Consider the following 72,089-nt stretch of genomic DNA (forward strand, 5'->3'; position numbering starts at 1 on the left):
CCTCTGGGGATTTTTCCAAGAAGTCTTTGCCTGTGCCAATATCTTGCAGGGTTTCTCCAATTCTCTCTAATAATGTAATGGTGTCAGGTCATAGGTTTAGATACTTAATCAAAGTTGAGTGGATTTTTTGCAAAGTGTAAGGTGGGGGTTTTTCTTCATACTTCTGCATGTGGAAATCCAGTTTTCCCAGCACCATTTGTTGAATAGAGTGTCCTTGTTCCAAGAATTGGTTTTAGCTCCTTGATCAAATATAAGTTGGTTGTGGATGTTTGGATTGATTTCTAGTGTTTCTATTCTGTTCCATTGGTCTATCCATCTGTTTCTGTACCAGTACCATGCTGTTTTGATTCAACTGCCCTGTAGTATGTCCTGAAATCTGGTATTGTGATGCCTCCGGCTCTGTTTTTGTTGTACAAGATTGCTTTAACTATTCAAGGTCTCTTGTGCCTCCATATGAATTTCAGCATCATTTTTTTCCAGATCTGAGAAGAAGGTCTTTGGTATTTTGATTAGTATTGCATTGAATCTGTAAATTGCTTTAGGGAGAATGGACATTTTGATGATGTTGATTCTTCCAATCCATGAGCATCGAAGATTTTTCCATTTTTTGGCATCCTCTTCTATTTCTTTCTTTAAAGTTTTGTAATTCTCATCATAGAGATCTTTGACATCCTTGATTAAGTTTATTTCAAGGTATTTGTTTTTGTAGCTATTGTGAATGGGATTAATCTTAGAAGTTCTTTCTCAGCTGTGACATTGCCTGTGTATACAAAGGCTGTTGATTTTTCTGCACTGATTTTATATCCTGCTACTTTGTCAAACTCTTCTATGAGTTCCAATAGTCTCTTAGTGGAGTTCTTTGGATCCCCTAAGTAAAATATCATATCATCGGCAAAGAGGGATAGTTTGACTTCTTCCTTCTCAATTTGTATTCCTGTAATTTCTTTTTCTTGCCAAATGGCTCTGGCAAAAATTTCCGGAACTATATTGTGAGTGGTGAGAGTGGGCATCCCTGTCTGGTACCAGATCTCAGTGGAAATGCTTCCAACTTTTCCCCAATCAATATGATGCTGGCTGTGGGTTTTTCATAAATTGCCTTGATTGTCTTGAGGAATGTTCCTTCTATACCCAATTAAACAACAAAATTTTCAAAATATGTGATTGAATCTACAATCTACAAAGGTAATTCAAAACAAACTATAAACTGATAAGAATATTAAGTGATATTAGTGAGTATAAGATGAATATATATCAACTGGCTTACCGTTAGCAGCAGGAAAAAATAGCCATTTTAACGGACAAAATACAGACTAGAAAACTTCTATAGAGTATCTTTAAATATTTTTCAAATCATTAAAAAATCAAAATGACCTAAAACAAAAATAAGTCAAAAACATGGAGAAAATGAAAAGCTCAGAATTCATTAAATTTTGAGTAAATTTCATTTCTTATAAAGGAGTTTATTGGAAGCTCCAGGTCATAAGATCCCAGCAGAATCACAGACATTGGAGGGTGGGAGAGATCCCCACTCTCATGTGGTTGAGTCATCAGGAAGGTGACAGCAGCCCCTGCTCTTAGGAGAGTGAGGCCCCAGGAGGGTGAGCACCTCCAGACCTGAGCCCAAGACTCAATCCTCACTACCCCCATCAGCCACAGCCTGGATGAATGGCACCCCTGCTCCCCACCCCTCACAGAAATCTAGTAGGCATGACTCTGATTGGCTGCATCTTCTCGGACATGATGCCTGCTCATTGGCTCAGCAAACTGTTCAATTAGACACACTGGATCAACAATGAAGAGCAACATGAGGTCTTTTTTTTTCATGCTGCTAAATACAGCTTCTCCAGTCTGCTGCTTATAGGGGTTCCAGGAGGCTCAGTCTTTGTCATTCTGTGAAGTTCTCTCACTAAAAGAGCCAACAGAAGGATGCCTGGACAGCTCAGAATCTGGAATATGGTGTTTGTGGGGTTAGTTGCCTCATGCTTGCAGGATGGCAGCTGGCATGGGACTCTGGATATCTTCTCATTCCTGAATGTGGTGACTTTGGCTCAGCCCTAGAGCTCTGTATTTTTCCAAATTATGTGGTTAGGATGTGCAGGTTCTCAGGGAGAATCCAGACTTCATACATGGAATTTGGGGGGGGGGAATCCATGATTTGTGGGATCCCCTGTACCTTGCTTCTCCTCCTGGATAATGTAATTCCCCTCAGCTAGGAAATAGATCACTAAAACCACAACCCAGTGCTCTTGGTACAGCTCTTCCTAAAGGTGTGAGGCTCTCATTTTGTGGTTGCTGGATATGAGCTGACCCTTGGGCAGGGATATCAGCGACAACCCAAGCAGCTGCCAAGAATACTTTTTTGGAGGCTCTCCCTTTTCTCCCAGCCTTAGCATCAGCTCCCTCAATATCTGTTGATACAAAGAAATGGTATTTGCAGGGGAGTTGAGAGGCTCCAAGATGGCTTAGATCAAATGTGATACCCACTGAAAATCTTCTTTCTCTGGCATTTGGGTTTCATGACATTTGGACCTGATTTAGGTCATTTGTTCCTGTACCAACTGGTGTAGATAATATTTTTAAAAGATTTTTATTTATTTATTTGAGAGGTAGAGTTTCAGACAGAGAGCAAGGGAGAGACAGAGAGAAAGGTCTTTCATCCTCTGGTTCTCTTTCCAAATAGCTGCAACAGCTAGAGATGGGCTGATCTGAAGTCAGGAGCTACAGAAGCCCCTGGTGCAATTGACAACAGAGAATAAGAATCATAAAAATAATGCAACACAAAGAATTTCTGCCAACTGAATCTGAAATGAAGATATGATTTTCTTTTCATATATGTATATTCAACTCCTTTACTAGGACTAAGTTATTTTCCAAGCTAAATGCTTAAGTAAAGCTTTTATTCCTGCCAGTTCCAATTGAGAAAAAAATATGGTTAATTAAGATTATTAAGAGCAAGGAATAATTCTGGTATATAGATAATTTTCAAAAGTAGTTAAATATTTTAAATAGCTGTTACAGAAGTGACTTTATTCTGTCTCATGATTTTTGTTACATATGTGTATATGTATATGTTGCGTATTATGTCTTAATGGTAAAAAAATTCCTTTAAGAGCTCTGTTTTAACTGACATAGGTAAATGAGTGCTCACATAAATTAAAACTATTAAATTAACCCAAATATCTTTTGATTCTGTAGAATCAAAATCAAAGTGGAGTAAGTATGACTAACAGCTAATTCCAGATCTCTTGCTTCTGTACATATTACCTTTGCTTGCTAAAGGCTAAGGGTATATCTTGTGAAACTATGTGGGACTAAATTCCAGGAACTGAGAAAGGGTGTGCCCAAGTGGTCTGCCTAAGTTGACAGAAATGCACTCTGCACTGTAAGCTTACTACTATATCTTGGATTTGTTATTGTTCCTGGACTTGTTATTGTTAATTGTTATCTTACAATCATATTCTGGGTTTTTATTGTTCACTGCATACCAGGGGTTCAAAATTGTGAGCCCTAGTGTACGGCATCCTATAAAAAACTGTGTAACTCGCTGTTAGGGCCTGCACTCTGGTAAGGAGTGTTGGTCCTAACCCATTGCCTTGTCTCTCATTTTCAATAAAATTTGTGTGTGACTGTCACTGGTTTTTGTAATATTCTATTTTAGCTGATGAGTAGATTAAACAATTCATGTGACCTAAGTAAGTATCAACTAGGTTGTTTTAACCTTGGTGATAGATATAACTTAAAACTATTTTCAGAGTCATTGACATATTTTGTGCCTGGGTTTGCTGGTCAAGCAAAAGTTAAACATTTTTTTTTGTGGATACTCAACATCATAAAAGTTCAATTTTGACCTAAGAATAAATGATGCGCATTAGTAGAATAATGTAATGTTAATTAATTCTAACCTCTGGGGTTGTTATTTGGCAAGACATGACTCAAGATTATAACCATACCAGTCTAATATTTTAGTTTCTTTAAAAAATCTATAATTGTTAGCAATAAATTGGTAAACATAAAAGAAATCTTTTCAAATTTTTGTACCATTTGCTTTTTTAAGAGCTTATTTATTTATTTTATTTTTTATTTGAAAGTCAGAATTACACAGAGATAGGAAAGGCAAAGAGAGAGGGAGAGAGAGAGAAGTCTTCCATCCCCTGGTTCACTCCCAAATTGGACACAATGGCTGGAGTTGCACTGATCAGAAGCCATGAACCAGGAGCTTCTTCTGGGTCTTCCATGTAGGTGCAGGGGTCAAAGGCATGGGGTCATCTTCTACTGCTTTCCCAGGCCATAGCAGAGAGCTGGATTGGAAGGGAAGCAGCTGGGTCTCAAACCGGCACCGATATGGAATGCCGGTGCTTCAGACCAGGGCATTAACCTGCTGCACCACAGTGCTGGCCCCTGTAATGTTTCCTTTTTAAAAATTGTAAAAGACAATGGACTTTTTGTTTACATAAATCATTGACATAAGACAAACCATTTTAGACTACTTTAAAATAATTTTAAATTTTATATGTTCTTTTATTAAAATACTTTGCTCTTATATTAGAGGCTTTTTAGGATTATTTTGAAGGACCCAAAGCTGGCGGGGTCCTTGGTAGCACCCTGGGGACCCAGAAATTCAGACTCCAGACACCGGCGATGCAAACAGCAAGAGGCGGTTTATTTACGTTTTGCGCAAAACGGACCCCTCCCTCCTGAGAGAGTGAGGTCCTGGATGAGGGATACAGGCAGTATTTAAAGGCAAAAACCACAAAATTATCTTAAGCAAGTGAATACAAAGGGGAAGGGGGTTTTTGTTTACAGTAATTTCACTTATCTTAGTATACAGCAGTTCTACTTATCTCAGTACACATCAGTTTTACTTATTTTAACCATTGCACAAGGCGGATTTCCAAACTGCTATTCCCTGTTATCTGCTAAGTTGCAGTTTCCCAGAAACTGACCTTTCTTAAAACTTTTTAACTGACCTTTCTTGAAACTTCCTAGTTTTTTTAGCAGGTTAGTCTGGTAAATTTTCACATTTTTCCACAAGTCCTTCAATTTCAAAATGCAAATTAAGGAACCAATAGATAGGGAAGAGAAAAATGAGAATGAAAATGTGTCTTGGCACATAAGATGTGTTTTAAATAGCAAAGTGGTAGCTTCAAGACTCGCAAGAGAGAAGGCCCACACTTCCAGGAATGAAAAGTCCTTGCCAAGGTCTTGTGTGCAACCTAAAGGTCAACCAATGAAGATCAGACGCACCTCAACCTTTAACCCCCATGCCCTGTATCTATAAAAGGAGCCCTCCCAACCTCTGATGCATGACTTCCCTGGCCCCCACTCTGTTGGAACTGGTGAACCTTGCTCAGGAGTGGAATCCCAATAAAAATCTGTAAACTGATTCATTTGGCTGGGAAGATTTGTTACACACTGGTCACCTTGCACAAAGAATGCAGCTGGTATTTGTCCTAACATGAAATAAAACTGGTGTTTGGTAAGGAGAGAGAGGAACAAAGCAGAACAAATAACTTAAGGAATATAAGGGAATATAAGAATGTTACAGATTTGTAGCGGATAATTTTGTGTGAGATTGCTTTGGCTGAGATTAGAAGGAAATTATTTCTATGAGTTTCTCACAATTGAGCATTGTTACATAAGTACAAAGACAGAGCTATGGATTTGGCCAATATGCTAAAGCAATAAAGTTATTTAAAATATGTATATATATAGATATATATGTATATATAGATATTTAGATATGTATACATATTGGAAGGGGAGATGCATATATAGATATATATGTATATATACATATATATATATATAACAGATATATATCTGTAATAAGTCATAGTGCTTCATTGTGAAAACTATATTAATGTAGTTTCCCTTTTAGCAGTTTCCACTTAATTGATGATTTTCTTTGTCAAATTTCTAGGCATCTCCTGTAAGTTATTTCTTCCTCCTTGGTTCTGACTGTTGTGACCTGACATTAAAACTTTTATTTTAGAAACCTAAGGTTATAGGATAACTTGATTCTTCTGCCTTTTTGTTAGGTAGGAAGTCAGAAATTAACCTGTGTGTGACAAGGGTCTAAGGGAATTGACATCTACAGCAGTCCAGCATTCGCATTTCAAAGTCACCCAATAACATTGCAGGTGCTGTCCAGTATCTGCATTTCAAAGTCCTGCCCACAGACTCTGATAACCTTCCAGGGGGTCCTGCCCCTTCTACCTGGCCTGATAAGCATTCTTCCTCTAAGGCAGGCACCCTAGAGAGAAGTCTCTTGGCCAAGTTAGCCAGGCTTCCCCAGTCTGACTTCAGTGGGAAAATCAGAAAGGAATTTTTTGTATTTACACCTAAGAAGTCCTTTGTTCTGGAGAAGATGGGGAGAAAAAAGGCAGAAAGGCAAGACCCAGCCCCTTAAAAACCTTTGCTTAAATGTGAACTAGGCACTCTCTCAGGTTCTGTCTGGAGAGGCGGCCATCTGTTCTTATGTATGTCCCAACCCTAAAAAAGTTTTGCTACTTTGCTTTCCACTGCTCTCTGTCTCACAGAGAATTCTTTCTTGCATGAATACAAGGGCCCTTAGCTTCTTCTCCAGTGACATTTCCTTAATGTGTTTAATTTTTCCCATGTAATCAGACAATTTCTTAAGCTTTTGTTTCTAATGTTGAGTCGGAATTTCCCAATCAACGCACAAGGCACAGTCGCAGATGCAAAAGCAGAGGTTTATTTGTTACCAGCTGGCTGGGACTGCCTACCCGCACACAGCCATTTAGCAGTGCACAGGCAAAAGGCCCTCTCATTTGCATAAGAGAGGTTTTTTTTTTTTTGACAGGCAGAGTGGATAGTGAGAGAGAGAGACAGAGAGAAAGGTCTTCCTTTGCCATTGGTTCACCCTCCAATGGCCGCTGCGGCCAGCGCATCTCACTGATCCGAAGCCAGGAGCCAGGTGCTTCTCCTGGTCTCCCATGCAGGTGCAGGGCCCAAGCACTTGGGCCATCCTCCACTGCCTTCCCGGGCCATAGCAGAGAGCTGGCCTGGAAGAGGGGCAACCAGGATAGAATCCGGTGCCCCAACCGGGACTAGAACCCGGTGTGCCGGCGCTGCAAGGTGGAGGATTAGCCTGTTAAGCTACGGCACCAGCCGCATAAGAGAGGTTTTTATAGCCTCACACTTACAAGGGTGCAGGTCATCTCCTTTGCAGGTTACATTCTTATTCTCTATATGGCAATATATTGGGACCTAACGTGTTCATTAGTTCATTTAAACATAAAGACTATCTATGTTATGTGGCGGGAGGGCCACACAAAGGAGATGGCACTGAACAACCCTGACAATGGTCATGCCATTTTAACTACCCCAGCACCATCTTAGGGAACTCTAGTAAAACATTCCCTGGAAATTGGGCCGAAACCATAAGTCAAGGGCAGGCAGCTGCGGTGGTTTGAGATAATGGCACCAGATAAAGGCATGGGAAGCACCCAACCACACCCGGCAAAAGTATGCAAGGTATTTTCTGCATGCCCCCACCCCATTGTCTTATTGAAACCCTGTAACCACGCTTTTTTTCTGCTTCTGTATCACCCGCTTCTGCTATCTCCCAGGTATATAAGCGCCCCCCAGACACTACTACGCACGCCTCTCTCCTGCCTCCCGTTGAGTTGGGTCTGGAGATGGCGTCCGCGAGCGCTCGTGAAATAAAGCCACCTCTTGCATTTGCATCGTCTGGTCTGAGGATTTTTGAGTCTGGGGTCACAATCTAAAGGGCCCAGCGGGGATTAGGGTCCTTCATTTGGAGGTTCCACCGAGATTTGACGACCCATGACTCAAGCCCTCAAAAGGCCAGCCGGAGGTAAGGCAATCCCCCTCTCTGTGTAAGTGTCGTGACGTGTGTTTGTCTCGATTAGCGGCGCCTTCTGAGATTGTGCCTGTACAGGACCTGTATCTGTATCGGACCAGTGGGGGAGACAGACGTGTCCTAAGATCCCTGGTCTTACCGTGGAGGATGCTCCATCGGTGGTCTGGGGGAAGGAGAGAGACCACGTCTCTCTCCTTCCCGGGGAGAGCCTGGCTATCGCGCCACTCCTGTCTGAATATTTGAGTTTTCTGGTTTGTCGTGCCGTGATTGTACGTGTCGTGTCGTTTGTTCTTTGTGTGTCTGTGTTTTTATTTTTATCTTCCCTGACTTTTTCCTTTTGAGACTATGGGACAGAAATTAACCACCCCCCTAAGTTTGACTCTAGGACGTTGGAAGGAGGTGCAGGAACAGGCTTATAACTAGTCCGTGGAAGTGAGGAGGTGAAAGTGGGTGACACTGTGTTCCTCAGAGTGGCCTACTTTCAACGTAGGATGGCCTTCTAATGAGTCTTTTTCCCATAGTCTCATCTTGCAGGTGAAAGACCGAATCTGCAAACCTGGTCAAGAAGAACACCCAGATCAGGTCCCCTACGTTACAGTATGGGAGGACCTGATATCGGAGCCGCCCTCTTGGGCTTCTCCCTTCTTGCAGGACAAGAAGGACATAAACCGCCCCCTCCTTCGGTTGTCCCGATGACTCCCGTCCCCACCCTGCGCCGGCGCCGCCTTTCCTGCCGTCTCTACCTTGTATCCCTTACAGGAGCTGAGAGAACAGAAGCCTCGGAGCCCCCCCCCCCCCCGTGCTGCCGGACAGCCAGGGGGACCTCCTGATGCTGGACCCTTCTCCTTCCTATGGACGTCAAGCAGCGAGGCACCCGCCGTCAGACTCTACCACGGAGTCTGAGGAGGGAACAACTCCCACTCCCGCTGACCCATTCTCATCACCCCCAAGCAGCCAATTGCGGTTGCGTAGGAAAATAGGGGAGGGGGGTGGTGGGGAATGGTCTTCCCAGGCTTTTCCCCTGAGGACAGTAGCTGGACAGATACAATATTGGCCATTTTCCGCCTCTGACCTGTATAACTGGAAAACATATAACCTGTCTTTTTCACAGGATCCACAAGCCCTGACCGGACTCATAGAGTCTATTTTACTAACACATCAGCCTACCTGGGATAATTGCCAGCAGCTCTTGCAGACTTTACTAACCACTGAAGAAAGGCATAGGGTTTATTTGGAAGCCCGTAAAAACGTGCCGGGAAACGACGGGCGACCCACGCAGCTTCCAAATGAGATAGATAAGGCTTTCCCCTTGACTAGGCCCGACTGGGACTTTAACACTGTGGCGGGAAGGGAAAGACTCAGACTCTACAGCCAGATTCTCCTGACCGGTTTGAGGGGAGCGGGGAGGCGCTCCACGAATCTGGCAAAAGGTTAGGGCCATTGTGCAGGAAAGCAAGGAAACGCCCGAGGAAAGGGAAGACAGGCTAAGGCGGGAGCAGGATCGAAAGAAAAAAACGGAGGGAGAAGCGTAGAGGGAAGGAACTGACTAGGATCCTGGCCACCGTAGTTTCCAAAGACCAGGTCAGGAAGGGACCCGGGAGACCGGCAAAGGCCCCGTCTTGACCGAGAACAATGTGCGCTGGGCAAAAGAGTGCCCGAAGAAAGAAACCGCGCTGGTAGTAGTCAAGAAAATCCTAAAAGAAATATTCCCCCGATTTGGACTACCAAAGGTACTGGGGTCAGACAACGGCCGGCTTTCATCTCCTGGGTAAGTCAGATGGTGGCACAGGTGTTGGAAATAGAAAGTTGCATTGTGTTTATAGGGTAAGTCAGATGGTGGTACAGGTGTTGGGAATAGAGTAAAAGTTACATTGTGCTTATAGACTGCAGAGCTCGGGTCAGGTAGAAAGAATGAATAGAACTCTTAAGGAAACTCTAACAAAACTGGTCATGGAGACTGGCACTAGGGACTGAGTCGAATTGTTACCTATGGTGCTGTTCCAGGTTCGAAACACCCCCTCAGCCTTTGGCTTGATGCCCTATGAAATCCTGTTTGGGGGGCCCCCACCCATTGCCGATCTGTTGGGTCCCAGCATTGATTGCTATGCTACCTCCCCTGGCTTGCAGACGCGGCTACGCGCTTTGCAACTAGTCCAGGAGTATGTCTGGAAGCCACTAGCAGCAGTCTGTCAGCCCAGAACATGGGAACTCCACACACCTTCCAGATCGGGGGCCAGGTCTACGTGAGGAGACATCAGGTGAAAAGCCTCGAACCTCGCTGGAAAGGACCCTTCACCATACTCTTAACAACTCCCACAGCGGTCAAGGTGGACGGCATAGCTGCCTGGGTGCACGCCGCACACGTCAAGAGGGAAACTCCAGAGTCCCCAACGGAGGATCAGACCCCGAGACAACCGGAAACGTGGAAATTGCAACGCACACAAACCCCTTAAAGATAAGACTCTTTTTAAAACTGTGTAATACTTGAGACAACTGTAATAGTTTAATTAAAATCTGTTTTGCTGTTATTTGAGAGCCTTTACCCTTCCCTTCAATACCATCCCCTGGCTAAAGTTCATTCCAGAGGGGATGCAGATTTAGATGTAATCTCTCTGCCCCAGGCATTGCAGAAAACTGCTGGCTCTGCTTACACCAGGGACCTCCCCTCCCTCTTGCTGTTTTCCTGCCACTTAATAATACCCTTTCCAACCTGGTAGAAGGCTTTCCGTCTTTGCAACTTATGGTAGCTTTGGTGCATCTTGAAGTTTTTGTGAGCTATTACTGTTGCTAAACTTTAATTGTCTGAGGACTGAATCTGGAAATGAGCTCAAGTTAACTATCTGTTTTAATTGACTGAGTGTTTGTAGTAGTCCTAATTGATCTGGCTTTGGCTAAATTATAGGAGGTTCCCAGCACTCTTGGTGAAATGGCGCACCTACCTAACCCCATGGCCAGTCCTGCCAGGCCCGGTGTGCGCAGTCTTCCCTGTAAATGGGGGACCACAGCCTTTCTCTGCACTCTATTCCAGTCCACGTGGCCTGCTGCACCCAGGCAGGCATAGCCAGATAGCCCTATGGAAAGCGCCCCCCCCCCAGGGCTGCTTTTTTTTTCCTCTCCTGGAGGAATTTCCAATTCAATACTACTGCTGGCCTTACCTAAGGGAGCCAGAACCTTAAGCCATTAACCCTTTCCAGCCTGAGGGGTTTTTCTCTTTGTAGTTAATGGAAGCCTAAACAATGGTTCATATGCTGATGTCTAGTTCTTTTCTGTGCTGCTGTCCCTGACTTATCTGAGAGTGTTCGTTCACGTGCCTTGAAGGTTTCTTGAAGGTTTCGCGTTTTTCTATTGCCATTATGAGTCTTGATTGGGAAAACTGCAACGCGAAGTTGTCTATGTTGTTTATCTGTTTTCAGTGTTTGAGTGATTACCCAACTGATCAGAAATGTACTAATTGTTGGCTAAACCGCTTGACTCTGACAGCTTAAATTCTAAACCGAGTCTTCCAACTTTGGGCTTCCAGTCGGATCCCTGGAACTCTCAAAGGATGAGACTCTAAAATTTGTTAAAGTAACAGCTGCTTGAGTCAATTCAGATTATGTGAAATGTATTAAAATGTTGTAAATGGTGTCAGACCTATGCTGTATTCATGTTTTTGCTTTCCAGCTAGAGTGGTCTTATAAAAATAAGAGTAAATTCTGTGTATACAAGCCTTTATGTTGTTAACATTGGTTCAGAGAATTAAGTTACTGCCAAAGCCCTTCGGTTTGCTTGGTAGCTCACTTGCTTGGTTTTACACATGTCTTTGATATGCTTTAAACATGTTTCTCTTAACGATGAAGATCTTTTCAAAGTTGTGTCCATGTTTGCTGTCCAGGAGGAGTTATTCTTATGTTACTTAAAAGCATGGAAATGTTATTTTGACTTTTAATTCAGATAATGGTGTGGTATTCAGTAATAACTCAGTGTCTTAAGCCATCTAGGCATCAATGCTAAGCAAAATGTGGAAAAATGTATTGTACTTTTCACATCTTAAATTCGATAAGAGAGACTGTTTAAGTTTGTTAGCATGTATTCTCATAGATTGTCCATACATAACAATTCAAGACTATGTAAAAGTAACTACAGGTGTAAAGTTTCAGAAGGTGTGAGCAAGTCATGAAAAATTTTAAAAGGTTTACAACTTTAAAATTGTTTACGGAGTTTTCTTTGAGTGCTAATGCCAAAATTACATTGACCTGAAGTTGAAGTCTGATCTTCTGTTACAACAATGAGGTTTTTAAAAATGTGCACTAATGTTAGTAAATATCTGGAAATGGTCTAAGTCATAAATCTTGGAATCTGTTTTTGCAAAAAAACTGTAATGTCTATTTTAACAGTGTCTGCTGAATCAGTTACTCTGCCATTTCTAGAGTTAGGTCCTGTAAGCTCTTTTTGACACTGTTGAGTAGTTCTGAATTATGTGAACTCATATGTGTGAGGTTTTTTTATTTCTGGTTTATTCGACAGCAAGAGACATAGAATTCATGTTCTGCCCAAATAATCTATTGTGTACTCTACTGTATCTGTTAAGTTCAGATTAATGAAAAGCATTGTTAAATATTATGATTAGATCTGGTTTAAAAGTGTAAAAATCACCCTGACTAATGAATGGCTATCATTTCAGGATGTTAAGGAATTCTATTTTGACCAGGTACTCTTAAGTTCTCTTGGCACCTTTAACAGACTTTCTGAAAATCAAAGTTCTAAATTATCCGGACTTTTGACATCCCCAGAGGGCCCCTGGACATGTCAAAAGAGATATCTCTCATCTTGCAGAGATAATAACCAATCGGCTGTTTAGATTAAAAGTGGTGCCAAAATGTAAAATGATGCTAAACTTCAGCTATAAACGTGTTTCTTTCTAGCTGCTCCAGTCTCTGGCTCAGAAGCCAGATCCTTTAAAGAGGGACTGATGAAGTCTCCGTCCAGCTAATGCTGAACAACCAGGCATTACTAGTTCAAATGTATTACTAGTTTAAATGTGGATCAAATGGGAGGTCTAGCCAAAAGGGAGAGAGTGTTCCAAAAGAGACTTGGAGACGATGGGAGATGGTTATGTGGCAGGTGCTAGAGAACCAGATTCCAGGAGTCCAAGAAAACTCTAGTGTCCACAGGCTACATGGTGAAAGCCCGGAAGCCCAGGAAGTCAGTCTGGAGACCCGACTCAGCTGCCTCACTTCTCCTCTTTTCTCTTCCAGAAGGGAAGTTACTACAGTTCTGCAGGACTCTCCACTGTGATGTACGGTTTGATCCCCAGACCTTATGTAAGGAATGGTTGACCTTTTCTGTAATAATGCCTGGCCACAGTATGGAGGACCAAACAGCACAGCCAAAATAAGAGGTTAAACTATAAAATGATGTGACAGCTAGATCGATTTTTCGGTGTACGCGGTAAATGGGCAGAACTCCCCTTTTAAACCAAACTGAGGGATAGATAGGAAATTGCACTGATGGTCTCAAAGTATGCAAGGTCACCACAGTTGATCTTGCCTAAAAGGTCATAGTTCTCATGGGCACAGTCTTAACTAAGTGTCAGAATTTGCCCATGACCATAGTTTTTTTTTTTAGCTCACCCTGATATTAAAGAAATCAGGGTTGGGTTGAGCACCCCCTTGACTGACATAGAGGCTGCCTCCTTGGTCTACTTTATTAGAGACCAGGAGAACTGAGGAGCAAGCTAGCAGCAGGAGCGATATAAGGATAGGCAACAGGCCAATCAATGGCTTTCTGCACGGTGATCTGCCGTCAAGGAGACCCAGCAAGGCCAGTGCACCCCAAACAGCACCTGTTGCTGATATAAGGAGCCAGGGCATTGGGCAAGCAGCTGTCGAGACAGAAACTGCCTTCTGTCAGCTCTGCCAAGAGCATGGCCACTGGACACGGAACTGCCCTGGGTGTCGAAGGACTCCTGGTTCAGAACCGCAGACCTTGTGGCCCCGAGCTAAAAAGCCTTTGGCTCTGCCCAGCTTCCAGCTCCAGCCACTGCTATTGAGGGGATGGCCTAGGGTCAGTGAAACGCAAGTTGCCTATTTCTACCAGCCTCCTATTAATGCTCTCCTCCTAGTCCAGCCAGGTAATGCAAGTCAACAGGGTGCCTCCCTTAAAGGAGATTCGCATCTCTTGCAATTCTCCTCCAGCACCCCCTGGATAGGTCTGGGCCTCACACACCCAGCCAGGCCTTAAACATCTATCCAATAGTATTAAGCTTAGAGAAAGTCCTCCCTACCAGTTCCTAAAAACAGGGCTTTCAGTAACAGCTAACTCAGATAGTCCTGCACCTATTTGGACAGGTCCTCACTGAGGACTTAAAGGGACTATCTCTTGAGGGGGGTGCACAATAATCCATAATGTAAATAATTAAATGTAAATAATTTGTAGTCTGTCTCCTTTCCCAGTCTGAGACTCTAGTCTAGAGTCTTAACTTCCTAGCAAAGCTAGCTACTAGGTATCTGGAGGAAAACAAAGCATTGCTAGTCCATTAGAGTGTTAAACATACTAACTACTGCTCCAGGGGGTATCTGTGCCATGCTCCAGGAAGAATGTTGTTTCTGGGTCAGACTGGACAGGTACAAACCCAAATTTGTACTTTTCCTGGACAATTCCAAACAGCTCCAGGACCAGGCCAAGCAGGGCTGGGATTTCTGGCCTAACATCTGGTCATGGAAATCTTGGCTATTTCCTCTCCTTGGCCCAATAACTTCTGTAATCTTGCTGCTTCTCTTTGGACCGTGTGTTTTTAATGCCCTTGTTCGTTTTGTCTCTAACAGACTAAAGGCTGTCAAACTCCAAATGGTCGTCAGACAAGGCTTCCAGCCCATTCCATTGGACGACCTGAGCAGCCCTCTGGACCCAGCAGGACAGTCTTTCCAAGGCCACTGTCACACACCATAAGACAGATAGCAAGAGGAAATACCCAAATCTCCCTCGACGCCCACATGCCAGCTTTGAAGAAGTTACAGAAGACGGAACTCCATCCATAATCCCAGAAAATTTTGGGTATTCCTCTTGAGAGGGAAATGTTAGGTAGGAAGTCAGTTATGAGCTTATGTGTGTGTGACAGGCCTAAAGAGGAGACATCTATATGCATCTGCATCTCAAACACCCTGCTCCCTTCCTTTGTTTCAGACCTTCAAGAGAAGTTTTTCTATTTACATCCAAAAAGCCCTTTGTTCCAAGAGGAGCAGAGGTGGGAGAGCAAGACCCATCTCCTTAAAAACCCCCAGCCCCAACTGGACTCGGACAAATACTAATGATTTCTGTGTCCTAGTCTAAGAACAGAGGATATAATAGAGACAGGGGTTAAGGGTAATCCCTAAAATTTTAAGATTAAAATTGGTCAAAAACAAGGGGGGAATGAACAACCCTGACAATGGCCACGCCATTTTAACTACCCCAGCACCATCTTAGGGAACTCTAGTAAAACATTCCCTGGAAATTGGGCCGAAACCATAAGTCAAGGGCAGGCAGCTGCGGTGGTTTGAGATAACGGCGCCAGATAAAGGCATGGGAAGCACCCAACCGCACCCGGCAAAAGTATGCAAGGTATTTTCTGCATGCCCCCACCCCATTGTCTTATTGAAACCCTGTAACCACGCTTTTTTTCTGCTTCTGTATCACCCGCTTCTGCTATCTCCCAGGTATATAAGCGCCCCCCAGACACTACTACGCACGCCTCTCTCCTGCCTCCCGTTGAGTTGGGTCTGGAGACGGCGTCCGCGAGCGCTCGTGAAATAAAGCCACCTCTTGCATTTGCATCGTCTGGTCTGAGGATTTTTGAGTCTGGGGTCACAATCTAAAGGGCCCAGCGGGGATTAGGGTCCTTCAGCACAAGGAAGAACTGATGGGAAGCATTGGGTCATAAATTCCAGGGGAGCTGGTGGGGGGTAGGAGGTCATAAATTCCAGGGGAGCATAGCAGGCAAGCAAGCAGCCAGAGTACAGAAGCGGAACTGGCATTTAGTAAGCTAGGGACTCCAACTCCTACACTCCACACTTTTACTTCTGGTATATAAGAAAAATTTCTTATAATTTTATTTTAGACTTAACTATGTGTCTAATTAACTTATGTCTAATAATCTATAGCTCTATGTTTAACATTAAACTATTGTATATATTATGACAATGTAAGCTTAACATATAACCATAATCAGTAAACAACAGTTAATTTAACCATAATCAGTAAACAACAGTCAATATAGCCATCAATATCATAGCAATATCACATCATTAATGTCATGATAGAAAATTAAAGACAGAAATTTAACATGAGAACTCTAACTCAGTATGGAACAGTGGCTCATAATCTTGTCTCAAGATCATCCTGTCTCTAAATGAAGTGAGTTTGTGTGAACCCTGGAACCTCACAGCTTTCCAAATTGTGTATGGAGAGCAAGAGAATCCCCATGGAGAATTCAACTTTCATATGTGGCCTGATTTCCCTAAGCAGAGAAACCAGGTGTCCAGCTCACAACTCTCCTCTCAGCACAGCCCTTCTTAGGGTTCTTGGTCAGTTTTCTTGTTGCTAATAACAGAATATCTGAGTCAGTAAATTAATTAAATTTTCTGGCTGCTGAGGTATGCCTCACTCAGAACCTTGGAGTAAGACCTCTTAGTCTGCATCGCCTCAGAATGATCCCCAATGTGTGCAAACCTGGATAATGTTCTGAGTTTGAGTTCCTTTGTGAATTGTGGGATTAACAAGCTGCTTCCCAGAGCTAGTTTTTTTTTCATGTCTTTCTAGAAATTTGTTGCCTTTTAATTACACTTTACCCACATATTTAGAAATTATGTGTCATGATTTCAATGTTAGACATTTTCTTGCATAGAAATCTGAGATTATCCAATGATAAAAACTGAAAAGGAAAGAGAAGTGTTGACATTGTTTTCTGCTAAATTTGAGTAAGAATGTTAGCATCCATAGAGTCAGTACCCATTAAAATAAATGGGCCTTGGTCAGTTCAGGTTTTTTCCCAGTTTCTTCCCCTTTTCCTCTACAGAGACCACATCCTGACTCTTTTTGGTGTTTTTGATTGCTTACATTCTGTTTATCTAAACCATGAGTTTCCCTTGCTTTGTATTTGATATTTGTGACAATATCTTTCCTGGTTTCCGTTCCTCATGTGACAATTCTTGGTCAATATTTTTTTACATGCCAGAAAAATGCTGTCAGGTTATAGATTGTGGGTAAGCTCTGATTTTGTAGGAAACATTGATAGTATGGGTGAATTAATTGTCTATCTTTTCATCCATATATACTATTTTTGTGATTTTGCAGCATTTGGAATTACCTTACTTATTTATTTTCTCCATCAAATTTTAGCTGACATATCTGCACAATGAGATATTGATAACTACTAATTAACCCTGGTGGGGCATTTATACCATTTTATTTATCTGTACTGATTAATAGTGGTCTATATTTGCAGTTTTGTAAGCATTTTTCTAATATATTTTGATGGTCTATTTAGGAACACTGATATGAAGCATTGTAATATCCTCATGAAGAACTGCCTGTTCCTCTCACTATATAAACCTTGTAATTTTTCTTACATAAATCCTAATTAACCTAAAATACATATTGCTTTTACAGGCTTCATTGTGCTGGTGTTATAATGAGCTATGTTTCTGCATATTTTTGATTTAATTAGTTTATATCTTCATTTTTCATTTTTGAAATCTGTATATATGTATATTAAGTTAGAATGATTTTTGGAAATATATATATCAAGACAATCACCATATTTATTATACCATATTCCTATTTTACATAATGAAAATACTCAAAACCTAATGTCTTATTGTAATTAACTATCATTATCATGTTACACAGTAGACTACTTGAACTACTATGCAAATGAGATTTGTTCTCCTTTGACCTAAATGAATTTAAATCCCTTCCATATGTATATACATTTCAGTAGTTTTCCTATAGACAGCACAAAGATGGGTCTGGGCTTAAATTTTCCTATATAAGTTGATTTTAATTAGCATATTTAGATAATAAACATTTAAAATGATTATTGATATAGTTGGCATAGTGTATATCATATTTGTTATGGTTTTCTTTCTGTTTGCATTATTTTTATGTCATATTTATTAATTGCTCATTTTAAATACTAAAATGCACAGGGAAAAGGATCCTCCAGCTACTGTTTTAATCTCTAAAACTCTACCAGAGTTACAGCTTTGCTAGGCTTAAGATATGTGTGACCCATGTGTGACAAGGGTCCAAGCACTTGAGCCATCACCTGCTGCTTCCCATGGTGTTCATTGGCAACAAGTTGAATCAGAATTGGAGCTATTGTACTCAAAATTGACATTTTGATAAAAGATGTGGCCATCACATTTGATGTGCTAACTGTTGCACCAAACACCCATATTAGTTCTTATTTTAATTTTTTACTTTTTCTTATCATTTTATTTTTTAATTTTTATTCATTTATTTTATTTATGCAATGCAGAAAGAGAGTGGTCTATTATCTGCTGGTTTCATCCTCAAATTCCTGTAACAGTGCAAATTGGCCTAGCCAAATAAGGAGCTAGGAACACAATCTCTGTCCAAGATTCAGTTAGCAGATATCTTGAGCAACCACCTGCTTCCTTCCATGGTGAATATTAGTAGGAAGCTGAAATTGGGAGTTTAGTCACAACATAACTTTGGTACCCCAGTGTAGGATGAAGGCACCGAAGGAGCCTCTTGAAAAATTATGCCAAATGCCCAACTTCTCTTTTCCTTTAAATTGAACATAGTGTAAGATCTCACTTAAATGCATTATTAAGGCATCAGGAATCAAGAATGGGAATAAAACAAGTAAATATATTGCTGTAACTTCATTTGTTTTTGGTCTTTTCCTTACGTGGTCTGACATCCAAACTTATGCTGCTCTTTCTGATGAATTCTTTCTTATGAGGGAAAGCAAGAAACAGTGAGTGAGAGAAAGGGCTCCTACTCACAAGTTCATTTCAGAAATGCTCACTACCTCCGGGGGTATCAGGTCTAAACCAGAGAGCTGGTAACTCAATCCAGGTTTTCCATGTGGGTAGCACAAACTCCATGTCTTGAGTCATCACATTGGCTTCCCAGCATCTGATTTAAGTGGAAGCTGGAATCAGCATCAGAACCATTTATTCCATTGTGGAATAAATTTTCTTAATTGCCACAGTAAGTATTTATCCCAAACCTGTTTTTAAACTGAGTTTTTAAACATGGAACCAAGGTTGAACATTGTGCCTGTATTTTGACAACAGTGTTCAGAATGAATGAAACAGTATAAAGTGGTGAGGTTGTGGGCAGTGGGTTAAGCCACCAGTTGGGCTGCCCTTGTTTCATATATTTGTGCTTCATTCAAGTTTTGAAGAGTTCACCCTTTCAATCCAGATTCCTGCCAATGCATCTGAGGGGCATTGAATGATGGCTTAAGTACTCATATATCTTCCACACACATTGAGGACACAAAAGGAGTACCTGCCTGACCCATCCTCAACATTTGAAAGCATTGATGTGTGAACCAATGGATGCAAGATCTCTGTATCCCACCTCTGTACCCTTTTCAAGTAAGTAAATGAATCTTAAAAACAGTATAACTGTTCTTCCTTCTAGGTTCAAGTTTAGCTTTGCAACAATGGAATTCATAGAATATCAGAAAGTCTAGCTATAAATCATGCAAGGGATGAGTAGAAAGTCAATTGGCAAGGCAGCCTTGATTTTTAAATTGTAAGATTATTTGCATTTAAACCATAATGATACTGGAAATTACTGGCTGTTTTCTCATGCTTTGTAAATGAAGTTGCTTTGTTCATTACTTTTTGTACATAGCTCATTGTGTATAGAGAAGCACCTCATTTAAAAAATTGTATTCAATCTTTGATTAACATGTACTAATTGTATATTATTATAAGGTAATGTACAACATTTGAGAAGTTACATAGCATAACTTAATCAATCTTGGAAACCAGGTTTTCCATTTACTTTCTTTGTGTTGATTGCCCACAAGCTCCTCCACTCCAGCTTCTGATAAAAAATATCTTTTTGTGAACTACAATCTCAGCGCCATATTATGGCATATTGCAACTGGTTGCTTCTTTATAACTCTCTTTCTGTATCTGCTATCTTACCTGCCTGTATCCTCAGTAATCACTCTTCCCATCCTGATTAAAAACAATTATAAATTTATATCAGCTGTTTTTAGACACCACATATGAAAGACAACATGTTAGATTTATTTCTTTCAATGCTGCTCTTATTTCTCTTAAGTGTCTCCAGTTCCATCCATTTTGCTGCAAATAATATTGCATACTTTTTTAATCACTGAATGAGGTTATGTTGACCCTTAACCCATTGACAGACACATAGGTTGATCCCATACCATGGCTACTGTGAATAGTACTATAGTCAACACAGGAAGGGAGGTATCTCTTTGATATGCAGATTGAATTTCCTTCTGACACATATACAATTTTTGGAGAGGTTTATCACTTTTCATTTTTTGAGGAATGACCATATTGGTCTCTATAATGCTCAGGCTAATTTGCATTCTCATCAGTAACTTACTAGGTTTTTCTTTTCTTCACATCCCATCAGCATTTGTTTTTTGGAGTGAGGTGATACCCAGTGTATTTCGATTTAAATTTTCCTATAATTAATTATATTGCATGTATTTCCATATTTCTTGACCATGAATATTTCTTCTTTGGAGAGATGCCTGTTCAGGTCCTTTCACAATGTTTAACATTGTTTGTTGTATAATTTGAGCAGTTCCATATATATATTTTGGGTTTCACTGCTTTATCAAATGCAGAATTTCCAAATATTTTATCCCAGTCTTTTGGGTTTTTAAAATACACAAAAACCATAAACAATGATCAAATCTCAAAGGGCCAATTTCACTCATATACACTACATTTTTGTGATCTGTACATTAATTACCACAAGTCACAGAAAACATGCAATATTTATCTTTTAGGGGCTGTCTTATTTCACTGAGACAGTGGTTGCTAGTTCCACATATTTTGTTGCAAATGACAGTGTCTCATTCATTTATACAGCTGAGTAGTATTGCATAGTGTATATATGCCACATTTTCTTTAACCAGTATTCATTTGGTGGACCTCCAGGTTGATTACATCTCTTAGCTTCTGTGAATTGAGCTGCAATAAACATAGGGGTTCAGGTAAGTTTTCTCTATATTTTGTGAATTGCTGGTCTTACATTTAGATCCTTGACTCAGTATCAGTTGATTTTGTATCAGATACTAGTGGAGGTAATTTACGTTTAGTCATGTCCAGATGGACATCCAATTTCCTCTGGACCATTTACTATTTGCATTTGCTTTACAAGTTAATTTTTATTACCTTGTCAAAGATCCATGATCTGTAAATATCTGTGTTTCTTTCTGGAAACCTCCATCCTCTTACCCTGGTTTATGCATCAGTTTTTATGCCAGCGATTATGTTGCCTCTGTAGTATATATTGAATTCATGTGTTGTGCCTCCAGATTTGTTCTGTTTCTCAAGATTGCTTTGTCTATTTGGGATTTTTTTTAAATCCATATGAATATATGAAGTTTAGGTTTGTTTTTCTAGATATGTGAACCATTTCTTTGAAATTTGATGTAAATTATATTGTATCTGTAAATTGATTTGGATACTATGGAAATCCTGGGAATTACTTCAAGCCATGAACATGAGAGTTTTTGGACTTTAATTTCTTTTATCATGATTTTGTAATTTTTGTTGTAGAGGTATTTCACATCCCAAGTCAAATTTATTCTAGGATATTTTATTCTTATTATGAATTTAATTTCTCCTATACTTTCTTTGTAAATGGGTTCACAATAGTATAGATATATAAAATTGTTTCTGATTTTTTGTATTTACTTTATATCCTGCAAGTCTGCCAATGCCATTTACCAGTTCTAACGTCCTCTTGGTGAACTCATTGTACTTTTTATCAATAGAATTAAGTCATCTGGATATATAAATGATTTGAATTTCTTCTTTCCTATTTCTATATCTTTTATTTCCTTCCCTTGTGTACTTGTTTGGCCCAGAACATACATTGCAATATTGATTTCAAGAAGAGAGTGTGTGCATCACTTTATAGTTCCAGATCATAGAGGAAATACTTTCAGTTTTTAGTCATTCAATAGGATTTGGCTCTGGGCTTCTCTAATGTATTTTTTTCCCTGAAGTAGGTGCAGTCTAAAAATATTCTGCTCAATACTTTTCTCATACATGGATGCATTATTTTATGTGAATATGTTTTCTACATCTATTTAGATGACTATAATGTTTATTTTTTGATTCATGTGAATTATTGGAATTATGATTCACATTCATATTTTCTCTATTCCTAGGTTACATCTGAATTGATTATGATATCTGATCTTGTTTATATGTTTTTGAATTCTAAAATGGAATCTATTATGAGGAGTACGTTGCATCTATATTCATCAGACACTCTGGTCTATATTTTTTATTTGAACCACAGAGAATCAGAGATAAACGTAGATTTTCCAAATGTCAGTTCACTTTAAGAAATGCTGGCCTCATATGATGAGTTTGGAAAGTTTCTTTCCTTATCATTTTTTCAAATAATTTTAGAAAACGTGGATTTTTTTTAATTTGATAGATTTTAGTAGTGGAGATATTTGGTACTGAACTTTTATTTGAACACTTTTGTGAGGTTTTTCAAAATGAAGAAATTGAACACAGGGGCCTCTATCAGAGGAATGTACCAGAAGACAACTTTCAGCCAGCACATTTTATTAGAGGCTACAAGCAATTCAACAAGCTACCAAGCATGTAGGCACAGAAATACACTAACCAAAGTACACCATATGAACAGGAAAAGTCGAAACCTATGTTCTGAAGGACAACAGTCATGCAGTATCAGTATCCAGAATCTTATTTACAGTCTTGAGCTCCTGAAACCAGTATTTACCATTAGTTACAGATTACCCACCCTGCTGCCTTCTGCCATCACATTCCATGGGAAGGGTGTGCACTCACCCAGCCTGCACAGGCAAAGACAGAACTGCAGACATGTCCTATTCCAGGGGAATGTGCTCCCCTAAAAACATTTAGGAAGTATCTTCTACACATGTTATTTTTGACTTAATGTTGTTACTCACTATTGGTCTATTCAGGTATTTTATATATTCCTGGCTCAGGTTTGGTAGGTTATATGTATCCACAAAATAAACACTTTTTTTTTCAATTTTATAATTTACAGTTGCTGTTACTATTCCTTAGTGATCCATTGTATATCTGTGATATGAATTGCAGTGTCTCCTTTTTATTTTATTTACTTGACTCTATTTTATAAAACCTAGCTAAGAACTGTTATTCTATTAAAAATCAGAACTTTAACACACTTATCTTTTTTTTTTTACTTTTTTTTTGACAGGCAGAGTGGACAGTGAGAGAGAAAGACAGAGAGAAAGGACTTCCTTTTTTCTGTTGGTTCACCCCCTCCAATGGCCACTGTGACCAGTGCATTGCGCTGATCTGAAGCCAGGAGCCAGGCACTTCTCCTGGTCTCCCATGCGGGTGCAGGGCCCAAGGACTTGGGCCATCCTCCACTGCATTCCCGGGCCACAGCAGAGAGTTGCACTGGAAGAGAAGCAACCGGGACAAAATCTGGCACCCTGTCCGGGACTAGAACCCAGGTGCCAGTGCCGCAGGTGGAGGATAAGCCTACTGAGCTGTGCCCCCGGCCAATACACTTATCTTTAATATTAATATTCCTTTTATTTCTGCTCTGATCTTTATTGTTCATTTCCTCGTATATTTGGTTTCTTGTTTTCTAGGATCCTCAATATGGATACTCTGATTTCATATTTGTTTTCTCTGTTTAGATGTTTGGCCACATGAAACCACAGTTTAAATTTCTGTATTTCTGATAACAATACTGGCATACTAGTTGGCTGCCAAAAATGTACGCAGAGACAGGAGGATATTACCATGCTCTGGTTGCCACAACCCAATACTGTAGAATGTGTTGTTTGATCAAAGCAACATTTTTCTTGTGGTTTTAGAGAATGAAAATTTAAATGCAAGGTAATAGCAGGTGCAGTTTCTCCTGAAGCTTCTCTAACTATCACACTGCCACTGCCTTGCTGTATCCTTACATGAGATTTCCTCTGTCCATGTATATACCTCTTTATAGGATCTTAGTTCAATTTGAATCAATGCTTCACAATTATAATATCATTTGATGTTAATTACATGATTAGAGGTCTTTCTGCAAATAGGATCTCATGGATGGTTAGAAATTTATGAAATAAATTTTGGAGACAGCTGCTTTGGGCCATATACACATACACATACTATCATGAAAATGATGGGTGTATATAGATAAAATCAACATAACATTTTATAAATTTAATAAAATTTTATTAAGAACTTTCTTTTAATTGGCTTATAGATAAGATTGTCCATAAATTTAAGCTGCTAAAATTAATCAAAGATACATTTTAATTCATGTGACCTGAATCTCTGCATCATATGTTTTATACTTGTTGGTAGAAAGAAACTAAAAACATTTTATATGGTTGTGCTTAAGTTTACTGGCTAAACAAACTACACCATGTTAGATATTTAAGAGGTGTTTTCAAATACATGATTCTTAAAATTTATAGAAGGCATTGGACCTTCTGGTAAATGTTTTCTTAAGTTGTTATCTCATGGTTGAAACTGTTTGCTAAGTATTCATGTGATATTGCTATTGTCAGCAAGCGATCTAGGACTTGCTCCCTCATTTCTCTATTCTAAGCCCAACTTGTTCTTTCATTTCTCTATTCTCTTCAAGGTAGGAAACTAATTCTATTATGAAGGAATCTGTAGGATGCACAATTTAATCTTTAGACCTTATAAAAGAGATGGCTAACATTTTTCTGTAATAGCATAGCCAAAATAAGAGCTTAAATTATAATTTCATAGCTAGATTCACTTCGCCATCAGCGAAGTATACAGTAAGTAGAAAAAACCTCCCTTTCAGACCAAAGGGAAAGAAAGTTTTTAAGTGAGAATATAATTTTCCTCATGGGCATTGTCTACCTTAGAAAAAGTACTACAGAACATGCCTGTGACTATAGACTTGTAGTTCAGGCCACTGAAGATTAGAGATGGACTTGGGCACTCTCTTGACTTGCATCCTCTGGTCTGCTTTAACACAAACCAGGAGGAAAAGAAAGCTAGGCATCAGAAGCAATGGGTGGCAGGCCTATTAATGGCTGATCTGTACAGTGATCTGCCCTCAAGGAGACCCAACAGGCCAGTCCACTGCAGTGGCTTTCAATGTGGTAAGCCTGGGCTTCAACAGAAGTCAGCTTGTGAAGAGCCCTGGCAGCTCTGCCAAGAGTTGGATCACTGGAAATGGACCTGCCCTGGAGTCGAAGGATGCCCAGGTCAGAGCCACAGATCTCATTGGCTCTAAGCTGAAAAGCCCTTCACTCAGCCCAACTTCCAAAGTGACCACTGCAGCTGAGGGGATGGTCAAGTAGGGTCAGCAACATTGCAGGCAGAACTGTAAATTTCTTGTTAGAGATGCCACCTGCCTTTTCCTGGCCAGCACTCCTCCCAGGCCAGCCAAGTAATGAAAGTCAACAGAGTGCCTTCCCCTAGGAGGTTCACACCTCCCTTAGGATATAGCCCATGTGAAGAGATAGATAGGTCTGGGCCTCTTAACTTACAAGGCCTAAAGCCCACCAGATTATTATCAAGCCCCTTCTGTCAGGTTCTGTTTGCCTCTCAATCAGAAAACTTGATTGTAGCTTAGCACCTTTCTTAGCTCCTCTAATAATGACTCTGTCCTTTGTTCTAGACCCTGTCTAGCGTACTTGGGCCTGCAGATTTTCTAGATCGTTGAGATGACTTGAAAGCTCATCTATTTGGTGCCTTTTGAATTTCTTGATGTAGGCACCTATTGATATAAACTTTCCTCTTAACACTGCTTTTGTTGTACCCCATCGGTTTTGGTATGTTGTGCTTTTATCCTCATTTAGTTCCAGAAAATTTTTGATTTCTCTTTAAATTTCTTCTATGACCCATTGTTCATTCAGGAGCATGTTGTTCAATCTCCATGTGTTTGCACGTGCTCTGGAGATTTCCGAGTTGCTAATTTCCAATTTCATTCCTTTGTGGTCTGAGAAGCTGCATGGTATGATTCTAATTCTTTTGAATTTGCTGAGACTTGCTTTATGGCCTAGTATGTGGTCAATCCTAGAGAAGGTTCCATGTACTGCTGAGAAGAATGTAAAGTCCTTAGATATAGGATGAAATGTTCTGTAGATATCTGTTAGATCCATTTGTCATTTAAATCTACTGTCTCCTTGTTGATGTTCTGTCCTGTTGATCTGTCTATCTCTGAGAGTGGAGTATTGAATTCCCCCAGTAATATTGTATTGGGGTCTAAGTCTCCCTTTAAGTCCCTTAACAAGTCTTTTAAATAAGCTGGTGCCCTGTAATTAGGTGCATATACATTGATAATAGTTATATCTTCCTGTTGAATGGATCCCTTAATCATTAAATAGTGCCCCTCTTTGTCTCTCCTGACAGTTTTTGTGGTAAAGTTTATGTTGTCCAATATTAAGATGGCTACGCCCGCTCTTTTTTCATTTCTGTTGGCATGGTCTATCTTTTTCCAGCCTTTCACTTTCAGCCTGTATGGATCATTGTTGGACAGATGAGTTTCTTGTAAGCAGCAAAAAGATGGGTTTTGTTCCTTAACCCAATCAGCCAATCGTTGTCTTTTAACTGACAGTTCAAGCCATTAACATTCAATGTGACTATTGATAAGGAGTAACTTTGCCCTGTCATTTGCCAAAGATTTTTTCTAATATATGGTTTGAGACTCCTGTGATCTTTTGCTGCGAGGTTTCTTTCCTTTACCTTCTTTCATATTGGTGACCGTGTTTCTGTGTTTCTGTATGTAACACATCTTTAAGCATCTTTTGCAGGGCTGGACGAGTGGCGACGAATTCTTTCAATTTCTGTTTGCTATGAAAGGTCTTTATTTCACCTTCATTCACAAATGAGAGCTTTGCAGGATATAATATTCTGGGCTGGCAGTTTTTCTCTCTTAGTACCTGGGCTATATCTCGCCATTCTCTCCTAGCTTGTAGGGTTTCTGATGAGAAGTCTGCTCTGAGTCTAATTGGAGATCCTCTGAGAGTTATCTGGCGTTTCTCTCTTGCACATTTTAGGATCTTTTCTTTACGTTTCACTGTGGTGAGTTTGATTACGACGTGTCGTGGTGAGGATCTCTTTTGGTCATGTTTATTAGGGGCTCTATGAGCTTCCTGTACTAGGATGTCTCTGTCCTTCTCCAAACCTGGGAAATTTTCTGCTAGTATGTCACTGAAAAGGCCTTCTAATCCTTTCTCCCTCTCCATGCCTTCAGGAACTCCTAGAACCCGAATGTTGGGTTTTTTAATAGTATCCTGTGGATTCCTGACAGTATTTTTTAGATTTCTGATTTCTTCTTCTTTTCTTTGATTTGCCTGTTTCCTTTCCTGTTGTCTGTCTTCTAATTCTGATATTCTCTCTTCTGCTTCACCCATTCTGTTTTTAAGGCTCTCTAATGTGTTTGTCATTTGATCTATTGAGTTCTTCATTTCATTGTGGTTTTTTGTCACTATCACAGTTTCATCTTCTACTAGTTGTTTCATTTCATTTTGATTCCTCCTTAACATTTCATTTTTGCGCAAGAGATTTTCTGTCTTGTCCATTAATGATTTCTGTAGTTCAAGAATTTGTTTTTGAGAACTTCTTAATGTTCTTATCAATTTTTTGAGATCTGCTTCTTGCATTTCCTCTATCTCTTCATCTTCATAATCTTGGATTGGGGTGTCTTGTTCATTTGGGGGCATCATAGTGTCTTCCTTGCTCTTGTTACCTCGGTTTCTACGTTTGTTTTTTGGCATGTTGGAGATAATTTATGTGTGTTTTTTTTTTTTTGTCTGTGGTGTTTTTTTTTCTCGTTATACTATGCCTCTAAGTGTGCTGTCTGCTTTGATGGATCCTTAGAGGCTGTGATGGGTGTGGCCAGAGAGCTCCGCTTGATTCTTCAGGTTTAAGGCTGTGCAAAAAGCGACTCACCCAGATTGTTCTCTCCCTTGCTCCTTGCTGGATTGCTCTCTCTCTTTCTTTTTTTCTTGACTCATTTGGGAAGTAATTCCGCACAGGTGAGTGGAATTGAGTCTAGTTGAAATCTTGCCTCTGTGAGTATTTTTTTGATCTATCCCTGGGACCTCACAAAGAGTTTATGCAGCCCTCAATGTGTTCTCAAGATTCACCAAATTCCGAAGTTACTGAGTTTGTGGCTGCGCTTTAGATATGTAAAATGGCTCCTGCTCTTTGTTTTGCTCATTGAGTGACAAGAGAGGCCTCTGCTCCCCCCCCCCCCCGCCAATGTCTCGGGTTTCTGCTGTCTTTGTCTTACCTCCCTCCCGTTCCCGCGCTGGCAAGAGTCTGCGGCTCGTCTCCCGCGGTTGAGTTTCCATGCAGTAGGCTCCCTGTAGGTCCTCTGTCACATCCACAAGATCCGGAAGCGTTTCCTCTGCAGTTTTTTTCTTGAGTCTTTTCCTGAGGCTACAGTAATTCCACTTTTATGAAACTTTATTTTCCCAAACTACGGCGCACGTCCTCACTATCCGCCATCTTGGCTCCACCCCCTGGGATCTCTTGTCCTTAATACACTGTACATTTTGATTTAATGCTATAACTAGTACTCAAACAGTATGTTTCACTTTGTGTTTCTATGTGGGTGCAAACTGTTGAAATCTTTACTTAATATATACTAAATTGAACTTCTGTATATAAAGAGAATTGAAAATAATCTTGATGTAAATGGGAAGGGAGAGGGTGTGGGAGAGGGGACATTTGGGGGTGGGAGGGAAGTTATGGGAGGTGGAAGCCATTGTAATCCATAAGCTGTACATTGGAAATTTATATTCATTAAATAAAAGTCAAAAAAATCAACATAACAATACATAGGTGGTGAATTGGCTAATGGCAACATGTAAGCAAAGAACGATATGATGAATGTGTTTGTTATCCAATATTTGTAGTTTCTAATATATGAACTCTGAAGTATAAGAAGTAAAGCAATATAATAACTGTATTTTGTAATCCTACAGAACAGCCAATATGGGAATATTGATCAAATACATTGAATATTTTAAAGTAGTGTACCTCAAAACTAGTACTTAGGAAAGATGCACTTCAAAAGTATATATCCAACAATAATGAAATAAAATTTTTAATTAATGTTTCTTATTTTCTCAAAATTATCCTCTCTTTTCCACATATTGAAAAACTGTTCATTTTCTGCTCTTTAAAAACATGTATAATATTTCAAATATCTTCAAACTTATCATTGGGTATATTTTCTCAACACATGCAATATTACCATTTTAGTGAACATGGGAGTGAGCATTACAGGATTTAAAATAAATGTGTATTGGGGCCAGTGCCGTGGTTCACTTAGTTAATCCTCTGCCTGCAGTGCCAGCATCCCATATGGGCACCGGGTTCTAGTCCTGGTTGCTCCTCTTCCAGTCCAGCTCTCTGCTGTGGCCAGAAAGGCAGTGGAGGATGGCCCAAGTGCTTGGGCCCCTGTACCCGCATGGGAGACCAGGAGGAAGCACTTGGCTTCTGGCTTTGGATTGGCGCAATGCACTGGCTGTAGCGGCCATTTGGGCAGTGATCCAATGGAAGGAAGACCTTTCTCTCTGTCTCTCTCTCACTGTCTAAATCTATCTTTCACATAAATAAAATAAAAATTAAAAAAATAAAAATGTGTATTATAACATATTCTTAGTACCTTCAAAGCCTCCAAGTCACATAAATAAAAAGTTGGGTCACTTATGTAAGATATTTGACTGAGTTTAATTCTTTTTAACTAATATGCCATTATCAAGTGACAATTAGAAATATAAGTAATTCTCAGATTATGTAAGCATTAATTTGTATGTCTCCTAGAAAAAACATTTGACATCACTGTTTGAGTAGCTAAATGGGCCTTCACTGAAATAGAGTTTAAAAATTATTTTTAATACTTACTAATTTAAAAGCCAGAGTGACAATGAGAGAGCAGGAAAGACACAAAGCTCTTCATTCACCAATTTATAGCCATAATGACTCCAGTGGCCTAGGCTTGGGCAGGCCAATGTCAGGAACCAAGAACATCTGTAAGAGAGAACCAAATGCTTTTGCCAATGTCTTTCAGGGTTTCCCCAATGTTCTCTTTTAAGTTGTCCATGTCTGTTTTTTACATTGTGATATAGCAGCTTTATCATATTTTTATTAAAATGGAGAAATAAATATGTGATATGGTAAAATTGCCATGATTATAAGACATTAGATCTATCAAAATTTATAGCAAATTTGTTTCCAGCCTTTGTGATTCTATAACATTGATGTATTTATTACATGAGTCAGATTGGAACATAGAGTCTTCTAAACCATTGTGGGATATGAAACTTGAAATTGTCTTTATTGGTCCTATATATGATACTGTGCATTGAATTTAGTACTAACTTGGAAATAAACACAGTATTTTTTTAAAGATTTATTTTTCATTTATTTGAAAGAGTTACAGAGAGAGGTAGAGACAGAGAGAGAGAGGGCTTCCATCCGCTCGTTAACTCCTCAGATGACTGCAATGGCCAGAACTGGGCCGATCCAAAGCCAGAAACCAGGAACTTCTTACTGATTTCTCATACGGGTACAGGAGCCCGAGGACTTGAACCATCTTCTACTGCTATCCCAGGCCATAGCAGAGAGCTGGCATGGAAGAGGAGCAGCCAGGACTAGAACCCGGTGCCCAAATAGGATGCTGGTGTTTCAGGCCAGGTTTAACCCACTGAGCCACAGCACCAGACCCATAAACATAGAATTTTGCAGTGGAAAGTGTTGACTAGTGCTAAAAAACAAGTTACTGAATATTTTTTTGTGTGTGAATTGCTACAATAGTGTGGGTCCTAATAACATTTTGGAGGCTGAATGGGATTCATGGGCAGGACCAGGAACATGTAGGGAACAGAATCTGCTACAGGTTCTTGTTTTATTTTTGTTGTCTTTTTATAAGGTTATTTGGTTTATTTTCAAGTCAAAGTCACAAAGATAAAGGAAGGCAAGAGAGAATGAATATGAGGATCTTCTATCATCTGGTTCACTCCCCAAATACTCAACAATTGCCAGGGTTGAGCAAGATGAAAGCCAGGAGACAGGAGATTCATCTAGGTCTCCCACTCAAGGCTTTGGGCCATCTTCCCTTGCAATCCCTGGCAATTAGCAAAAATTTGGGTTGGAAATGGAGTTGCTGGGTTGCTGGGACTCAAACCATGATCCATATGAGATTCCAGCATTGCAGCTGTTGGCTTAACCTGTTAAGCCACAAAGCCAGCTCCCATAACAGCTCTGCACACATTTCTCTCAACCTGTTTATAGATTCATGTTGTCTTGCAGACTTTCCAAAGTTACATCATACAGCAAATCATTGCATTGTTCATTTTCACTTTATGCTACTCAAAGTAGTTTCAATTAAATTATTCATCAATAATATAAAGTATAGTCAATTACAAGATTTTCTAGTTTTTCCATATGTGAATAGTTTTCCAAATAAAAATAAATTCTATATTTGACAGATAGAAAAACACAAAGTAATTGAGGTAGGCTAAGAATTGTGACAGAATTGTGGCATAATTGATTAACCCACTGCCTACAATGCTGACATTCCATATTTAGGCTGGTTCAAGGTTTATCTTCTTCACTTCAAATTCAAATCCCTGCTAATGCACCTTGGGAAGCAGAAGAAGATGTCCCAAGTGTTTGGGTCACTGACACCCACTTAGGATACCATGATGATGCTCCTTGCTCCTGAATTCAGTGTGACCCAGCTCTGACAATTGAGGCTATCTGGGGAGTTAACCATTGGATAAAAGATATCTCCCTCTCTTTCTTTCTTTTTAAAGATTTTTATTTATTTATTTGACAGGTAGAGTTACAAATAGTGAGAGAGAGACAGAGAGAAAGGTCTTCCTTCCATTGGTTCACCCCCTAAATGGCTGCTACAGCCGGAGCTATGCCAATCCGAAGCCAGGAGCCAGGTGCTTCCTCCTGGTCTCCCATGTGGGTGCAGGGGCCCAAGCCCTTGGGCCATCTCCATAGCCTTCCTGGGCCACAGCAGAGAGCTGGACTGGAAGAGGAGCAACTGGGACTAGAAGCGGCACCCACATGGGATGCCGGCACTGCAGGCAGAGGATTAACTTAGTGCGCCATGGCACCGGGCCCGTCTTTCTTCCTTTCTTCCTTTCTTCCTCTCTTTCTTCTCTCTCTCTCTCTCTCTCTTTCTTCTCTTTCTCTCTCTCTCTCTCTCTCTCTCTCTCTCTCTCTCTCTCTCTCTTTCTTCTCTTTCTCTCTTCTCTTTCTCTCTTCTTTCTCTTCCCCCACTCTCTCTCTCAAGACTGCCTCCTAAATAAAGGAAATAAATCTTGAAAAAGGAAACATAAAAAAATTACTTATAAACTGATTCATTCCTCCCAAATACCTACAGTAGCCCAGACAGACACAAGGCTGAAGCTAAGAGACAGGCCTATCTATAGTTCTGTATTCCAAAATGAATGGAAAAGCCCAATTACTTGAATCATCATGAATGCCTCACATCTGTATTACCAAAAACCTGGAATCAGGAATGAAAGCTCAGAGTTAAATTAGGTACTTTGAAGCAGAAATACAGGATTTTAACTGGTTTTAAACTTAAATGCCTACCTTCTATTTTTTTCTCAACTACTGTACCTGTTCTTCTGAAAATTTCTTTTTTTTAAAATTTTTTTTTGACAGGCAGAGTGGATAGTGAGAGAGAGAGACAGAGAGAAAGGTCTTCCTTTTTGCCATTGGTTCACCCTCCAATGGCCACTGCAGTCAGCTCATCGCGCTGATCCGAAGCCAGGAGCCAGGTGCTTCTCCTGGTCTCCCATGCAGGTGCAGGGCCCAAGCACTTGTGCCATCCTCCACTGCCTTCCCAGGCCATAGCAGAGAGCTGGCCTGGAAGAGGGGCAACCGGGATAGAATCCGGCACCCCGACCGGGACTAGAACCCGGTGTGCCGGCGCTGCAAGGAGGAGGATTAGCCTGTTAAGCCACGGCGCCGGCCTGAAAATTTCTATCATGAGTTTGTTATGATTTCTTGTCATTCTTCTTGTATTATTCTACTTTCTTCTTAACATAACCCATCCAAATATTCCATACATTCTCCCATTTATCCCATCCTGTAGTTATTCTTTTCAGATCTGACCCTATTGGTTATGACACCCGCACTTCCCTCCAAGGTAGCTTCTCCCACAACCTTCTGAACATAGTTGCTATTTGGTGTTGAATACTTCTGTATAGCTATCCAGGCTATATTGCATTTCAGGCTGAACATGTCTAAAATAAAAGCCATATGATTAATTTCTGAATTTACATGTATAAGCTATGAGCTAGATTTTGCTAAATCATCATAATGGGATTTTCTCTATTTTCCTTCCACTTTCTCATGTCTAAATTCATCTGGTTTCAAATCCTGATATTTTGTTGTGGTTTTTTTTTTTTTGCTGTTAAATATTTATTGTAATATCTGAAACCTATAAAAAGAGTAAGAAAACATATGTATCATTGTATTTATAGAATTGTTTACGAATTACATTAAATCTGTTCTCTTGATATTTGTGAAATAGAATATAATTAATATCATTTTCATTATAAAAATGAGAAATGCCACTTTTGACAAACATCTGAAAATATATATTAGCTCAATGCTGAGCTTTTATTTCTTCCTGAGATGGAGTGACAGACCTAGGAGTCAGTGGAGAAAAGCAGTCAGTATTTAGGAGGTCCATGAGAACCAAAGTCAAAAGAAAGATTCATAAATAAAGGATACATAGAACATGAATCTGATAGATTTTATTTGTGTTGAACATTGTCCTGATGACTAAGATGCCTCTTCAGTGGTGAGTCTGTGTCACAAGAGCTTAAGTTGTCAGTTGGAATGCCCACATACCATATCAGAGTTCTTGACTTGATCCCCACTACTCTTCTTTTTTCCACTTCCTGCTAATGTGCATCCTGGAAGGCAGCACATGATGGCTAAAATATTTGAATCCCTACCTCCCAAATGGGTGACTGAATCAAGTTGAAGTATACTTGCCTAATTTTGGATGAAGTGATTTTTGGACAATGAATTGGAAGATGGAAGATTTTCTCTCTGCCTTTTAGTCAAAATGAAAACAAATAAATAATAATTTTGAAAATAATGCCTCTGACATCACCTGAATTCCAAATAGATTGTGTGTGTTTAAGTCCTGAATCTGCTTCCAATTTCAGCTTTCTGCTAATGCAGACTCTAGGAGGCAGCAGGTGATAACTCAGTATTTGAGTTTTTGTCAACAACCCAAGAGACCCAGATTGAATTTTAGGCACCTAGAATAAACCTGGCCCAACCTTGGCTTTTTGTAGGCATTTGGAGAGTAAAAAGCTGATGGAATTTCTATATCTCTGCATGCATCTATCATAGCAAGAGATTATGGATGAGCAATCAAATATTTTGTATGATAAAATGTATAACCTACCATTTGACATTTTAAAATGTACATTTTTGTGGTTATTTTAAAGTGTACATTTTGTGGTTATTTTAAAGTGTACATTTTGTGGTTATTTAGTACATTCCATTCATCTAAATTTTTTTTTATTTTCCCCAGGTAAAACTTTGTGTGCCTCAAAACATTAAATCTCTGTCCTCCTCCAGTCACTTCATTATTTTATAATTCTATGAATATGTGTCGTCTGTTAACCTCATATAAGGCAAATCACAAAATAGTTGTCAGTATGAAATGGCATATTTTATGTAGCAGTATTCCTTCACAGTTAGTCCGTACTTCAAGATTCTTTTTAGTAAAGTTTTCTAATAATTCATAGTGTGTTGACATGCTTTGCATATGATTTGTTGGGAACAATTCCCTATTTGAGGCATTAAGAAGGTGGAAGTTTAATCTTACAATGGTGTTCAGATTTAGATCCTTTGAGAGTTTAGTAGGATTAGATAAAGTCATCAGGTTGGGTTCCTCAGGATTACTTAGATTCTGACACCTTTAAAAGAAGTCAGAGACTATTGGAGCAATCCCATACTCCCTGTTTCCTTCTTTGTGATGCCCAACACTGTCTCTAAACTTTCTGAGAAGATGAAGGGCTTCTACAGGCCTTAAGTGCTGTTAGCCATATTATTCACATTGTTTAACAAATACAACAGTAATCACACGAGTATTTCATGATAATTTATCTTTCTCTAATATTGTGTGCACTTTTTTTTTATAATGGACATTGCAATGCATATGAAATGGTATTACACTCTGTCATTTGCATTCACCAAATGATAAGTAATATTGAGAATCTTGTGTGGTATTAGCCATTTGGATATATTCTTTGTAGAAATGTCTATTTCTTTTTTCATTTTAGAATCAGTATTTACTACTTTTTATTTGCGGGATTTTCGTATGTTGGATATATTGCTTATAGTAATCTTCTGGGCAATACAATTTCCAAGTATTTTCCTATGAAATTGGTGTCCTTTTCACTTTTTTGTGAGTCTTTCATATACAAAAAGTTTTCAATTTTATAGTTCCTCTTAACATTTGTTGCCCATGTTATTTTAAATTCATAAGCATATCTTTATATCATAAAATATGAACTGCTATTTATTTAGAAACCAATGCACATTAAATTTAGGGTATATGGTGACTGAACTATCCTTTGACTCTGTGACTTTTTCATTGTTCATAACAATGCTAAGTTCTCTGGGGTAAGTTCCTAGGTCCAGCACATATTGAAAGTGCCTTATGGCCGGTGCCGCGGCTCACTAGGCTAATCCTCCGCCTTGCAGCGCTGGCACACTGGGTTATAGTCCCGGTCGGGGCGCCAGATTCTGTCCCAGTTGCCCCTCTTTCAGGCTAGCTCTCTGCTGTGGCCAGGGAGTGCAGTGGAGGATGGCCCAAGTCCTTGGGCCCTGCACCCCATGGGAGACCAGGAGAAGCACCTGGCTTCTGCCATCGGATCAGCACGGTGCGCTGGCCGCAGCGCGCCTACCGCGGCGGCCATTGGAGGGTGAACCAACAGCAAAAGGAAGACCTTTCTCTCTGTCTCTCTCTCACTGTCCACTCTGCCTGTCAAAAAAAAAAAAAAAAGAAAGAAAGAAAGAAAGAAAGTGCCTTAGATCCCATCTCAAAAGTCGGATAGGAGAGAAGATTTGATGACTATACGTCTATCTAAATAAAATACCATCATGGTACAATTTGTTGAATTTATTTTATAATTTTTCTTGTTATTTTCTTCTCTTACAGATTGCTTAAGAATATAATTACCTCATTTTTAAATATTGAAAACTATTTTTGTTTCTTTTAAAAATGATTTCTAAATTAATTCCATGTGGTCAGAGAGATTACTTTATGGCTTTAATCTTTTTTAAAAATATTGTGGCGGCCAGTGCCGCGGCTCACTAGGCTAATCCTCCACCTTGCGGCTCCGGCACACCGGGTTCTAGTCCCGGTCAGTCACCGATCCTGTCCCAGTTGCCCCTCTTCCAGGCCAGCTCTCTGCTGTGGCCAGGGAGTGCAGTGGAGGATGGCCCAAGTGCTTGGGCCCTGCACCCCATGGGAGACCAGGAGAAGCACCTGGCTCCTGCCATCGGATCAGCGCGGTGCGCCGGCCACAGCGCGCCAGCCATGGCAGCCATTGGAGGGTGAACCAATGGCAAAAAGGAAGACCTTTCTCTCTGTCTCTCTCTCTCATTGTCCACTCTGCCTGTCAAAAAAAAAATATTGTGGCTTTCATGTTATCTCTTGAAACATTCTTTAAATAGATTTATTTATTTATTACATAGAGAGAGGGATAGAGTACTCCTAAGCACTGGTTCACTTCCCAGATCACTTCACTGACCAAGGATGTGCCAATTTGAAGCTAGGAGCCAGGTGTTTTTCATTTCTCCATGTGGCTATCAGAGGCTGAAACAGTTGCGCCATCTTCTTCAGCTTTTCACAGGCCATTAGCAGGGAGCTGGATCAAAGTGGACACCTGATGCATGAGCCTGTGTCTGTATGGGTTGCTGGTGATGCATATAGTGGTTTCACCCACTGTGCAAAAGTACCAACCTCATGGTTTTAGTCTTGATTTATGGCTTAGCGTGTGTTCTATCTGGGTTCTATAGAGTGATATACAAACATTAGTTAACTACACTGTCATTTATGTTTACAATTGATCATTATCAATTTGTTTTATTAATTACTATAAAATTAATATAAATTGTTTTACACTATTTGTAACTTTTTTAGTACCCATTTAGTTTTATGGACTTTGTTTCTTGTCCTTTGAGCCTTTGTTTTTAGGTTCATTAACATTGATTATATGAATCTGATGTATAATCTAGGCTGTGTAGCCAACTCTGCATGGGTATCTTTTCCCATCTTTTCACTTTCAGTCTGTTTTTGTCTTACTTTTTAAATGTGCCACTTTCAGAAAGCATACAGAAATCTTCTGGTCCTTTAATCAAATTTGACAACTACTGCCTTAATTTTAGTCCATTCAATTCTGAGCTAATTATTAATATAATTGAAATAATTTCTTTAATTTGATGACTTATTTTCTGTTCCTCTGTTTCTCATTTATTACCTTAGTTTTGTTTTGTGAAAGATTTTAATGATCATTAACCAATTATATTATTTATTCATTGGGATACAAATAAAGAAATTCTCCCTCAATTGGTTTACTTTCCAAATGTGGACAATTGATGGGTCTGGACCTGACTGGAGCCAAAGGCTGGTAGTTCATTCCAAGACTTCCTCAAAGGTGGCTGAGCCCTGGTTTCTTGAGCCATCACCACTGCCTACCAGTGTCTGTTCATGCAGGAAGCTTGTGTCGAGTCAGAGATGGGAATCAAATTTAGGTACTTCAGTATAGTACACAGGAATCTTAACTAATTCCCTAAGTACAAAGCTAAAAGCTTAGCTAGAACAGAAAAAAAAGTGCCACAGAAAAAACTAAACCTGTAATTAGTTCTTGAATTTTCTTTCTGCAGAATTACAAGAAAATAAGTATCTGTTTAAAATGCACTATCTATGGCATTGTGTTATAGCATCTTTGGCAAACAAATGCACTGCATTTTTGCATTAGTTTCCTTTGATTTACAAATAATTATGTACTTGAATTTGTTACTTATTGATGTTTGGATTTGCAATATGAATATCACACATGGCACTCTTTCATATACATTATTGGGATATTTCAATTGAATAGTTCTATTTATGACTGCTATACACTGTACTATTTTTATCAAATAATGACCCAATATATGAATAATTCACATGGTGTTACAAATCTTGCTTCAAATATTCATATACCTGAATAAAATAATAGAATAAGAATGCTTGAAGTTCTTTATATTATCCTACACATATGATTACCCTTTTTAATGATCACAATCATTTCCTGTAAATGAGGAGTGGAGGACATCTGACAGTCATTTGTCTGGACTTGCCAAAAAAATTTAATGCAGTAAATCTATATCAGGTTAATTTTTAATTTGATACCATTTTATGCCCTGCAAATGTTATAAATCCAAATGGCCCTCACATAAAAGAGGTTCCCCACCATGCAATTCTAAATATTAATCTTGCATCATTTTCTTTCAGACTAGAGGAGTTATTTGATCATCCTATAGCGTAAGTCTGCAATGATTATGAAGCTATTTTATTGTTCTGAAATGTCTTTTACCTGAATCATATATTAATATTTATTTGAAATACTACATAACAAAGAATCTTTTAAATGCTGGTTCATTCCACACATACTTGTAACTGATGGAGCAAGAACAGGGTAAATCCAGGAGACTGGACTCCAATCTAGATCTCCAATCTAGGACCCAGGTACTTGAGCCATGATATATGGCCTTTTGAAGACAGCATTGATACGAAAGTAAAATTTATGCACGGGCAAGTATCTTGACAATGGATGTGAGCATACCAAGTAATAGCTTGATCCATTGTACTCAAGATCCCTGCACCTGTTCATGTAATATTTTATAATAGTACCCACTAGACATAGAATCAGGCATGGAAGGATACTTTCTTTCACTACATTTATGTATTCCCATTGTTTCTGTGGACAAGCCAGCTGCCAAATGTATATGGTTTTGACGTCGTATGTCATAAGCTATTGGGCCTTTAACGATTTAATTGCTTTTTTTTTTTTGCATTTGGATCCCTTCAGTTTGTTGTTATTTGCCTAGAGTAGTTTTCTAGTTATGTATGCTGATATGCTGATTGGGGGTTTATTGAGAATTTTGAATCTCTAAATTTATGTCTTGTAACTTTTGACATGTTTTCTTTTTTCCTTTTTTTTTAACAGGCAGAGTTAGTGAGAGAGAGAGAGAGAGACAGAGAAAAAGGTTTTCCTTTTCCATTGTCTCACCCCTCAAACCCCCAGCGGGCTGCGCCAATCCGAAGCCAGGAGCCAGGTGCTTCCTCTTGGTCTCCTACGAGAGTGCAGGGTCCCAAGGACTTGGGCCATCCTCCACTGCCTTCCCTGGCCACAGCAGAGAGCTGGAAGAGGAGCAACCGGGACAGAACCGGTGCCCCAACCAGACTGGAACCTGGAGTGCCAGCACCACAGGCAGAGGATTAGCCTAGTGAGTTGTGGCATCAGGCAGACATGGTTTCAACAATCATCCTGAATCATAATATGGCAAATCACATCAGAGAGATAAAATAAGAGATGAAACACACAGTCTCAGGCCTTTTAACATTGGTGCCAATCCATCCCTAAAAATAGAAACTGCTACTTTGGTTATTAAATTCCCAACACATGCTATTTGGTGATATATTAGCCATAATTCATTTTGTGTTATATATTGTTTGCCTTTTTTTTTGGACGTGAAATATGTTGATTAGCCTACAAGTAAGTTTTCACTCTAGTAACTGTATTTTAAAATTGTCGGTTTTTTTGTTGTTTGTTTGTTTGTTTTAGTTCTTATCTATCACTCTCAGCTAACTCATGTTATTTTTACGTACTGGAAGAGAGTTGGAAATCATTCAGCTGCCTTGTTTTCTATGTGTAATATCTGTCTTAATTTAATTGTCTTTTTAATGATTTTCCCCCTAGAGTATGAGGCAAATTTTGCTATTTTCTGTGAGTAATTGTTCTAAATATTGCAAACCATGTGTTGTAGAATTTGTGGATACTGTTAGATTCCTCTGAGTGTTTACATTTTCAAGCCTGTAGGCTTCTTTGTTGGCAAATTTTAGCTTTGTAATAATTGTTTTACGGTTCTCAGTGGTCACTTTGATTTTTGATCTACCTTCAAAAATATTATGACTCTTCATGAGAGAGTAATATTATAATACTATAATTCCAGTTACTTTTTTCAATTTCTCTTATATACTTGTAATGTATTTTATTTCTACCACCCAATTCATTTTTTACTATCTTTGGTCATATGGCAAATGACTTTAAAAAGTATGATAATTTGAGAGAAAAATATTAGTACCATCACATTTACAATTCTCAGTGTCTATTTTTATCCAGATGTTTATGAGTTTTTTTATTGGAACTTTTTGTAAATTTTGAAAATGGTAATCCTTGTTATAAGGATTTTCTTCTTGCTTTCTTTTCTTTCTTTCTTTTTTTTTTTGGACAGGCAGAGTTAGACAGTGAGAGAGAGAGAGAGAAAAAGAGAAGGGTCTTGCTTTTCTGTTGGTTCACCCCCAAATGGCTGCTACAGCCAGAGCACTGTAGCTGGTGTGCTGCACCAATCCAAAGGCAGGAGCCAGGAGCTTCCTTCTGGTCTCCCACGTGGGTGCAGGGCCCAAGGACTTGGGCCATCTTCCACTGTTTTTCTGGACCACAGCAGAGAGCTGGACTGGAAGAGGAGCAACTGGGACAGAATCTGGTGCCCCATCTGGGACTGAAATAGGAAAAGAACCTGGGGTGCTGGCTCCACAGATAGAGGATTAGCCTAGTGAGCCATGGCGCCAGCTTCTTATTTTCTTTTGCTTTGTAAAATTTGGATACCCCCCAAAGTTTTCATTATTCTGATATTAAGGACATCCTCACATTCTTAACATGCCTTTCAGGTTCAGGTATTAATTTAGAAAAGACTTCAAACTCACATTCCAGTTTACTATTGAAAAGAATCCACAAAGAGTTAAATAGTGAGGCCGGCGCCATGGCTTAACAGGCTAATCCTCCGCCTTGCGGCGCCGGCACACCGGGTTCTAATCCTGGTCCGGGCGCCGGATTCTATCCCTGTTGCCCCTCTTCCAGGCCAGCTCTCTGCTATGGCCCGGGAAGGCAGTGGAGGATGGCCCAAGTGCTTGGGCCCTGCACCCGCATGGGAGACAAGGAGAAGCACCTGGCTCCTGGCTTTGGATCAGCGTGATGCGCCGGCCGCAGCGGCCATTGGAGGGTGAACCAATGGCAAAAAGGAAGACCTTTCTCTCTGTCTCTCTCTCACTATCCACTCTGCCTGTCCAAAAAAAAAAAAAAAAAGAGAGTTAAATAGTGAGCTGCATTTCGCAAAGACTGATCTATCTAGCTTGGCATTCTACTTGTTTTCCCTTAGTGAACTGGTTCTTTTGTTACCTAGTTCTCCCAATCACAATTCTTGGCAATGCACACAGGAGTTTGAGAGCCAGTGAACTGAAAGACCCTAATCCCCGCTGGGTCCTTTAGATTGCGACCCCAGACTCAAAAATCCTCAGACCAGAGGATGCAAATGCAAGAGGCGGCTTTATTTACGTTTTGCGCAAAATGGACCCCTCCCTCCTGAGAGAGAGTGAGGGTCCTGGACAAGGGTTACAGGCAGTATTTAAAGGCAAAAACCACAAAGTTATCTTAAGCAAGTGAATACAAAGGGGAAGGGGGTTTTTGTTTAGTATACAGCATTCCTGCTTATCTCAGTACACATCAGGTTTACTTATCTTAACCATTGCACAAGGGGGGTTTCCAAACTGCTATTCCCTGTTATCTGCTAAGTTGCAGTTTCCCAGAAACTAAGTGACCTTTCTTGAAACTTCCTAGTTTTTTAGCAGGTAAATTTCTCCCAATCACAATTCTTGGCAATGCACACAGGAGTTTGAGAGCCAGTGAACCTCATTTGAATCTGTATTAGCATCCTTTTTAACATTTTGTCTCATAGAAGTGAATGAGGAGCCATTTATTGTTGTCTTTTTTCTGCAGATTATTCAGAGTGAGCAGGTACCACAAGAACAAGTACCTGCCACCATAAATCACATTGTAAAAGTACACACAATGTGGCTTAAAGTCATGATGTAGATGAAAACATTGATTTCCAGTGAGACTTTCTAAGTATTGTGAGAACTATCCTGGCTTGGGATCAGCTCAGCTCTGGCTTTTGTGGTCACTTGGGGAGTGAACCAGTGGATGGAGGATTTCTTTCTCTCTCAGTCTCTACCTCTCTCTGCAACTCTGCCTTTCAAATAAATAAAAATAAATCTTTAAACACTTTGGAATGAAAGATTTTCCTTGGAACAATTGCAGCCTGAATGAAAAGGAACTGATTGGGTGTGGGTTTTTTTTTTCCCATCTCAGTGCAGCTAAATTACAGGGATCTTCTGCTTTTACACACCTATAAAGAATTATAACTCTATGCACCCTAGTTTTCAGACTCAGCCATAGAATAATTCTGCCTACTTTGTGAGTCAATTGAGCAACTCAAATATATCTTTAAAAGGCTGAAAGATAAAAATAATTCTTGCTTTTGATGTACACTTCTCCCTTAATAGAGACTAGGTTGCTGCACATTCCAGCTGATATTCTTTTCCTACTTCTACTTTTCTTGGGAAATATCTATTGACAGGAAAAACCTTTCTATCATAATGTGAAAAAAAATCTTAATATTTAACAGGAAGTTGCTCTTAAAAACTTACCCATTGCTTTGAATTACTTAACTCAGGCATTTCCAACACCTACAGCAGTTTCATGGTTCTTTATATTCACTTGCTAAAAGGGTAATTTACAACTGATTAACTCTAGAATACCTGCTGGTATGTAGTTACATATGACAAAGCCAAATATATACAGTGACTAATAAAACCTGCTGCACTAGCAATAAAGCAGTGAGATCACACAAACACATATCAGAAGGATTTATGATCAAACCAGATAGTTCCACAATCTTCATAAGGGAGCACCCATCACCTCCACCATGTGGGAATTTGTGATAATGATCTGCCTTCTCTTACAGTGCTCTTACCCTTGATCTATTTTTGCCCAATTGCACTTTTCTCTAATGGTGAAATCTACTTTTTCCAGAATTCAACATTTTAATGTAGAATGATGGTGTTAGGTAGGAAGTCAGTTATGAGCTTATGTGTGTGTGACAGGCCTAAAGAGAAGACATCTATATGCATCTGCATCTCAAAGTCATCCTAACAATGTTTCAGGGGAAGCCCAGATTTCGCATCCTGCCTGCCCTGCCCCCTTCTACCTGATAACCTGCCAGGTGGAGGCCCTCACCCCTCCTGCTTCCTGCCTGATAAATCTTCCACAATCTCCCAGGTGCAGCCCAGTATCTGCATCTCAAACACCCTGCTCCCTTCCTCAGGTCTGATAACATTTGCATCCATAAAGTCCTTTGTTTCAGACCTTCCACAGGAAGAAGCTTCTTAACATTTACATCCATTAAGTCTTTCTTTCCAGGTGGAAGCATGTGAAGACAAAGACCTACTTCTTTAAAAACCCCAGCCTAAATGTAGACTGGGCACTCTCTCTCAGGTCCTGTCTGGAGAGGTGTCCATCCATTTTTATGGATGTCCCTACCCTAATAAACTTTGCTACTTTTACCTCCCACTACTCTCTGTCTCACGCCTGAATTCTTTCTTGCGCGAAGACAAGAGCCCTGCAATTTCTCCGGTAACAATGGTAATGTGGGAATTCTATCCATTGTCAATGACTAGAAGCTAACCTCTAGCTCCTCAAATGAAATTTGCCAATGAATTAACAAGAAATTTTAATTCCAGGCCTAGGCAGAGACCAAAAACTGACACAGCTTAAAGTTACAGAAGATTGACATTCCTCCCTTGAACTCCCTTAAAAACTAAGTGTTCTGAACATTTTTTCATGTGTCTTTTGGCCATTTGGATTTCCTCTTTTGAAAAATGTCTATTGACATTGCCCCATCTCTTAAGTGGGTTGTTTGTTTTGTTGTTATGGAGTTTCTTGATCTCTTTGTAGATTCTAGTTATTAATCTTTTATCTGTTGCATAGTTTACAAATATTTTTCCCATTCTGTTGGTTGCCTCTTCACTTTCCTGACTGTTTCTTTTGCAGTACAGAAACTTCTCAATTTGATGCAACCCCAATTGTCAATTTTGGCTTTGACTATCTGTGCCTCCAGGGTCTTTTCCAAGAAGTCTCTGCCTGTGCCTATATCTTGCAGGGTTTCTCCAATGTTCTCTAAAAATTTGATGGTGTCAGGTCATAGATTTAGATCTTTAATTCATGTTGAGTGGATTTTTGTGTAAGGTGTAAAGTGGGGGGCCTTCCTTCATGCTTCTGCATGTGGAAATCCAGTTTTCTCAGCACCATTTGTTGAATAGAATGTCCTTGCTCCAGGAATTGGTTTCAGATCCTTGAGCAAATATAAGTTGGCTGTAGATGTTTGGATTGATTTCTGGTGTTTCTATTCAGGTCTATTGCAGTATCCATCTGTTTCTGTACCAGTACCATGATGTTTTGATTCAACTGCCCTGTAGTATGTCCTGAAATCTGGTATTGTGATGCCTCCAGCTTATTTTTTGTTGAACAAGATTGCTTTAGCTATTTGAGGTCTCCTGTGCCTCCATATGAATTTCAGCATCATTTTTTCTAGATCTGAGGAGAATGTCTTTGATATTTTGATTGGTGTCTCATTGAATCTATAAATTGCTTTTGAAGAATGGGCATTTTGATGATATTGATTCTTCCAATCCATGAGCATCGAAGATTTTTCATTTTTTTGGTTTCCTCTTCTATTTCATTCTTTAAGATTTTCTAATTCTCATCATAGAGATCTTTGACATCCTTGGTTAAGTTTATTCCAAGGTATTTGATTGTTTTTGTGGCTATTGTGAATGGGATTGATCATCTTAGAAGTTCTTTCTCAGCCATGGCATGGCCTGTGTATACAAATGCTATTGATTTTTGTGCATTGATTTTATATCCTGCTACTTTTCCAAACTCTTCTATGAGTTCCAACAGTCTCTTAGAGTTCTTTGTATCCCTTATAAAAAATCATATCATCTTCAGCCTGGCTGAAGAGATCATGAGAGTATTGTAGGCATGGAAAGCCAAGACACCATGGAAAAGAAAAAAAAAGAAGACCTAAATGAAAGATCTCTGTGAGTGAGATCCCAGTGGAAAGAACGGGGCCATCAAAGATGGAGGTACCTTTCTCTGAAGGGAGGAGAGAATTTCCACTTTGACTATGACCCTATCGGAATAAGATCAAAGTCAGCAAACTCTAAAGGCTTCCATAGCTTTGGCAACTCATGACTAGAGCCTAGGGAGATTACTGATGCCATAAACAAGAGTGTCAAATTGTTAAGTCAACAACATGAGTCACTGTGGACTTACATCTCATGTGGGATCTGTCCTTAATATGTTGTCTAATGTGCAATGATGCTATAACTAATACTGAAACAGTATTTTTACACTTTGTGTTACTGTGTGGATGCAAACTGATGAAATCTTTACTAATTATATACTGAATCTATCTTCTGTATATAAAGATAATTGGAAATAAAAAAAAAACTGGTGTTAAATTGGAAATGGCATAGAAAATTAATTAATTTTTTAAAAATATCATGTAGGATCTCTGTCTTTAATGTGCTGTACACTCTTATTTAATGCTATAACTAGTACTCCAACAGTATTTTTTTTTTCACTTTGTGTTGCTATATCGGGGCAAACTGTTGAAATCTTTACTTAATATACTTAATATATACTAAACTGATCTTCTGTATATAAAGAGAATTAAAATGAATCTTGATGTGAATGAAAGGGGAGAGGGAGCGGGAAAGGGGAGGGTTGCGGGTGGGAGGGAAGTTTTGGGAGGGGGAAGCCATTGTAATTTATAAGCTGTACTTTGGAAATTTTTATTCATTAAATAAAAGTTTAATAATAAAAAAGAATCATATCATCTGCAAAGAGGGATTATTTGACTACTTCCTTCCATATTTGTATCCTTTTAAATACGTTTCCTGCCTAATGGCTCTGGCTGAAACTTCCAGTGCTGTATTGAATAATAATGGTGAGAGTGGGCATCTCTGTCTGGTACCAGATCTCAGTGGAAATGCTTCCAACTTTTCCCCATTCAATAGAATGCAAACAACCCACTGAAGAGAAGGGCCAAGGACCTCAATAGACATTTTTCAAAAGAGGAAATCCAAATGGCCAACAGACACATGAAAAAATGTTCAGGATCATTAGCAATCAGGGAAATGTAAATCAAAACCACAATGAGGTTTCACCTCACCCCAGTTAGAATGGCTTACATTCAGAAATCTACTAACTACAGATGCTGGCAAGGATGTAGGAAAAAGGGACACTAACCCATGTTGGTGGGAATGCAAACTGTAAAGCTACTATGGAAGTTAGTCTGGAGAGTCCACAGAAACCTGAATATAACCCTACCATACAACCCAGCCATCTCACTCCTTGGAATTTACCCAAAGGAAATTAAATTGACAATCAAAAAAGCCATCTGCACCTTAATGTTTATTGCAGCTCAATTCACAATAGCTATGACCTGGAATCAACCTAAATGCCCATCAACAGTAGACTGGATAAAAAAATTATGGGATTTGTACTTTATAGAATACTATGTAGCAAAAGTAATGAAATCCAGTCCTTTGCAACAAAACGGAGGAATCTGGAAAACATGTTGAGTGAAATATGCCAGTCCCATAGGGACAAATATATTTCCTCCCTGATTGGTAACAACTAACTGAGCACCAAAAAGAAAACCTATTGGAGTGAAATGGACACTATGAGAAACAATGGCTTTATCAGCCCTTGTCCTGACTGTCGAGGAACAACTTAATACTTTATCCCTTTTAATATTTTTTTGTTCTACTTAATACTATTGGTTGAACTCTTTAATTGACACAAAATTATCCTTAGGTGTTTATTTTAACTGAAGATCCCTGTTAAATACAAAAGTGGGAATAAGAGAGTGAGGATATGTACAGTTTGTCAATGCTCAATTGGACTTGCCCCTAATGGTAGAGTTAGAAACGTGCCAGGGGATTCCAATACAATCCCATGTATTGGCATGTACTAATGCTATCTCACTAGTCAAAGTGATCAGTTTCAGTTCATAGTTGACCATAATGATAGGATTAAGAGTCAAAGGGTTCACATAAACAAGACTAATGTATGTTAATACCAGCTGATAGAATTAAAAAGGAAAGAAAGATCCAACATGGGAAGTGGTATACACAGCAGACTCATAGAATGGCAGACGTAATAAACAACATTCTGGCCTCAGAATCAGCTCTTAAGGCATTCGGATCAGGCTGAAAAGCCCATGAGAGTATTTCAGGCATGGAAAGCCAAGACACTCTGTCAAAAAAAAAAAAAAAAAAAAGAAGACCTAAATGAAAGATCTCTGCGAGTGAGATCCCAGTGGAAAGAACGGGGCCATCAAAGAAGGAGGTACCTTTCTCTGAAGGGAGGAGAGAACTTCCACTTTGACTATGAGCTTGTCTAAATAAGATCAGAGTGGCGAAATCAAAAGGCTTCCACAGCATTGGAACTCATGACAAGGGCCTAGCGTGATTACTGACACCATAAACAAGAGGATGGGAGAGGGAGCGGGAGTTGGGAGGTTTGCAGGTGGATCGGAAGTTATGGGAGGGGAAAGCCACTGTAATCCAAAAGCTGTACTTTAGAAATTTATATTTATTTAAAAAATATACTACACTACACTACCTAAGCCCACAACTGCCATTCAGCTACCAGGGTTTTGCTGACCAGAATTATCCAACATGGCTGAAGGCTTGAAACCCTTACTTTATATTGGTCACCTGTCACCTGTTCCTCACTTGGCTCTCTGGTTTCTATTTGGGCATACTAAGCATTTCCTTAACCATAGGTCAAATGTCTACACTGAATTGTGATCAGAGAAAATTATTTCAGTCAATAAGATATATGCTATTTGTGACCTAGCATATGGTTTTCTGTGGAAAATGTTGTGTGCACATTTCAGTAGAATGCTTGTTTTCTTGAATGGTGTGATATCAGTCAATTAATTGTGTCATTTTATAATGCTCAAGTCTTCATTATCCTATTCAGGCTTTTTCATAGTTTTTTTTTAAGATTTATTTATTTATTTGAAAGTCATATTTACACAGAGAGGAGAGGCAGAGAGAGAGAGGTCTTCCCTCCGATGGTTCACTCCCTAACTGGCTGCAATGGCTGGAGCTGCACGGATCTGAAGGCAAGAGCCAGGAGCTTCTTACAGGTCTCCCACACCAATGCAGAGGCCCAAGGACCTGGGCCATCTTCCACTGCCTTCCCAGGCCATAGCAGAGAGCTGTATCAGAAGAGGAGCAAAAGGGACTAGAACCAGTGCCCATATGGTATGCTGGAGCTTCAGGCCAGGGCATTAACCCACTGAGCCACAGTACTGGCCCACATTGTTTTTCTGTCCATTATTGAAAATAGGATATTGGCATCTCCAAATACTGTTTTAGAATGACATTTGTCTTCTTTTTCTTAAAAAAAGCTGGGCATTTTTGTTAACAAAATATATATTTGTAATTTTATCTAAACTTTTGTTACTATGAAGTGCCCACTATATATCTGCTGTACCACCTTTAATTTTAAAGTCCTTGGTCTATTGTTGAGGTGGCCACCAGTATAGCCATCTATTTTGTATGTCTTTGCTTTACCTTTGAACTTTTCAACTCTTTGTACCTGTTTTTCAGATTTTTTTCCTCCTTTATGCACTACATGATTTTATCTTTTTTGTTATCTGAAACCGACATGAAAGCATCTGACTTTTTGTAAGATTTCTGTCTTTTTTAAAATGCGTAGTAAGAAATAAGTATGTTGGGAACAGATATTTTTAAATCCATGATTTAATTTCTCAAATCCCCACAAAATAAGACAAGCCACATTAAAATAAGGACCTAGGAATCCCTACCAAGTCTCCCACATGGGTAACCATGCAAACACTTTGACCATCAAGCATTGCCTACCTGTCACATTAGCAGGAAGATTAACCAAACCAGAGAGTCCCATATGGGATTCAGACATCTAAAGCAGTGACTTAACGCACTGTGACAAATTTATCACCCAAATCTTTGCTTTTTTTTAAAAAAATCTGATAGCAGTTTCACATAGTTAGAGACAGGGTGTAATTTTGTTAGATAAAGAAGCATATTTGTAAATTTAGTAAATATATTTAATTGAGCTGGAAACTTCAATTAAAAAAAACACTTGGAATTCCACTTCTTGAAAAATTATTTTCACTGGACATTAATCAAATGTAGCTTAACCAGATATCTTCTTAATGGCAGGGCCCAATAAGCTGGAGATATGTGCTCATCTCACAAAACAAGTTTATACAAAGGTCTATAATATAAACTCTACAATGAAAAAGACCATTTGCATTTTTCCTCTTGCTAGAGTTGAAAAAACCTACCTACAAAACCAATTACAACATAATTAAAAGGTGTAATAACTAGCTTAGACTATTAGGAACAGATGATGCTGGTATGAATAACATATATTATTCTGTAACTCTTATAAAAAGAATCTTCCAGTTGGTGTTTGTGTTATCAGCAAGAGGGTTAGTTAACATGTGATAGAATGAGTACTTAGGCAAGGTAGAATGCACAGAGCATTTTGCTACTATGAAAACAAATACCATCTATTCACAAGAGAACCAATCAGACTGTTACACAAAGCTTAATGAAAAGACTCACCACACTTGTGAATGTAAAACATTTAATTTAAAAATGTTAACACATTATATGATAGTGATTATAAAAGCACAGAGTATACTCTGTATTTACTTATTTATTTAACAAACCTATAAATTCACAATGCTTAAGACCAGTATCTTCAACATTGAAAAACCAGACATTCTGTCATAGTGATATATCATCATATTTAACAGCCCAAATTATTAAACACTTGATCAAAGTCATAACAAGTTTTATTAGAAAAGGATACTGTACAGCTTTATTTATCAATTCCAGCAGCTAATAGCCACCCACAATGTCATTAACATAGAGAAATATTCATCATGTGGAGCAGGAAATATGTATGCCTAATGCATAGTAATAACTTGTCACTCCTGAGCAACAGCTCTGAACACTTTTCACATTCATCCTGAGTGAAAAATGGAATTACTTTTCACAATACAAATACAACACATTATAAAAAATCTGCTGCAAAAAGTTATAATTAATTAAAATGCTTTACAGATTTTACTATAAAATGTCATGAAAAAACTACCTACACTGAAACTCTCTCTCCATATCTAGTGAGCCAATCCAACGTCTTTTTGACATAAGCTGACTCTCTTAGTATGGATGGAACACAGGTTAGTATTTCCAAACAAACCCATCAGGTATGCATCCTGGTCTCCTGAAACATACAACTCTGAAATCTGTGCTATAAAATTTCAGGTCAGTCAAGAAATCCTGGACAATCTCTCACCAACTTTGGCAAAGGCAGCTTTCAGATGAATAACTTAGCTGATTTCTGTAACAATTTATCTCTTGAAGTGCCAGAGTCCCATGTCCATATCAATGAGGTTTCTTCACCCTATTAGTAGAGGGAAAACTTCCTGGCAGCTATAGTTTGCAGTTATCTGCAGGGTCTTTCCTACCAGTGCACTTATAAACAGTTTTCTTGGTTTTATCTATGTTCTTTTAACTAACACCAAAATCTCAGGCTGCTTCTAGGACTACCATAGCATTTCTGCTGCCCAGGGAAGTGCCACAGTCACCAAATAAAGAAAAGACAAGCTCCCAATGAACACAACCTCGCTGCGTTCAAAATGTGTTGTTTTGATGAGTGTATACATTCTGGATTGATCAGCTCAGGAAAATTATCATATCTATTAGTTCTTGTACTTTTAAAAGCAATTCTTTTTAAGAAGCTATTTGTTTACTTATTTATTTGAAAGTTGCAGTTACAGTGAGAGGGAGGGAGGAAGGGGGGGAGAGAGCAAGAATGAGAGAGATCTTGCATTCACTGGCTCAATCTCCAAATGGCTGCACTTACCAGGGCTGGGCCAGGCCAAATCTAGGAACCAGGAATTTTATCTGGGCCTCCCACATGGGTACAGGGGTCCACACACTTGGACTATCCTCCACTGATTTCCTAGGAACCCTAGCATTTGGCTGGGTCAGAAGTGGAACAGCTGCATTCTAACCAGTGCTGCCTTTAATGGTATATAGATGAAGATTGTATCCAAGGATGGTTTCAAACATACAGGCTAGGAATTTCAGTCCGTGTGTTAGAGTGGTTAAGTTGCAATGTTGAATGTTCATGTATAAGATAAAGACTTATGCCCACCCAGACTCCTAAGGCCAGTCAAGGACCCTTGAGTACTCTGTTCTGGAATGTTTCTGAATAACATTTAAGAAAGAACTCAATGCTAGACTAAGACCTGTATGTTCTTGTCCCAAAATAAAGTCTCCTTAGATAAATAAAAACATACACATATAGCTAATAATGGTCCCAATATATATTGCATAGATAGGTGAATGGGTCTGACACAGTGAAACATAGAAATAAGTATTGCAAATAATCATATTTATTTATATATAAAGTCATTTGTATCTAAAGAATGTGCAGTCTCTTGCCATAGGGAATACAGGAAATCCATGAATGACATTTTGTAAGTGTGTCATGCATTGACATATGCATTATTGAAAAAAATGTAAAATATTTACAAATCTCTAAAACAAGAATATAAAAAATAGAAGCATGCACACAAAAATTACAGAGCAACAACACAAACAAATAATATGTAATATCTATGATAAGCATCTTTTTTCATTCAGGAAATTGTTTTATGGGTCCTGTTTCCCTATACTGAGCGCCATTGAGGTAGAGAATAACTAGGGTGGGGGTCATTTGTTGTCAGTTCCAGCTGTGACCTGGCTGACAAGACACTCTATGACCCAATCTCTTACCCAAGTCCCATATGGAGATAGTGGAGTTTGTGAACCACTCAGCTGAATCAATAGTAAATCCTTATCCCCCTCCACAGATTCTAGTAAAACTAGTTTTTTGTTTTCTGTTTTTGCGTGAGCCCTAACTTCACATTTCTTTTATATACCCTTATCTTGACATAGAGTCATAAAATCACGCACCCAAGGATTCCCTTCCATGATTAGTTTTTCAGCACAAATCCAGTTGTAAAATGATCTTATAATTCAGATAGCCATTTTATGGTCAAGCTTCCCAAATTCAAGGGGGCCCCGGGGCCAAGCATTGTGGCAGAAATATAACCTTCTTCTTTTATCATAGGTTCATAAGTAATGATAGACCAAATTCTCTAGAATGCAGTCAAACAGCTGTATTCAGGGATAGAGAGTTATCATTTATCACAATGGCAAACTCATAAAAAACAAACAGGACAATTAATGAAAAAAAGCACTAAAAAGACTAATACTGGGAATGAAACCAATGCTTGATTATCATATCCTAGTTAATTGTAAGCCAAGTAATATGAGTAACCTGGCCCTCTGGTGATGAAAATAACTACATCCAACCAGAAGTCCTTCAAGGAGACAGAAAAAGGCAATTGCTTTTTATGGATCAGTCACTTCCACTGCACTTACTGTAAACACATTAAAGCTACATGGGCCTGACCTAGAACTTGCTGTTAGTTAAGAACACCAGGAATGGGTAGCTAAATGAATCTCTGGGTGTTTCTTTACCCACAGTTTGCAGAAGATCACAGTTTCCTGTAGAGACTTGATGGTTTCTGTCTGAAAAAATCTATATGCCTGTGTCAGGTTTTGCATGTTTCCTTGGACTATTTTATAGATATTTTATATAGCTAGATACACATTAACTACATAGTTCTATTTTGGGGATTTAAAAGCTATTTTTACCCATATGATTTATTTGAAAGTAAGACGTGTACTTATCCATATGTACCTATACATAATATAGGTACATATATAGGTACTTATGGGTGTCTTACATAGTATGAATAACCTCATATACCTGATTCAGAAACATATGTTTGAATAAATTTGTATATTTCATGGACTCCTCTGCATATTTACATTTTATGTATAAATTTATGGTACTTCCATTTATATAAATTTACCAGCATATACAAATATATGCATATCTATAAGTTGTACACTTACTTATTTATAATTATTTACGTATGAGTTTACACAGTGTGACCATTTTATAGCAAAAGCCCATGCAGGTCTCTCATTAAATCTGAAGCTGTAGGATTGTAGACAAAAGGACCTTTAGAATAAGTCCTCTGCCTATGTGTCTAATTCTTTGTCTTGGGTGTGCACATCAGCATCCTAACACTGATGGAGGATTCAAAATGGTCATATAGAGAAAACTAATGTCTACCTCTTCATCTAGTGGAGAAACTCCAAAGCAGCTGTTTGAACAGATGAATTCCTGAGGAAGATCACCTAAATATAGTAATAAAACTATAGAAACACAGTAGGACTGAGAGTAGTCACAGCAAAACACAAAGAACAGGAAGAGAATGAAGTGAAACTGCAGTGTCTGTAGCCCTTGGCCATGGGACTGGGGAATCTCAGTTGCAGGGGGAAAGGATGATTGGGACAAGATAAGTGGAGCTCATTTGTGTGAATCCCTGACATGAGCAACCCTCCTTAGATTAAAATCCAGTCACTGTAGTCACGTAGTTAGGTAAGGAAGGCCTCCTGAAAAACTCACAGCTCCTTTATTTCAGAGAAGGAATTTTCATTGGCCCTTCCCCCAGCTCTCAGAGCAAGGCAGTATTATTGAGGCACCACCTTGAGAGGAGTCACTGTTATTATCCATGCTGTGCTGGAAGACAGCAGCCCTCCCCTATCCCCTTCCCATGGCCTCCAAGGTCATTCCTCTATTCTAGCAAGGCCAACTGAGCCCAACATGTCCAACTGTGACCAACAGAACAACAGTGCTTCCAGCACCCTAACCTATACAGTGATATGCAGTGCTCAGACAGTGTGGGGCAGAATATCTAAGAAAGGCAGGCTCTGAGACTCTGGAAGTAGAGAAGCCTGCTCCCTCAGACCTGGGCTCCATCTCCTTCCACTGATTCCTTCCCACGGCCACTTCATGTTCTTGCTAAAACCAGGAATTCGATCAGGGTTCTCATGTATGGATCCTCATAGCTCTCTGCACACTGAAGTCTGATCTGGTGGCAAGAGTTCAGTGTACAATAGGGAATTGTCAGTGCTGTGAATGGTGTGCACAGCTGGGTGCTCATCCATGGCATTGTGTGCTTACTCTGAACAGTGAAGCAGCCTATTCCTATTGGTATGGTCAGTGGCTTGAGAATAAACTCCACATGTATCACCTCCAGCAGCCCTCTCAATTGATAGTAAACTGGGATGCTGCCCCTTCCTCTTTTGGGTGTCACTTTGTAGCCCTGCCTCTCATGTAGTGACTGGAGTTCTCTGCCTTATGCAGAGAACTCATGTTCACATTCAGTTACCCACTGCATGTCCTTGTTGCCCTGGATTATGCCTTCTGTGCCTTTAATTCCTTGTTATCTGGGATTTGAAAGTTGGCTCTCCAGACCATGATTAACACAGCTTATCACTACAGTTTGCTAGGTTCTATAACCCACTTTCTGTACTCTGCCAGGCACAACACAGCACAAGTAAGGCCTGCCACCAACACCTTAGACATTCTTCACACCAGTCCCCCCTCATGAGACAGTGTGGCATCTATGTAACATGGGTCTTAGTGACAGCACTGAGACACAGAAACAACCAAGAATACTATATAACAACAATCAACTGTAGCAAATAAAGGCATAAGGAGATTATACCACAGAATCTACCAAGAACTAAAGTTAAAACAGTGTACCAAATCAATACTTAGAGACACATCTCCAGGAAAAGCCTTCAACCAGCAAAATACGTTCTCTAAAAGCAATGGAAACAACAACGCCCCAGATACATAAAAATCAATGTAGAAACACAAGGGTCATATCCTGCTGCAGTAGCCAACCCTGTGTAAAAATGACTATCTGGGGCCAGCACTGTAGTGTAGAAGGTAAAGCCACTGCCTCCAGGGCTGGCATCCCATCTGGGCCCCGGTTTGGGTCCCAGCTGCTCCATTTCTGATCCAGCTCCCTGCTATGGCCTGGGAAAGCAGTAGAAGAAAAATGTTCAGATCAGGATTCAGATTTAAGTCTGTCCTATGCCAGCAATATGCTCTATTGATTACTTCATTTATGTAGTCTGTTTTGAAATCAACTTTATTTTTTTAAGGTTGTTTTGGTTGTTCTTGGATTACTTTGCCAATTTCTGTAAAAAAATCTTAACAGATTTTAAAGATACTGTATTGAATCTATAGATTAATATCATCTTAACAATGTTAAGTGTGTAAATCCATAAACATGGTCTTCATTATTTATTTATTTAGTTCTTCATTAACATTTTTTCAGAAATATCTTGCAGTGTTCATTATTTTTCTTGTACTTTTAATTCCTAATATAACTCATTTGGTGTTCTACTAAATCCAATTGTTTTAATTCCATATTTCAGAAATTTCATTGCTAATATATGGAGATGAAATTCATTTTTGTATCCTCACTGAAACTTATGACACGTAGTTTTAGGAGATATTTCCCAATCTGAATGTCTTTCATTTTCTTGCTCTATTGTGTTGGATAGTACTTTCAATATAAAGTTGAATAAAGGTAGTGAGGGCAAATATCCTTGTCAAATTTCAGACTATACAAGATAACTACTCAGTGTTTCAGCATGGAAACTTAATATTGGCTTGAGGGGAGGGGGTTGTTGTTTCTGTTTTGCTTTGTTTTGTTTTTGGTATCCCTCATCAGATTGAGGAAGCCCCTTTTTATTTGTCATGAATACAACATTTTTTATTATGAAGGATATTAAATTTTGATAAATACTTTTGTGAATCAATTAAGATAGCCATAGATCTTTTCAAAATCATTTTTATATCTATATGGTGTATTCCATTTTCAGATTTTAAATCATGACCTGAATGTAAATCCCGTGTAATGTACAATTCTCATTGTATATTGCTAGGTTTCATTTGCTAGCTGTATTTAAGATTCTTTAATCTATATTCAAAAGAGATGTTGATCTAAATTTACTTATGAATTTTTGTCAAATTTTGACATTAAAGAAATGTTGGCATCATCCAATAAAGTTTGAAAATATTCCCTTCTTTGGGCCAGCTCTGTGGTTTAGTGGATAAAGCCACTGTATACTGTGTCAGCATCCCATATGGGCACAGGTTCAAGTCCCGGCTGCCCCACCTCTAAACAAGCTCCTTGCTAATGAGACAGGGAAAGCCGTGAAAGATGATACAAGTTTTTGGGCCCCTGCACCCACATGGGTGACCTGGAAGAAGCTCCTGGCTTCTGTCTTCATATCGGCTTAACTCTGGCCATTGTGTCCAGCAAATGGAAGGCTTCTCTCTCTCTCTCTCTCTCTCTCTCTCTCTCTCTCTCTCTCTCTTTCTCTTACTGCCTCTCTCTGTAACTCAGTCTTTCAAATAACTAACTAAATAGATAAATCTGAAAAAAAAGGAAAATGTTCCCTTCTCTCTGATATTCTTTATTTTATAGAAACTTAATTATACTTACATATGGAAATCTTTCTCCTATGAAGTTTTACTTCTTCTTCACCATGTTGACACTATTCTTGCTATATTCTTAATAGTTCTATTCATATTACTAACCCCAAAATACATTGTTAAGTCTATTTGTGCATTATGTGTATATTAAACATAATAAGAACAATTATGTTTAGAGTTTGTTACATTAGACTTATTACTCATGATTTTTGTCTTCTATATGTATTCATTAGATTCAAGTTACCACCTGATGTCCTTTTCCTAGTCAAATAAAGCTTTACTCCTGCCCTCCTTCCTAAGACTGTTATTGTTGAATAGATCACATTTCTGTTCTGGTCGAACAATGCAATTAAATACATGATATTTTAGACAACTGTATTTAAAGCATCAGTAAAGAGATGAGATGGAAACAAATGTGGTTTTATACTTTAATAACAAAATTTATTATAATTTATAATTTAACTATAGTTAAATAATTCAGGCAGAGATCATTTTTGAATGATTCATTTTGACTTCAAGAAGGCATTTGTTTTTTATTCATTTGAAAGGCAGAGTTCCAGAGAGGCAGAGGGAGAGAGAGAGAGAGAAAGAGAGAGAGGTCTTCCATCCACCAGTCCACTCCCCAGATGGCTGCAATGGGCAGAGTTGGGCCAATCAAAAGCCAGGAGTCAGGAGCCAGGGGCTTATTCTGGGTCTCCCATGTGGATGGATGCAGGCATATAAGGACTTGGACCATCTTCCACCACATTCTCAGACATGTCAACAGGGAGGGTGATCAGAAGTGGAGTAGCTGAGATTGAAACTGGCTGCCCACATGGGATGACAGCACTGCAGGCAGTGGCTTTACTTGCTACACCACAGCCTTGGAATCACACACTTCTAGCTTTTCTCGATTGATTCTTTTTAAGTTGGCTGGCCTATAACCCAGCACATTGTTCTTAACTAAGAACTATTTTTAGGGATGATATTTTGGTACCATGGGTTAAGTCATTGTTTGCAATTCTGATACCCCATATCAAAGTGCTAGTTTATGCCCCTACTGCTCACTAATAAGTAAATGAATAAAAGTTAAAACAATAAATTACTTATCAGATTGTAGAAAATCTAGAAGTATGACAAAACATGTTTTTGGCCAATTTGCGAACAGATATATACAATCTTTTATATTGCTAGTAATGCAAACCAGAACAAACCTGGATGGGTAATTTGGTAAATGGTAATAATGCTTTATATATATTTCTGCCCACATAAGAGAGTGTTTCAATAGCTATGGGACATACAGTAAAGTACTGTGCAGCAGCATAAAGAATAAAGGTATTTTTATTTTGGTGCAGTGAGTTAAGTCACAATGTATGCCATCAATATCCAATATTGGAATCCCTATTCAAGCCCCAACACCTCTCCTTATGATCCAATTTCCTGTCACTGTGCCTGGGAATGCAGTGGAAGATGGCCTAAATATTTGGGACCCTGCCACTCAAATGGAAAAGCAGAATCATGTTCCTGACTCCTGACTTTAGTCTGACACAGAGCTGGTTGTGTTGTTGTGGCTATATGTGTGTGTGTGTGTGTGTATGTATATACACACAATATTATATATAACAATATATAACATGTACAATATATAATTTATTTATAATATAATATATTATAATATTATATATTACAATCTATAACATAATCTATAACATATAATCTATAACATATATTATATATATAATCTATCGCTGTCTATACTTTTCAAAAAAGTTCTATAAAAATAAGGACAATAACTGACATATAAGGTGATTTTCAGGATTTATTGCTAAATACAGAAAATTTATTGCAAAAGATTATCCATAATGCACTTGTTTTCATTAAGAAATCAAAGGGGAGCAGTTGGTTAGCTTAGCAGTTAAGACAATAATTATGATGCCTTCAACCCATATCTGAGTACCAGGGTTTGATATCAGAGACATCATCCAAGTTTGGTTTATTCCCTAAATATCCATAAAAACCAGAGCTGACCCAGGACAAAATCTGGTGTGAGGAACTCATCCAGGCCTTCCATGTGGGTGGTAAGGACCCAAATAATTAATTTGTCCCCTGATGTTTCACAGGGTACAATTATTAGGAAGCTAGACTCAGGAATACAACCAGGACTAAATTTTTAAACACTCTAATATGGGATCAAGGTATCATAAGGCATCCTAATTGCTAAACACAATACCTGCTCCAAAGTTTCTTTCTTTCAAAAACATAAGGAAAATTAATGAATTCTTATCCAGAAAAATGTGTGAAAAATGAAAAAAAAATCATAGTGAAAAGGGAGACATTACAACTGATGCTACAGGGTACAAAAGATCATAAGAGAATATCATAAATGAATATAAACCAACAAAATTGATAATCTAGAGGGAATGGGTATACCTCTAGGAACATGCAGCCTAACAAAGCTGAGTCAGAATGAAATAGAGAACATGAACAGAACACCACCCTTGTAAGAGACTAAACAAACAATAAGACTAAAGTAAATCTAGAACCTGTACACTCTGTACTGGATTCTATAAAATATGGAAATAAGAAATTATAACAATCCTGTAATTTTTCTGAAAGAGCCAGAGTAGAATGTAATTACACATTCACTTTTTGAGATCAGCTATTCTGATTCAAAGGCCAAGTGACAGGGCTGACATTTCCAGGTAGTAAGTTAAGCCCACACTAGCTGTGCAGGCATTACTAAGAGAAGAAAGCTGCAGGCTAGCTTCACTGACACAGATGGAACATTTTTTACAAAGGCTGAACAAATTCAACAGCACGTTAAAAAACATGCTCAAACCAGATTTTCAGAAACGCAACAATTACTCACCATCTGTAAATCAATTAACATAAACATTAACATAGTAAAGAGCAACACACATGATTACCTCAATAAATGCACAAAATACATTTGACAGGATTAATTTTACTCATAAGAACTTCTTTAAAAATAGCTGCAGAAGGAACTTGACAGATTCTGCTAGCTTCACCTCCTCCATCTCTGGACACCCATTCCCACACACTGACAATTTCATGGCTTCTGAGTCCTCTTGCTTCCGCTTCACAGAGCAAGGGACCCTGAGACACTCCAGAGTGCCCTGTGCAATTGTCTGGATACTTCTGTTATATGAAGATCTAGCATGGTTACATATGGAGGCCCCAGCACACTTGATTGTAGTTTAAAAACTCAGTGACAATTTGTAACATCCCAGCTGCTGTAGTCAATGCACAACCACCTTCACAAAGTGGGGAGTAGTCAATAAGAGTTGTGCCAGGTCACAGGAGTCAGCTACCATGGCTCAGGTCTGAAGCAGGCTCCTCCAAAGATGGATTCTTCTGACTGTGGGGAGCTCTTCAGTTCTATGTTCCTGCAGGGATATTCTTATGCAGAGTTTGCAATGCATTTGCAGAAATTCTGCTTCAGGTGTGTTACAATGTACTGGCCATAAATATTTTCTAATTAATTATATTGGTGCACATATATTGGCGCTTTAGGAATTGCTTAATCATAAGATATGATATTCAGCTTTAACAGATATTGTCAACAGTTTCCCAAATGAGTTTCACCAATTTACTCTCCTATTAGCAGCATTGGGTTATTCCAGTTGCTTCATCCTTACTATTTCCATGATTATTTTGTATGCACCTTCTGTCTAATTTTTCTGTTGCCATATTTGTGTTATTTTCCATACAATCTAAAAATACAGAAGTTTGCATAGGCAACAATTGAAATGTTAATGCCATTTTAAATTTTTTCACTTAAAAATATAAACTAGAGGTTATTGCTCGGTAGTTTAAATGTTCCTTGTTTCTTACTTATGTCTTTGAATTAGCAGAAACTCCTAATTTTAATAAAATTCAGTTTATTGATACTTTCTGTTTAAAAAAAAAAACTTAGTATTCTGTATAACCTTTTACAAAGTTGTAGCCCTCTGTGCAAGATGTACTAAGTAATTTTCTCGAACACTGCTGTTCAATAGAACTTTCTGACATTGGAAATTTTCATAAATAAGATTTAATGTTCAAATATGGCTAGTGAAATGGAGGGATTTTATTTCAAACACTGATAATTTTAATTAATTTAAGCTTAAATTTAGATAGATACATTTGGTTACTGCCTGCTGTAGGTTTAGAACCTTTCTTGTTTTAATTTACACAGTTAGATATTCGATCCCTTAAATAGGTTTTTTTTTTTTTTTTGGACAGGCAGAGTGGACAGTGAGGGAGAGAGAGAAAGGTCTTCCTTTACCGTTGGTTCACCCTCCATTGGCCGCCGTGGCCCGTGTGCTGTGCTGATACAAAGGCAGGAGCCAGGTGCTTCTCCTGGTCTCCCATGCAGGTGCAGGGCCCAAGCACTTGGGCCATCCTCCACTGCACTCCTGGGCCACAGCAGAGAGCTGGCCTGGAAGAGGGACAACTGGGACAGAATCCGGCACACCGACCGGGACTAGAACCCGTTGTGCCGGTGCCACAGGTGGAGATTAGCCTATTGAGCCACGGTGCCAGCCTCCTTAAATAGCTTTTTGAATATTGTATAACATAGGAGTCAGTATTGATTTTCCCATTTTTACATCTAGTTGAATTTTCCATATATACATCATTATTTAATAAAAAGACTACCGTTATTTCACTATGTACTGTAAGTGACATCTGTGTTACAAAGGAAGTGACCATATACATTTTCTCTGCTTCTCAGCTACTGTATTCCTTAGGTCCATGTGTCTATTTTAGTACCAACTGCATTCTCTGTTAACTACAGCAACTTTCAATCTGAAATCACTTGCACTTGTGTAAGGTCACTAGTTTTCTTCTTCTGCTTCCTGGTTATCATAGGTATTTTGTACCTTTGTACTGTAGAAATAACTTGTCATTTTTTCCCAAAATTCCTTTTCTGATTTTAATTGGCACTATATTGAATCTGTAGAAAATCTTGGTTTTAACTACAATGTTTTAATTGCATTTTATTGAATGTATAACATGGGCTTTACTGACATATTGCTAATATTCTTCCATTTATTATATTCATTATTTTCTCTCAATTATTAAATATGCTTGCAGGAGAATGTTGTAGAAATATTGTAAGATTTCATTAGCTATCATATTTAGTACTACTTTTTAAAATTTTTATTTATTTATTTATTTATTTATTTATTATTTGACAGGTAGAATTATAGACAGTGATAGAGAGAGACAGAGAGAAAGGTCTTCCTTCCATTGGTCGACTCCCCAAATGGCTACTATGGCTGGTGTTGTGCTGATCCAAATCCAGGAGCCGGGTGCTTCCTCCCAGTCTCCCCAAAGGGTACAGGGACCCAAGCACCTGGACCATCCTCCGCTGCCCTTCTGGGCCACAGCAGAGAGCTGGACTGGAAGAGGAGCAACTGGTACTAGTACCCGACACCCCAACTGGGACTAGAACCCGGGGTGCTGGCGCTTCAGGCAGAGGAGTAGCCTAGTGAGCCACGGCGCCGGCCTATTTAGTACTACTTTAAAAGGAATTTTTAAATATTTATTATTTCAAATATCTGAAAGACAGAGACAGATCTTCTATCTGTTGATTCACTCCTAAACTGCCTGCAACAGGCTAACCTCAGAAGACTGTAACTCATTTTGGGTCTCTCACATTGGTGATAGGGACCCATATACTTGATCCATCAACACTGCCTCCCAAGGCACATGTTAGCAGGCACCTGGAATTAGAAAAGGAGCTGGAATCTGAATCCATACACTTGGATATAGTGTATGGGTATCATAACTACACCACTAAATCTCTCTTCATTATTTGGCAATATAATCATAAAATTTGTATTGTAGGCATATAGAAATAAAATTGAGTTTTTATTAATTTGTATCCATGGTACCTGCTAAACTTCCTTAAAATATTTTAGCTTATTATTTTATTTTTAAAAGATTTTATTTATTTATTTGAGAGGTAGAGTTACAGATAGTGAGAGGGAGAGACAGAGAGAGGTCTTCCGTCCTTTGGTTCACTCCCCAAATGGCCTCAATGACCAGAGCTGTGCCGATCTGAAGCGAGGAGCCAGGTGCCTCTTCCTGGTCTCCCATGCGGGTGCAGGGGGCCAAGGACTTGGGCCATCTTCTACTTTATCCCCAGGCCACAGAAGAGAGCTGTATCTTAAGAGGAGCAGCTGAGACTAGAACAGGCACACATATGGGATGCTGGCACTGCAGGTGGAGAATTAACCTACTGCACTACTGTGCCGGCTGTTAGCTTATTATTTTAGATTTGCTACATATACTGTCATGACATATCCACATGATTTTAATTTAACTATCGTTGTTTTTACTTTCTTACCATATATTTTCTTTGTTAAGGGTTCTGTATTGTAATATAGAATAATGATAATGGGTAGTCATGTAATATTCTTGGCTTTAGAGAGGATTTTTTAAATATTTAAAATAAAATATTAGGTTAGGTTTTCTTCAAAGTTATTTTACAACATTAGGGATCCCTGTCCTATTCTAGTTACTAAAGACTTTTTTTTCAATTTATCATGTTTTTCTGTTAATGGAAGTGGCTGTATGATTTTGTTCTTTTATTAATATCATGATTTATACTGGTTAATTACAAATTGTAAAATATTTTGTTGGTTAATATTTAAACCCATCTTCTAATATATCCATGTTGATTGTTACTAAGTAACCTTTGTGTAGTCATCATTATGGCATACTTGGTAAAGCCAGTGCCTATGATGCCGGCATCCCATATGGGCACCAGTTCCTACCCCAGCTGCTCTACTTGCAATGCAGCTCTGGGCTACTGGCCTGGGAAGAGTGGTGGAAGATGGCCCAAGTTCTTGGGACACTGCCACATGAGTGGAAGATCCGGATGAAGCTTCTGGCTCTGAGCATCAGCTTGCTCCAGCCCTGGTTGTTGTGGTTGTGTAGGGAGAGAACCAATGGATGAAAGATACCTTTATGTCTCTTCTTACCTCTGTTCCTCTTACTTTCAAAATAAATAAATAAATATTAAAATTAACCTTTGTATCATGGAATTTAGTTTCCTAATGTTTTGAATTCTAAAAATCAATGTTGGGCCCAACACTATGGTATAGTATGTTAAGAGTCCACCTGCAGCACTGGCATCCTGGATCAGTGCCAATTTATGTCTTGATTGCTCCACTTCCAATCCAGCTGTCTGCTCTGGTCTGGGAAACAGAGAAGATTGGCTCAGATACTTGGGCATCTGCACCCACATAGGAAACCAGGAAGAAGCTCCTGGCTACAAATTGGCTCACCTCCAGCTGTTGTAACCATTTCTGAATGAACTCACAGATGGAAGACCATTTTTTTCTGCCTCTCCCTTTCTCTGTGTATAACTCTATCTCTAAAAATAAATAAAAATAAAACATGTATACAATACAAAGTGGCTTATAATTGTTTGCTCATCAAAATTTGGTATCAAGGCTCTGTTGACCTCATGCAATAAATTAAGAAGGGCTGCTGCATGTTTTTAAGATTTATTTATTTGAAAAGTAGAGTTCCAGAGAGACAGAGGCAGAAAGAGAAAAATAGAGAGAGAAGAGAGAAATAAAGAGAGACAGAGAGATATCTTCCATTCACTGGCTCTCTCCCCAAATGTATGCAAAGGCCAGAGATAGGCCAACCCAAAGCCAGGCCCGGGAGCTTATTTCAGGTCTCCCACACAAGTTCAGGGGCCCAAGGACTTGGGCCATCTTCTACTGCTTTTCCAAGCCATAGCAGAGAGCTGGATGGAAGGGGAACAACCAGGACTTGAACCAGTGCCCTTATGGGATGCTGGCACTGTTGCTTTACCCACTATGTCATAGCACCAGTCCAATGGCTAATGTGTTTTTGATTGATTAGAACTTTCCTTGTTGTGGGGTGCACAGATAAAAAACACATTGAGACTTTTGAGGTCAAACTAGGAGTTTTTATTAGCCATCTGGCAGCTGCCTTTTTAGAGAACAAGTCTGGAGAAGACAGCACTGAGTTGGAGTGGCAGGAGGTTTTTAAAGGCAAAACCTACTTTTTATCAGTCATTTAATCATGTATCTGGGCTTGTGCAAGCAGAAAGAAGGCATACAGAAGCCAGAAGTAGTTAGCCAATCAGCCAGTTTCTTTGTAACCTTATTGAAAAATTTAACAATTCAATTATTCAATTGTTCCTGGTCAGGGTCAGGCATGGTGTCACTGACCTTGGTGCTACCTGTGTTATCTTGTGGCTTTGTCATTATAAAGCAAGCAGATGTACAGAAGCCTGAACTGGGCCAGTTACAAAGTAACATTTATTTTTATGAAGTATAGGCCCTGTTTTTAAAACAACCAAGCAAAATAACCTAGAGTCTATAACCTCTCAGGTGAGCTATACCTTGTAGAAAGTTTAAACTTTTGAGTCACCTGTCACAGCCTTGGTCCATGTAGATGCCAACAGCCAAATGCTACAAACTGGGAGACTTAAACCAGCAGAAATTTATTTCTTAGAGCTCCTTTTTCTTAGAGTTGGGATGGCAACAACCAACTTTGGCAGGTTCCTTTATAGTGAGGGCTTGTTGCTAGGTTCTTCTTAATGTGCTGTCCCAATGTGAAAGAATCAAGGTAGCTCTTAAAGCATCTTAAATCAGGCCATTAATCTAATCCATGATACCTCTGTACTTGAGACCTTATCACCTCACTAAAACCTAAACTCTTCCTACCGTAATAGTGGGAGGTTAGGATTGCAGCATATAGAACATACTGCAAAATGACAGCTACTTTGTGTAAATCACTATTTGGTTTTCCTCCCATAATCTGGAATAACTAAGAGTAATGTAGCTTTAGAATTCTCTTCTAGAAATGTTTTAAATTTAAATTTCAATATCTGTAATAATTATACAACTAAATCAAATTACGTTTTTTATATTTGTTTTGTAGTATTTTCCTATAAGTTTGTGCATTTAGTCTAAAGTATAAAATTCATGGGTTAAATATGTTCATATTTCTTATTGTGTTAATGTATTCTTTTTGTTTACATATGAGGTATTGAAAAACTTATACTGAAGTGTTCAGCTATCAAAAGTGACTTGATTATTTCTACTTGGAGTCTTGCTTCATATGTTTGAGGCCTATTTTATCTACAGTGTTAATCAAATTTAAATTTGTAATAGCTTTCTGCAAAATTTAAAATTATGAGATTATTCATTCATTTCTGCTTCTGCTGATAGTTCTTGTTTGACTTAAATATCATTCTTGAAAAACATTTTCCGTGGGTCAAGAACTATAGGATAGCATTTATTTCTTTTTTATATATTGAAACAAAATTATCTGTATTTCCATTTTGCCTTAATCAGCTGCTATATAGGTAATTCTTTTTATCTTCCATTTTCACTAATTTTGTTTTCTTGTATGTCAATATTCTGCTAAATGTATCCTTTCAGCTTTAACCTTTGGTTACCTGATTTTTATTTAAAATATACTAATTAGTGTTCTGCATTTCCATTTTTGTCTCATTTTGCCAATTTATCAGTAATTTCTTTTAAAAATATTTTATTTATTTATTAGAGAGGTAAACTTACAGAGACGGAGAGAGGTAAACTTACAGAAAGATGGAGAGACAGAGAGAAAAGTCTTCCATCTGCTCCATTTGCTGGTTCACTCCCCAAAGTGCCACAATGGCCAGAGCTGAACTGATCCAAAACCAATTGGTAGGAGCTTCCTCTGGGTCTCCCACTTGGGTGCAGGGTCCAAAGCACTTGGGCCAACTACTACTGCTTTCCCAGGCCTTAGCAGAGAGCTGGATCAGAACAGGAGCAGCCAGGACCCAAACCAGAGCCCATATAGAATATCAGTGATGCAGGTGGAGGCTTATCCTACTATAGAACCACATCAGCCCCTCAATAATTTCTTTTTATCTCCTAGTTTGAGTAATTTTGTTTTCTTGTATGTCAAGATGCTGTTAAAGTATCCTTTGAGTTTTTAAATTTGATCATGTTTTCTATTTAAAATGTTCTAATTAGAGTGTGTTTAGCATAGTGAATATGATACCTGTCTTCCACATTGGACTACCTAGGTTTTATTCCTGACTCTAGCTTCCTTTTCTTTAGGATTTATTTATATGATGGACAGAGTGACAAACCAAAGGAAAGATACAGAATCTTCCTTCTACTGGTTCACTCACCCAGATGATTCCAATGGCTAATGCTTTGTCCAGGCTGAGACCAGGAGGCTGGAACACTATCCAGGTCTCCAATATGGATGGCAGGGATCCAAGCACTCGGGCTATCTTCTACTGTTTTCTTGGGTGAATCACCAGGGATCTGGATAGGAAGAGGAGAAGCTTAGGTTTCAATCAGCACTCAGATATGAGATGTGAGCATTACAGGCAATCACTTAACCTGTTGCACCACAATGGCTTGTCCCCTTGGCTCCAAATTTTGAATCCAGCTTCCTGGTAATGCAGACCCTGAGATGCAGAGGTAATGGTTCACATAATTGGGTTGTAAGCTCTCAAACTTTTTAAACATAATTGGGTTGTAAGCTCTCAAACTTTTTAAATAGAAACCTTAATCATTCAAAGTTCTATATATTTAGTTTTTTTTTGTTTCCTGCAAATACTTTTAAGACTGCTTTTTTATTTTTTAATCATTTTAAATGTCCATCTGATAATTTCAGTCTGACTTCTACCAATGTGTTTCTGCTGGGCATTGTTGTGACTCAGTCTGCTCATGTGTCCATATTTTCATATGTGCCAGGTTTTCTTTGACTTCTAATGGTCATTACCCTGAACATAATGTTTTGGGATGTCCTGATATCTTGTATGAATAGTGTTTGCCTTGGAGATAGATTTTTGTTACTTGTGCCAGAGCTTAAATCCTACTTCTTGTACTCCACTTTGGTTCAACTTCAAGAGTTGATGATCCTTGGATGCTTAGGCTATGTATTCTCAGCTGTAAATATGTAGGGGCTCAGTATCCAGATACCAATTTTTGAAACTCTTTTACCAATTCAAACTTCTCAGGAGTTACTTAGGCTGAATAATAGATGAGCTTACTATTGGTATACCTTTACCTGGAGAGCTTTGTCCTTTAGGTTTCCAAATGAATGTGGTTTGGGAATTCTGTTAGACTCCTCACCTTAGGTACATACTACTACTTAATTTCCATCTTCCTTACCCAACATGTTATCTGAATGTATGTCCAAGTGTGTGTTGACAAATAGTTTCAAAACAAAAAGTAAGCTCTATATTCATTCCTTTTTTAAAAGATTTATTTATCTATTTAAAATGCAGACTTATCCAGAGGGAGAGAGAGAGAGAGAGAGAGAGAGAGAGAGAGAGAGAGAGAGAGAGAGAATCTTCAATCTACCGGTTCACTCCCTAGATGGCTGCAACAGCCAGAGCTGCACCATTCCAAATCCAGAAGCCAGGAGCTTTTTCCATGTCTCCCACATGGGTACAGGGGCTCAAGGACTTGGACCGGATCAGAGGTGGAGCAACTGACACTTGAACAGGTGCCCATATGGGATGCCAGCACTGCAGGCAGTGGCTTAACCCACTGTGCCATACTGCTGGCCCATCTATATTCTTCTAATCTGAGAGCTACATTACTCCAATCCTAGCAGTTCCCCATTCTCTTGTCAGATTTTTCTATGGTTTAAGGCTGATTGTTTTATGGGGCCAGCACTGTGGCATGTTATGCTAAGCCTCTGGGATGCCAGCATCCCATATCAGGTCCTATACTGTTTGTTCCTCTTTCAATCCAGATGTTGACTGATGGCCAAGTACCATCAGTGGAAGATGGTCCAAATGTTTGGGCCCCTGTACCCACATGGGAGATCCAGAATTAACTCCTGTCTCTTGGCTTCAGATCATCCCAGTTCTGGCAGTTGTGGCCATTTGGGGAGTGAATAACACATATGAAGAAATTGGCAAATGCTAGCACTTCTTAGGTTTACAGTGTCCTGAATATACATGATATGTAAAAGGAATAATGGGTACAGATTTTAGAATCTGTAAATACCATCTCCCACTAAAAGTAATCAAGAATCTTCAAAGAAATAACTGACTCTAGGTATGGACAGGAAGTACACTAGAACATTGTGTGATTTCTGAAACCAGGGAAACTTTCAAAAACCTCATGGCTTGCTTGGGGCCACCACTGTGGTGTAGCAGGTAAAGCTGCTGCTGCCTGCAGTGCAAGCATCCCATATGGGTGCTGGTTTTTGTCCAAGCTGCTCCAATTCTGATCCAGTTCTATGGCCTGAGAAAGCAGTAGAAGATGGCCCAAGTGCTTGGGACCCTGCACCCAGAAGAATCTCCTGGCTCCTAGCTTCAGATCTGGCACAGCTCTGGCTGTTGTGGCCAGTTGGGGAGTGAAATAGTGGATGGAAGAATTCTCTCTCTCTCTCCCTCTTTCTGCTTCTCCTTCTCTCTGTGTGTAACTCTGACTTTCAATTAAATTAATAAAAATCTTTAAAAAAAATCCTCATGGCTCGTGACAAATAATAGACAGAAACCAACTATAAGAGGTTCCAACTGGTCTGAGAATTATGCAAATAAGGAGAATAATGATGACAATGAATTAAGATACATTATATATTCATAAATATCAGTTATATAATTTCATAATGAGACTGTATAAAAAACACCACCACCAAAACAACTCAAAGGTACCTGCAAATGAAATTAGATATCAACTTAAAGTTTTGTCGCTTAATAAATAAATAAAACCTTTTCTCATGTATTTTTTGCTGATAAAGGAAAAATTAGCTAAAATAGAAATGTAAAAATTGGACAGCTATCCTTTCACAATCCATGCAATAATTCTTTTTTTAAAGAATATTTATTTTACTTGAAAGTAAAGAGTTACACAGAAAGAGAAGGAAAGGCAGAAGGAGATAGAGGTCTTCCATCCACTGGTTCACTCTCCAAATGGTCACAACAGTCAGAGTTATGCCGATCTGAAGCCAGGAGCCAGGAGCTTCTTCTAGGTTTCCCCCAGGGGTGCAGGAGCCCAAGGACTTGGGCCATTTTCCACTGCTTTCTCAAGCCATAGCAGAGAGCTGGATTGGAACTGGAGTAGCTGATTCTTGAACTGGAGCCCATATATGATGCTGGCAATGCAGGTGGTGGCTTTACCCACTATGCCACAGCACCAGCCCTAGCAATTAATTCTTAATGGATTAATTCTTAATGGATAACATTAAATGAAAGGCTGTGATAGAACTTTATGATAGTTGGATTAGAATGGTTCACAAACCCACTGGTCCATGTTAATATCACTAATATTCAAACGACCTGTTATTGCATTACTTTAACAGTAATATAAGGGACTTACACAACACTGTACCTGTAATCCCTTTGAAAAAAATAACTTGAATCATATTGAGTCTCTATGTCTAAATATTAGATTACAAGAATTACAGACTACAAGGGAACATTAAAGGACACAATCAACCAAGATCAGCATATGAGAATTCCTACAAATGATCCAATTTGATTAATAAATAGAATGAAAAATAAGAGGGGGCATGCATTGTGGTGCAGTGGGTTAAGCCACTGGCTGAAATGTCAGTATCCCATATGGATGCTGTTTTGTGTACCAGTTGCTCTACTGCCATACTTCTGATCTAGGACCCTGCTTATATGCCTCAGAAGGAAGCAGAAATTGGCCTAAGTTCTTGGGTCTCTGCCACTCATGTGGAAAATCTGTATGGAGAACTGGGATCCTTGCTTCAGACTGTACTAGCCTTGACTTTGCAGCTATTTGGGGAGTGAACCAATAGAAGTGTTCTCTCCCCCCCCCCATTAGTCATCAACAGAGGCTAAACTCTATATAAAACATAGAATTCAAAATCATATTCCTGATTCACCAGTTTTGAAATAAAACTAGATCAATAAGAAAAAATGCAGGATGGCTTAGGAGAACATAAGAAGTAAGGTCACCAAATCTGGTAGATATTGCTTATAAGCACCTTCATTCTAGCAGAACACTCTCTCCCTGTAGCATTGAAAGCCTGCCATCCTGTAATTTGTAACTATCATGATGACTTACAGTACAAAGGCAGAAATATTTTCTAACAAAAACCACCAACATGTCCTGGAATACAAAGCAGACAGACCACTAAGTCAGGACTTACACTGGGGAGAATATAGAAGGAGATTAGGAATTAAGACTATAAATTCTACTGTAACTTAAAAAGACTTACTCTCTAGTCATGATTTGTTTACTTAAGATCCTGACTGAGTCTGATTTTGAGCCTGAAAGTGGCGGTTATCACAGCCAAACCATTAAGGCTGCCCAGTTTGTCTCTGACTCCCTGAGAACAGTCAGGCTGGCAGAAAAGAGAGTTGGATAGTAATCAGATGAAACCACCATTCCCATCAGTGGAACTCAGGAGAATGCCTATGATAGAGAATACCATTAACAATTGAATGGGGAAGAATCATTCCTGCTTTGACTCTTTGATTTCATTAGTATAGAGATATTGGTTCCATGAGAGAGCCCAATATAATCAAGTGGTGGGCTAACATGGTGAAGCTGGAACCTAAGCATGGGACCCTGGGATTTTTTTCCAAGGTCCAAGCAGAGGTTGTAGTAATAATATGTCTAATAAGGGGGAGAAAGTGAGTGAAAAGCAAGAGTTAGTTTTTCTATGCACTGAGCTGATAGCACCAGGTTCTGTCGATTACCTGAGGTTTCTTTACTTTAATGATCCAGGACTACAACACCAGCATGGGCCCCCAGGGTGCAGGGTTCCTTAAGTTGATGCAGCACAAAACAAGTCACCTTACAGTGAAACTGAGGAGAAAAACAGGTCAATAAATAATTCTAGGCAAAGGGTAATGTTGAAACAAGAAGTACAGTTACACATGCACACATCCTTGCATGTGCTAACACATGCATATCCCAGGCACACATTAAGGACACAACCAGCCCTCTGGGAGCCCCTTCTGGGAGCTCAGAGACAAAATTTTGTATTTATTGCAGTTTACAAACTTGTAAGACTTCAAAATAACAGGAAAAGATCTGCTAAACTTTCTGTATAAAGGAATATATATACACACACACATATGTCAGAGTCTTGGAGGGTTTTGTTAATACTAACTGCATACATTGGCTTTTCTCTTCACTTGATACTGGACATAGAGTCAGTTGCTTAGAATTCTCATCAAAAGGAAAATGAAGCCAAGCAAAATGGCAATGCCTACCATCTTCTCCTTCTTTCCCTATCACAGATGTAAATCCTTCCAGGTAGTCTTTCCAGTTCATTGAAGCCAGGAAAGAAGGAGGATGTCTCTTCTGGAGAGTGGCTGATTTCAAAGGTAACAAAGGATAAGGAAAA

This window comes from Lepus europaeus, unplaced genomic scaffold, assembly GCF_033115175.1.
Source record: "Lepus europaeus isolate LE1 unplaced genomic scaffold, mLepTim1.pri SCAFFOLD_29, whole genome shotgun sequence".
In the NCBI taxonomy this organism is placed as follows: domain Eukaryota; kingdom Metazoa; phylum Chordata; class Mammalia; order Lagomorpha; family Leporidae; genus Lepus; species Lepus europaeus.